Below are 72,089 nucleotides of genomic sequence, written 5' to 3'. Positions count from 1 at the left end.
GTATCAGCATCCTTATTACTTCCACATCCAGATTTTGGTACTGATATTTACAGAATTGAAGTAATATATCGTCCTAATGTTCCTGATAATTCAGATTTCTAGCAAGTGTTTGAAGATGATAAACATATTGATAAGTTCTTACAAAATGCTGCAATGTTTTCTCCATCTTATTTTGAAGGTTCTGAGAATCAATGCAATGAGTTTTGTCCAGATGAGAAGGGAAGCTTCAGAGAAGGAGTGGTTCAGCTTAAAGGGAATCGAATTCTAAAAGGGTTAGTAACCTTAGAAAGCTTTTTTGACCGCAATGACAAGTATGTAAAAAGAACTGATTCCCAAAGTGCTTATACATCAGGTGAATATGAGAAAGTCAATATCGGTGATGAAAATGATCCAAAAATGGTCAATTTGGGTAAATGTTGCACTCCTAAAGAAAGGTATTTGTTCGTTGAACTGTTGTGAAGTTTTTTTGATGTTTTTGCCTGGTCCTATGAAGATTTGAAAGATTTTAGAAATGGCCAATTTCAACATCATATTCCCCTTAAACCAGAAGTGGCACCTTTCAGACAAAAACTAAGGAATTACAACCCCAAAGTTGCAGATGCTATTTTCAGAGAAATAGATAAAATGCTTTAGGCAAGGATTATCTATCCAATCCATCATTCCACATGGGTGGCTAATATTGTCCCGGTTCGTAAGAAAAATGGGGAAATAAGAATTTGTGTTGATTTGTAGAATCTGAATCAAGCTAGCTTGAAAGACAATTATCCTTTACCAGCGATGGATCACATTCTCCAAGCTGTTGTCGGATCCGAAATGATGTCGATGCTTGATGGTTTCTCTGGATATAGTCAGGTAAGTGTGGCAAAAGAAGATCAACACAAAACGGCCTTTACAACACCATGCAGAACTTTTGCCTATAATCGCATGCCTTTCGGTTTGATAAACGCTGGAGCCACTTTCCAAAGAACAATGAACCTTTCATTTGGTCACCTGATTGGTAAGACCATTGTTGTGTATCTAGATGATTTGATGGTCTTTTCTAAGAAAAGAAAAGATCATTTCAAGGATTTAGAAACTGTGTTACAAAGATGTCGAGGTCATGGTATTTCTCTTAACCCAACGAAATCAGTTTTCTGTGTTACTGAAGGAAAGCTTTTAGGACATATAGTTTCACAAGATGGTATCAAGATTGATCCTGATCATGTTAGAGCTATCCAACAGCTAAGTTTGCTGTCAGACAGGAGTGGTGTCAAATCGTTCTTTGGTCAGGTAAGCTTTCTCAGGAGATTTGTGCCAGATTTTGTTGAAATCACTAAACATATTGTAGGAATGATGAGTGAAAAACAGATCTTTAAATGCAAGGAGGAAGCAAAGAAAGCTTTTGAAGAGGTTAAAAAGGCCATTGCTCATGCTCCAACATTAATTAATCCTGATTTCAAGAAAAACTTTATCATTTACTGTTACGCCTCAGAGCATACAGTGTTTGGTATTCTCCTACAGAAGAATGAATTCAGTGAAGAGTTTCCTATTTCATTTATGAGCATCTCGCTTAAAAAGCATGAATTAAACTATTCGCTGAATGAGAAGCAGGCTTTCGTAGTTGTTAAAGTTGTTAAGCATTTTAGGTATTATATATTGCATTCTCACTCAATTGTTTTTGTGCCAAATTTTGTTGTTAAAAGTATCTTGACTCAGCAAGAAGTGGGAATGAATAATAGAGCAACTTGGGTTTCAAAGGTTCAAGAATTTGACTTGGATATCAGGCCAACAAAGTTAGTTCATGGACAAGGGTTATGTCACCTGATGGCAGAAAATAAAGAAGAAAAAAGTTTGCAATTAGCTCTGTTTGTTAGCCTGCAGGATGAATGGTTTACCAGTGTATCCTTTATTTAACATATGGAGAATGTCCTACGCATTTGTCTCCCAAAGAGAAAAGAAACTTAAAGTTAAAAGTAGCTAAGTATGTTGTTTTTGATGATATATTATATAAGAAAGGGTCAGATGGAACTTTCTTGAGGTGTGTGGATAAAGCACAGCATGAGGCCTTGTTGAAATCATTTCATGACGATGCTTGCGATGGACACTTCTCTTCTACAATCACTGCTTACAAGATATTAAGGAACTGCTATTATTGGCCTAGCATGTTTAAAGATGCATATACCTGGGTTGCTAAGTGTGACAAATGTAAATTCTTTATAGGAAAACCGCAGCTAGCTGCTTTACCTCTCAGACCAGTAGTCGTGGAAGAACCTTTCAAACAATGGGGTTTAGATTTCATTGGTCCATTGACACCCCCCTCTAGCGCTGGACACACACATATCCTCATGGCCACAAACTATTTTACTAAGTGGGTAGAAGCAGTACCTGTTAGGAGAACAACCTCAGAAGTAGTATGTGAGTTCATAAAGGAAAATATTGTGGTTCGCTTTAGGGTACCATTGAAGATAGTGACTGATAACGCTGCAAGTTTTTCCTCCTATGAAATATCCATGTTTTGTTATGATCATGGCATTTCTTTGGTGCATTCCTCTGACTATTATTCGCAGGGTAATGGTCAGGCAGAATCCAGTAACAAAAATCTGATAAATATCATGAAGAAATTGGTCAGTGAGAATGCTAAAGATTGGCACAAAAGGCTATATGAAGCTTTGTGGGTAGACAGGACTTCACCCAAGCGAGCAATTGGTATGTCACCTTTTGAACTTGTGTATGGAGTTGGGGCTCAACTCTCACTTCCTCTTGAATTGGTAGCTTCTAAATTGCAAACAATCATTGAAGATACGTATTTTCAAAATGTGTTGGAAAAGAGAATTATGTATTTAATCGGGATAAAAGAGGAAAGGGAGAAGTTGGTCGATCACATTACAGAGCATCAACAGCGGGTTAAAAAGATTTTTTATCGCAAAGCCAAGCCGAGGAAATTTATGCAGGGAGACCAAGTCCTACTCTGGGACAAACGGAGGGAGCCGAAGGGAGCACATGGAAAATTTGAGTCGTTGTGGAAGGGTCCGTTTTTTATTCATGAAGTAAAGGGACCAAATTCCTTCAAGCTGGCCTATGTGGATGGTACTGTTCTTCCCCTGTCTTATAATGGATAGGATCTCAAGCTCTACAAATTGTAAGCAGGTATTCCCTGCATCTTCTGTACATAACTCAATTTTGTTGTGTTAGTTTTGTTGTGTCAAGTTTTTGTTGTTTTTAGCTATGTATGTTTTGGAGCCTCGCCTTTGTTTTAATGCGTAACCAGAGATTCTAAGTCCCTTCCTAGTCCTTCACAGTCCTGGTCCCCAGTCAAAGCCATTGTTACCCCTTATTTATCCGCTTATAGCTTATCAATTAGGGGGGCGTTATTTTATTAAGTATTGCAAAGATTAAGTCTTCATCAATTTGAGTTTCGTACTCGTCCGTTGAAACCTTTATAAAGTTCAAAATTCTGGTTCAAAGGAAATGTGGTCTATTAAGTTCTAAGTCTTCATTAGCATAGTCATTGAACTTGAACTTTCAACCTTTCTGGTTCAAGGTTCAAGGTTCAAGCAGTCTTTTGTCTTATGTATTGCAGTTGTCCCTTTAACGTCAGTCCTTGTGGTCGTCTTGAACTTGAACTGTTGAACCACTCTTGGAATGGTTCAAGGTTCAAGGTTCATTTTCACGTCATTGAAATTTTCTTTTCTTTCCTTCTTCTTTGCCACGAGTGTTGATCTTTTGTCTTTGAACTTTGAACCAATGAACTTCTTTTGAAATAATTCAAGGCTCAAAGCGTTGTTTCAAATCAACCCGATGGTCTTTAGGAGATAAAGGCGACGCGATGGGAACAGAATATTCCTTGTTTTCCATGTTTTCAAACTGTAATTATGGAAAACAATCATGAGAAAGCATGTCGACCGTGTGGAATTTATTCTTAATTAATGAGCATGTCAGAACTATATCAAAATATGGAAAGTTTTACACAGATAAATGAGCTGGGGCGAAGCATGCTTTGGTACTTGTCAGTGTTTTCCGTCCTTAAATATGATGCTTCTCAGGTAAGAAAATCATTGTTGCTGCTGACGAAGAGTAAGGACGTGGAAGGTAATTTAGCTCAGTTTTTCCGAGGGTTACACAGTTTGATGGTGAAGACAGGTGAGTTTAATCACTAACCTCCCCTGCTCTATTTAGCTCTGAAATTATTAGTGTAATTCCTTGCCTTGGGGTTGAATGTTGTCTTTTTGATGCAATTTTAAGCAAACATGAGACCAATACTTCCGAACTTGGGTCAAACCTCATGCTTAATTAGTACCCTTCTAGAATTAGATGATACGACTTTAGTTGAGGATGAGTTAGAGAATTTTCTAGAAAGGGCTAAGAATCCAAAGGCCAATTCCATGATCGAAAAGATAGTTCATAGCGGTCTAGTTGAAGCCGTTGCTTTCCCAATCGCTGCTCCTTGCCCCAAATTAGTGTATGCGTGCATGAGCAAATATGATGCTAGTAAAAGATGTATTAGGGCTAGTGATAGAGACATTTTAGTGCGGACTGACAGAGAAACAGTAATGGCTGCGATTGGGATCCCTCACAAAGAGTCGTACGAAGATTGGTCCATAGGAATCTCATATGCATTTTTCTCTGAGAAGAAAATTGTTTATCGGAGTGTCATTGCTAGAAATTGGCTCCTTAAAATGCAGAAGGCAAGTTCTAGGTTACCTAAACCTTTGACAAGGGAACATTTTATTACAGAAGTGAGGGATATTGTAATTCTTTTGAACAGGCTCAAGGGGAATTCACATGCCTTTTATTGGGAAGACTGGATGTATTTTTACATTCAGGTGTTATTATCTGGTGAGAAATACCTTGATTGGATGCAAGTAATTGCAAAGAGATTGCATGACGATTTGAGTAATTCTGTTGGAATAGCCAGTTTTCATATGTCTTCCTACCTGTTTTATATTTTAGCCTACATCAGAGAATGGCCAGGATTATATCAAGAACCATGGGCTGATGGAATGAAAGTCTATGAGTTCTATCCACACTTGCAGAGACAGAGGTATACAGAAAACTTCTTGAGATGGAGTGATGTCTTTGCAGGAAGGTTAACTTTTGAACTGCAGGGAAACATGAATAAGAGAATGTCCTCCGAAGCATTAAAATTGATTAGTACTTATGGGAGTTGTTTTATTCAATTTCCTAGGTTCACTTATACTAGAATTGGAGGCTTTGAAGATGAACCTTTCAAACTACCCAGATATACTCTTGATAGTTATGTGCTCCTAGAAGTCTGTCGACAGTTAGCTCATGTTGATAAGAAATTAGGGATGAAAAGTGAGTCTGGAGCAATTTTCCCAATTGAACTTGGGTATTATAGCTGCCAAACTACTTTAGATGCATTGAATTTAGAATTGGAACTCAAGAAAATGAAGCTGCAACCTTATGTTGCTCGGTCGGGATTTGACAGTAAAGGATATGCAATAAAACACCTGAATGTTGATGTGAACTTTTCACATATACCCCAGTTAGAAGACTACTGGGAAGATTGTTGTGATGAATTTGAAGTCCGAAGAAGATTATGGTCAAGGTTCACTTTGCGGCAAATCATTACTATGAAATTATCAATGAACATAGTAGGAGTACATGAAGAGGAAGGTGAAAATGTATTGGACCTGGAGTTCAATAAAAGAATTCATAAGCAACCTATTCCTGAAATTGACTGGGATAGGAGAGAAGAAGAAAATATCCAATCCAAAACCTTTAACGTTATAAGGAGAACAGAAAAACGATTAAGAAACCATAAATGTGGAATGAAACTAACCACTACCTCAGTTGAGAAATTAGTTGAGCAACCCCATACTGCTGCACAAACACTCATTTCTTCCTCTCACATAATTGTTGATATTGCAGGTGCTACTGATACGCAGAGTGAGAAGGTTCAAACTAAGAGGTACAAGGAATCACTATTTGGCTCTTCATCAGTTCAAGTCACCCATTCCAGAAATAAGAAGAAAAGTAAAGAACCTAAAAGGGAAGAAGCCATCATAATTCTTGATAGTGAAGAAGCACAAGTAATTATGGGTGAACCAGTAGTAGATATCCCTGCAACTCAAGATGTAGATAAACAAAAAGAACAACCTGAGGATAATCTCAATCAGGTGGCCACTTTGGCTATCATGGATTGATCAAACTATCAGACGCCACCAGTGAAGGAATCCCCAAATGTTTCTAGATGGTTGGGAGCCTCAATCAGCAAGAAACAAAATGTGGTTCCTATCAACGTTCCAATAGAAGATATGGTGAGTAGATGCCTTGGAAAGACGTCTAAGTCTAAGAGACTAAAAGAAGAGGCAATGCTGGAGGTGGATGAGAATACAGGGCATTGGGTAGCTGAAATTGCTAAGCCAATTTCAGACAAAGATCCAGAAAATGCTACTGAGAAGGACTTTTCCATTGGAAAGATCGATTTAGGAACTGCTTCAAGGGCTGCGGACACGAAACCTTTAGAGTCTTCCACAAAAAGGATGTTATCAAGAACATGGAAGGATGAGAAGGACAAGCGGGAGCTGAAACAAGTTGTTAAACAGATGGTAGAATACATCAATGTCATACACCATCCCAACCCGCAACCCCTGTCGCAAATTTCTCTGTGTTTTGATCCTAAATCGCCAATGAACCAAAATTTGTTGGATAAGGTTCAGAGGAATCGTATGATGGTGGAAACCTTCGATGAATGGCTTGAATCCATAATTCAACAGGGAGCAGGATATATTGCTAATCTAATCAGGGTATACGAGGATGCTGTAACTGTAACCCAGGAGCTTGAAACAGAGGTGAGAGTGTGGGAAAAAGAAAGGAACAAATGGGTAGCAGTGTTGATCTAGATGAAAGATGTGCAGGAATATGGTGTCATGAAATTTCTCGTTGAAAAGGCAATTAAAGATTTGGATGACAAGATATTGTATGTGGCATAAGAAAATATTGAATGGAGAAATTCAATCATCAAGCAAGGCCACGAAGAATCCATTAAGTTGTTGAAGGAATTGAAAGAACTCATTACTGTAATGCAGAAAGACTTGAAGTGCATTGATGTACAGCTTCTCAAGGAAGACGGACAAACCATCGAGCAAATAGTGGATGTGGTGGAGAATTTCATAGAAAAGATGAACCTGGTTAAAGAATCAAAATCTTTAACCAAAGATGACTTCTCCAGAATTGTCAAAATCGAATCTATGTTGGTTGTTTGTTCTGATCACTTGGAAACACACAGAACTAAAGTTATGGAAGTGAGTATGGATAAAGAAGTCTAGAAGGAACGCATCTTGCACATTGGGCTCCTACATTATCAAGTTGTTCACAACTTTTCAACGGCACATATGGAATGGCGAAATATACGTGGCACAACTCACCAATAGGACGAATCAAAAACCATTTCCTGTTCTGCAGTTATAGCTTTGTTTACGGCTCTTGGCTGTTTTTAGTTAATTTCAGTTACGAACGGTTGTTTCTTGAAGCTTTGTGTTTAGCTATTAGGTTAGTCGTGTGGCTATAAGTATTAGGAATAGATGTTGTGGCGGGATCCATAAAATTTTGTAAAAATTAAGATGACAGACTGTTTTACTTGTTAATTTCAGTGAAATACCCCATCTTTGAATTGAGTGGAATGTCAAATACAACTTTTGAAACCTATGCGTTTGAATAAATAAAAAATTTTGTTGGGATATTTATATGTTCATGTATTGGATTCCCTTATCTGATTTTTATCAAATATTAAGTCTGTGAATCAATCTGATGAATGAAATTAGTTGAAAGCATTTGAAGATTCTGATTCCCCTTGTCCGTTGAGGCATGAGTGAGTATCAATCAGAGTTCAAATATTTTGATCACTTCATATAGGATAATCATTATTTGAAATTTAATGTTTTGTTATATATTTCAATAATCTTTGTGAGGCGTTCGTTTTGTGTTGACAAGTGAATGTTAAAGCCTTTCTTTGCTTTCTGGTTAAAAATGAATTATATGATAAAATTTGGTCAAAATTCATTGAATATCATATGGGGAGTTGTACCCTTATGCAAAGGGTAAATTAACATTATTTACCCAACTGTTGGTTTCATTGGTTTCCTACTGGGCGAGCATGAATATTTGTTAATAAATTTTGTTAAATCCAATCTGTTAACTTACAGACACCACTAGTCGATTCCATTTCTACCTGGAATGAAGTGTTATCTGCAGTTTAATGTGGACTTCTTCTCTCATTCACCGTGACTATAGCAGTTTACCCGCTCAAATGGAGAGGTTGGCAAGTTAGACTTGTCTTCAAATACTTTGAGTTGTCATGAGCGAGTTCCTTGTTTATGCTACTAGGTCTAAGCCATTGTCTCCACGTAGAAACCTCTGAGTGTTGCATTAAACCGATGGTCTTGCCTAGTTTATCGTTATGATCTCCACCAATGTCGATACCTAACTAAATTCTGCATTTAACTCATGGTCTAAGCCTACGTGTTAGTCTATCGCCACCTATCGACTCCTAGCTAGATTGGGACGTAGTCGCTATCCTTAGGAGTTAGCCGATAGTTTTTTTTGTTTATTCGGCCACCCTAACTGCCATGCGACATAGTCGCTATCTCATAGCAACTAAACCCGCCACCTTTCTAACAAAATATATATAACATGCGACTATATTATAGTTTGCAAAATAAATATTAATCTTTAAACATTTAATAAATAATATATAATCCTACTTTACATATATGTGAATATTCATAAATACATTTATGAATAATTATGTTTGTATCGTAAAACAATGATCGTATAAATTTAATTTACAAATTCGCCTCAAAATACATATACGTATATATGTATGTTCGATAAAATCAAAGTTATTAACTACCAAATATATTTAACTTGCATCAATATAAAATCGATCATTAATAAAGATGCATTTCTTTTTGTACAAAAGATAATAATAATTTGATATATGGTACATTATGTCGTAAACTCTAATTTATTCAACTTCCAATTAATCATATTAAAAAAATCAATATAATTAAACAGGAACCATATTTACCTACGTATATATATATATATATATATATATATATATATATATATATATATATATATATATATATATATATATATATATATATATATATGCATATGATCGAGTCCTAATATACATTTAAAATACGTACAACTATAGTATAATTTCAAAAACCAAACATTAATTATAGTTTCAATAATTCACGTATTTCCACACAAAGGACGTTAAATCATAGAGTCGCTATTTAATTCAAATCATTAACAATTTTTCCACCTTTCATAGACAAAGAAAACATAACATTTTTATGACTCAAAATCATTCACCAATGCAAACATAAATGTATAGGCATAACTTCACTATTGTGGTGTGTGAGATTCCCTTAGTCTACCGAAGTCAACAGTTACTCTACTTGAGTCATGTTCTCACCTTCGACTTCGTTCACCTGTTCATGCATTCACTTGCACTCAATCGCTCATTAGCAATGACGATCCCAATTTACAATAAAAATTATTACTGATCATTTAATTGTATATAAATCATTTCAGTACATCCGATATCCTATCTTATTTCATTTACAATTCCAATTTTATTTTATTTCCAATTCATTTGTGAAAAATAAACATTATTTTCCTAATTAAATAATTATGAAAAAATAAGATTTGTGACACATCTCGACATCTCCAATTATGTTTGATAATTCAAACATTAATTTAGAAATGTGGAAAATTGTTATCATTATATCTATAAGATGTTTTCTTCCTACATTCTTGCTTGAGAGTTATAAAGTGGCATTCTAAATCTTAATGTTTTTTTAAACCTACTTTTTATAGCAAGATAATAAACACTTATCTTCTATGTTACTCTAATTTGTTAGTTTGTCCCTCTTCTTCTTGATAAAAGATAATAAGTCCTTATCTTTTCATTATTATATGATTTATTAGGCTTTCCATCTTCTTGGTAGATAGAAAATAAATCCTCTTCTACATTCTCTCATTCCAGATATATTGCTACTAAATAAATAATATATGGGGAAATCTTTTGCATTTCTTCTCTTTTCCTTTAAAATACAACAATTATTCCTTTCTCTTTGTTTTAGCATTATTTTGTGGAAACTCTTATTGTAATTTTCTTATTTTTGGCAATAGTTGGTGATTTCCTTTCTTCATTTCCCATGCAATAATTGAATAATAATAATTTTTAGATGTCATTTATTTATTGGGTAAAAATACAAACATGTGCCACACTTTTATAAAAGAAATGGATAACATAAATAAAACTTGAAAATTTTGACCATTTAAAAGCAATTTTACATTTTGAATTATAAAATAATGTAAACTAATGAAATGTAGACTCTTATGCTTGTAATGTAAAATTAAAATTATTTTGATATGTTTTTTTAATAAATTTAAGAGAAATTTGAATTGCTAAAAATTCCAAAATAACTATGTCTAATTAACATCAAAAAAATATCAAACAATTTTTTATTTTTCTTTCAATTAGATAACTTCAATATCTAGTGCATGAAAAAATAATAATTTATTGATGAAATTTTTTCTCCTAGTAACATTTTAAAATCAAACTTACAAGAATATCATAATTTTCATATGACATCAAATTTTGTCTAATTTTTTTATCATTTCATAAAACCAATTATAATTTTTGGAGAGGATTCTCTATTCTAGTGAACCATATATTTTTCAAAATTTGTGAATATGATTTAATATATTTTTTAATTTATAATCAATCCCATGTTTAATTATAAAACCTACTTCCAATCTAAAAAATAAAAATCATATTAAAACTAATAGAAAAAACTAGTTTCTAAGCTCTAAAAAAAGACTATTTTTAAATTTTCATGAAGGTTCCTTTAGTTGGAAAAATTTAGAGTGTAATTAGAGTTTCTAAATTTTTCCTAAAAGGAGGTTAAATTGTCACATAGGCAGTTATAATTTCTATTAGAAGGGTTTTGATTGAAACCATTTTGACAAAAATACTTTCAACCAAAATTTTAGAAAAAAATTTCATATCAATTCAAATTCTAAAAAAGAAAAGAAAAATATGTTACACTTTTATTTCAATAAAAACCATTTAATTGACCAAAAATGTAATATATATTTGTGCTATTATTTTCACCACACTTACCTTCATAACACAACACATGAAGATAAACGCATACACCAAATTTTATTGGACTCCTCGCTATCACTAAAAGATTTAAATAAGGTTGCAGCCAATTTGTGAAGCTCATATACAATCATCCCCTTTCCGTCTCCTAGATGCATGCTTTGTGTTGAGCTCTTTGGATTCAACATTGTACTTGGCAATTTTGAATTTATAACTACGTCATTTTAGCCATTTCTTTGCTTATTTGAATCTTATGTATTGAGCATTTAGTCTCTTACCTTGTGGCATTTGTTTTGTACAACTTTTTATTACTACATGGAAGAATCTTGTTTTTCTTACAAGGATGGATCCACAAATTTGTTTTATTATTAAATTTAGGTATGAAATTCACATCCTAACCATCAAAGTAGATTCTATCTTCTTACCCATCTTTAACTTCTTTTAGTTGATGTAAATTTATTTCTTTATTTGAAAAATCTAAGTCTAGTTTCTAATCAAATTAATCTAAGTTTATTGTTTTGATAGTTTAATTAATATCGAGTTATCCCCTTTAACATCAAAGTTATTATTTTTTATCTTTCAAATAACAACATACAATTCAATATAAAATTTGTAGTGTGCAACAAAACAAATTTATCAAAATGGCTCTCCCACTTCTCCCCAACGACTCTCCCACCTCTCCCAATTTGGACAATGTTGTCGATGCCTCTGGTTTGATGGTGATTTCTACTCCTACGGTGTTACTTGTTGCGGATGTCTGTGAGGTTCCCTCGTCTTCTGACTCCCCCCCTCCCCCCCTTCCTCCTTGCGTGGGGGTTTTTGCTCCTGTGATTCACGGTCTGCTTGATGTTGTTGCTGTTGTTTGGTCGGATGCTCCTCAGGTGGTTATTGTTGCGTCTTCCCATGTTCACCATGGGGATTTGCCTAGTGTAACATCCATGCCCCCCAATTCTCTAGTTGTGGGTCATGTTGCTGTCGATCCTCTGGCTTCTGGGGATGCGGCTTTGCCGACTGCTATTGTTACTATTGGTTCTTTGCCCAAACTTGCTGGCAAGCATAGCTTTGCTCGTGTGGCCAGATCTTCCGCCCAACGCTCGAAGGGGGTCCATCCTCTTCCCTGTGCTAAATCCTCCCCTATGGTGGTTTGTGGACAGGATGTCGTGGACAACATTGGGTTCTACCAACGTTGTGCTCGTGTGCAAATTCTCTGGGCTCAAGCCTTCTCTACCATCGCTCAATAAGTGACTCTTGGCAACTTTTGGTTGCTTTCAATATTGAGCTTTTCCCTTGTGCTAAAGGTTTTTTTGTTGCTTCCTTCACATCTTCCGTTGATTGGGATTTGGTCTTGGGCATGTTGTGAGCTTGGGAAGTGCACTCCCTCTCTGTTAAGCCTTGGAGGACTTCTTTTAACCCTCTCACTGAACTACTTAATGTGCAATCAGTTTGGGTCCGACTCATCAATCTCTCTCTTCATTGTTGAGAGCATCCAATTTGGGTCCGACTCATCAATCTCTCTCTTCATTTTTGAGAGCACTCTTGTTATGAGGCTATCGGTAACCCTATTGGTCATTTCCTGAAGGTTGATGAAGCTACGTCCTCAATGGACCACACTACCTTTGCCTACATTCTTGTGGACATTGGCATCTCCTCTCCTCTCCCAGGAGATGTGGTTCTTATGGTGGGGGATAGGCCTTGGTCACAACTACTGGATTTTGAAAGCCTCCCCTTCCGCTGTAGGAGATGCTTCTCTACGAATCATCTTGCTTCAGACTGCTCTATTTCATGCCACAAAGGTGTTTCTACCTGGTGGAAGAATGCTAATGTTGATCACTTAATAGTCAATGCCCTTGACTTTGTGTCAGTTGGCTCCTCTCATGAGGATGATGTCGATGTCGTGCCCCTCACAGCTATTGATACTCTTGTTGCTCCTTTTGTGGCCTCATCTATTGAAGGCCCCACTTCTACTTCTCATGTTCTCTTGTTGCTCCTTTTGTGGCCTCATCTATTGAGGGCCCCACTTCTACTTCTCATGTTCTGTAACCATGATCCCCTATTACTGGATCTACTTCCGCTATTGCTATTTTGTCAGCCTATTGTTACTCTACAACAACCTCTTGTTGTTCTGTTGCAACCCTCTGTTGAAACCACTATTTGTAATCCTGTAGGGTCCCTTCCGATTGATCTCTCCTTTGATGGACCTAATGACAATATCATCTGGACTGTGGTTGCTCGTAGGCAGAAGGGTAAGTCTTCTCCCCTGTCCCAAACCCCCCCCTCGTTGGGGTTTGGGTGGCTTCTCGACTCCCCCCCCCCCCCTTGAGTGGGGTTTTTTATGTTCTCTAGTTGGATAGGATTCCTTGCCTATCTGAGTGTGTTTATTTCTAATTGCTTTTGGGTTGTTCTTTTTGCCAACATCATCTCTCTTGATGTTGTTTGTTGTCCGTTGATAGTTTTTTACTATGTTAAGGGTCAACACCCTAGTTAACGTTGCTTTACTAATCAAAAACAACATACAATTCAAGAAGGATAACTCAATATGTGTGAGTTTAAAGATAAATTCACAAAGCTATGTGAATGTTTTATTAAATCAATAAAACAACAAACAAGGTCATTTATTTGTCTTTATAATCTTTGTGAACAATTTTGAAGATGGTAATATGATTAGTAGTAGTGTGATGAGAGTTTGTAAAAGTGAGAATTTGATCAAAAAAAAAATTCAATGATATTTTTATACTTTCTTTAAGCAACTTTCAATCAAAATCATTTTATAATTGTATTTTTTAAATTAATTTTATTTAATACCAAGCAAAAAAAATTAATTTTATTTAATATTTTGTATATTTTGATATTTAATTCATTTTTAAAGTAATAGATAGCAAATTATTAGATAAAATCATAACACAATATCTATAAAAATTTATCAAGATAATAACGAAAGATTTTATAATAAAATATAATAAGATTGTCAATAAAGATAAAAAACTACTCTCAAAATAAACAGAAAAGATCACCATTCAACTCAAAAATCACATCCACATAAAAATAATATTAAAAAAATCATACAAAAAATTACAATCACAAAAAGATATTTTTGGATAAGTAGCTAAACTATATGAGTTTCTTGTTATATTATAGAGGAAATATTAAATTAGTCCTTAACCTTTTATTATCTCCCGCCCTTAAAATTACAATGCTCCTGCCAAGAATATTTATTTAGCATATATAGCAAGCTAAAGGTTTTGCAGTTTCCACTCGTCAAAAGGCTAGTTCTGTAATAAGGTAAACAAAACCCTGATTGTATGTTCATTTTTTACATATTCAAACATTTTTTTTAAATGAACCCTTTCATCCAAATTTGTAGTCTATACACACTATTTTAATTTCCTTCTTGTATGTGATCTTTTCTTGCACAGAATTCACTCGTCTCAAACATTACCCTGCATTAAAAGAGGCAAATATTATAAAACTGAAATAAGAACCTAAACCTGTTAATTGTTAACGCACTCATAAAGAAATAAGTTTTTCTGAAACAGTATGACAGGTTAAACTACAATTTCGCCTTCCTTTAAAGAAGAAAACATACATTCCAATATTACCCAAATGCCACACTTATTTTTGAGGTAATTGTGCACCATCGAAAAAAGATAGTTGATAAAGTTTTCCAATCTATCAGACAAATTCCAAGTATGATCCAATTTATGAATGCACACATGGCTAGTACATAATGAAAGAAGATAATAACCAGGCAGAGGAAGAGCTATAAGAATAAAATTATATATTTTTGTCAAACTCTTATAAATTTTGGAAAAGCTTGAAGCCAGGGGGCGATAGAAGAGGAACTGCAGTACAAGGATAAGAGCTATGACGTGACAGGGATAGAAGCATGACAGGAATAGGAGACAGTTCCATACCAGTGCAAATGGCTGAAGTTTTCTACACATCAAGAAGTAGCAAAAACAACTGATAAACCTACTGTGAATTCATATATGATATTTACTCAAGAACATTTTGGACTTATTTCTTTATATACACATTATTTCCTCAAGCAGTTGCATTTTGGACTTCATTCTTTACAGAAACTAATTTTGATTACCGGGAGAACTCATCAATGACTTACCAGCACAGACTTTTTACAAAAGGGTTTAATGCATCTCCATACCTTACCTTAATGCTTAGATTCCATGACCCTTTCCAATAGCACCCTTTGCCCAAGAGAAATAGCATTTTCTAACTTGACAATTGCACTACTAAAATCCCACAAATGTACGGAATATGTTAGTTCAATAATATAATCTTCTATAATAGATCATTATGCAACAGAAGGTGATTGAGGGTAAGGTTTCAGCTGAGAGAAAAATTTACATGTACTGGCAACATGTTTACTAGAAAATGTAACATTGGTATCAGAGCTAACAGGCTGGCAGGACTGTTTGCTCTGATACAATATGATGTTCCCAATTAGGGTTTTTACAAAATTCTGAATTTTGTAAATTTCTGGTTTTTTAAGGAAATTAAATGACTAATCTGCAAACCAAAAACTGACCAGACAGCTGGAATTCGTACGATAAACCATCATTCACACCACAACAGTACATCAAACATGTAGAGATCCAATTAATTAATTGTACTGAAAGATACAGTAATATAAACCCTAAAGCAATAATTATTTTCACATCTGAAAACAAATGGGAGTGTAAAATGAAACCCCAAAACTGATTTTATTCCAAATTTCTGTTGTTGGCACATTACAATTACTCACCTACCTAAATGGTGGCTTAGGTAACAAAGGTCAAACCACAAAGTGTCATGACATCCATTCACATAGACCCCTGCTGGTAGTATGACTGGCTGGAACAGCAGTTATTATGTCCTAAGTAGATGCTGCTCAGCTGCAAAGGTGTGTGATGCTGTGGCTGGGACTGGTATGGCTGGAGAAACACCTGAATCAGCAACAAAATATGCTGGTGCCAAGATCCATGACAGGGAGATGCTGATCGCCCCCCAATGATGCCCTAAATCTGTACAGTCGCTCCCTCAAATTGTACTGAAATTGTCTTCACTGCTGACCAACCTATAATAGATTGTAAATCAGCGCCCAAAGTGTGGAAAATCTGGAAAATGCAATGATGAACCCTCACTCAATGAACTCAAGTCATTGGCTTGCAATCTTGTCACTACAATCTCTATAATTGAGCAAAGACCTCTAATCAGCGCTCTGAATTTTCCTATATAAAATTCAAAATTGCTAAAATGAGGTAGGGTTTTCATCCTAACCTCTGTAATTGCCTTCAACGGCTTCGTCTTTGCTGGCTTGGAACACCATACTCATAACATCAACTGGGATATATGAAATCAGGTTATCAAAATGAGCACTCAAGTCTGCAGTTACACCTTCCTTGTTTAGGACTCATGGGTCCTATTCCTAGGCACCAAAAATTTGAATTTGTTTTATTTTTCATTATTTTTATTACATAGTAAATACTTTATTTAATTTTTATTTATTTTATTAAATTAGTGTTGGGAAACATTGTTTAACTAATAATAATAATAGTATAGTCAGTGAAAGAGAGGGGACATGACACTGCCATAGCACTTGAGAACTTTTTACTTCCCCTGCTTACTGGAATCTTGCATTTCCAGCCTCCATTGTGTTGATGTGTATTTTGTACACGACCAAACACAGAATAAAATACCCAGAGGTCCTCTCTTGAATAAAGCTCCTGAATGTTGAAGATATCCCAAAAAGGATCAATCGGAGAAGCTTCAAGGTTCCTGTTATTTAGGATCTCTACTCGTGAATAAGCTCTTTGTGGTATGATGTGATTTTGCTGGAATCACAAGGGGACTTACACTCGATGACCTAAACATCTGATTTGCTGGAATCACAAGATTTCACTAGCCTAGATTTTGAAAAAAAAGAAAAAAGGATGAGGGCGAGGAAAGGATCTAATTCTGACACTAAGAATGTAGGAGCAATGAATAACCTTTGGTGAAATTCTAACTAAGTCTTGTTTTGACATCCCAGGACCATCTCCACAAGGTTAGTGCGATCTTCGGAGGAAAGCTTTATGATGTTCAAATCATCGCTATAAGCATAGACACCATCAGGTTGATGCATATCAGTGAAGAAGCGACAATTGAAGTTAAGCTTAAGCTAAATGATTCCAGTTGACTACACAAGGCAAGTCTGCAATCAACAAACTGCTAGTAGTATGGATATACAAATTTCACCATCAATCAAACACATTTCTTCCACTCATCTAATAACATGAAATCAAATCTGAGAAGTATAAAGACCATGCAAATTGTTGAATCGACCCATAGATTTCACCATTTCTTCAATGAATTTTTACAAGTCTTTTGCAACAACATCTTGGCAACAATCTTTGCATTCTCTTTCTATTCTACTTTAATTGCTATTCTATCAACTGACTATTCACTATTTCTAACTATTCACCTACTATCAACTATTGACTAACTATTAGCCTTTACAAATGAGGAGCCAGGGCTTATATAGTGCCCTCAATACAATTCAATAGCGCAGATCAAATTGAGATCGATGGCCGAGATTTTACAATGAAAACCCTAATTAGGGTTTGTTACAACCAACTCAATTCTGACCAATGAAATAATTGCATTATTTGGACACATGTCTTCTCTGGAATATTCGACCAATGGATAACCGGGGTAGGTACATCGAAGTTTGTACCATCTCCCATGAGTCAGGTACATTGAATCTGGACACGCTGAGGTGGACCAATCCGATTGGAGGAGTGATGACTGGGATGCCACCTTGTTTGACACTTGTAACTTGGTAGATATTCAATTTGATGTTGCTGAGAAGCTAGCTTTAATTAACTCTTCTAAAACTGTTTGCTTCTTCAACGAACCCTTGCTTTAACTTCCTTTGTCTTCGATGTGCAGGATGGATGGTGTACCTTTCCTTCGAATGTTGGACTAGAAGAGGTCGTTCCTGATGATGCTGGACCGAAGAAGGTCGTCCTTGTTGATGCCGGACTGGAGAAGGTCGTCCTTGTCGATGCTGGATTGGAGAAGGTCGTCTTTGTCTTGCCCTAGTCCCCTTTTAACTGCAAGACAAACAAAAAGATGATTAAAGACACATAATAAATTCATTTTAACATAACATTTTCTTCTTTAAATCATCAACAAGAAGACATCAAAATGAAGTTTGTTCAAGATTCTTTCCAAGGACAAGCCCTATAAGAATTTCGCCCTAGACCCTCTGGAAGGGTCAGGGGCGAATTTTGCATTCTTGGCTCAAATTGTTCTCACTTTGCAACCATACTTGCTCGATACATGCCCAAGGACGTCCTCATTAAGAACCAACACCAAGCTTGATGTAAATTTGAGGCAAAAATGGAGGTTTTAAGAATTTCGCTGTAGACCCTTTGGAAGGGTCAAGAGCGAATTTCTTGTTTGTAGCTCATTTTTTCATCATTTCAACTTCAATCCACCTCACAAGGCAAGGAAACACTTTTCTTCTCTCATCCAACCCAAGTTTATCTTGATTTTGTAAGGCAAAATAGGTGATTGAAGGATTTTGGCCCTGGACCCTTTGGAAGGGTCAGGAGCGAATTTCCTCCTTTGGCCTAAAATCAGCACTTCTGGAGAGAACCATCAACTCAAGGGCAATCACAAGGGCATCTTTTACCTTGGTCTAGGCATGGCTTAGCACAAATTTTGGAGAAAATGATGGGTTTTAGGATTTTCGCTCTGGACCCTTTGGAAGGGTCAGGAGCGAATTTCTTGTTTTAGGCTCATTCCTCCATCATTTCAACTTGAATTCACCTCCAAGACTAAGGACACATTGCCTCACTCCTAACTAGGCCATAAAAATCAAAATTTTGAATTGTCTTGCAAAGAAAGTAGGTGATCCTAAGATTTTCGCTCTAAACCCTTTGGAAGGGTCAGGAGCGAAATCCTTGGTTTGGGCTAATTTCCATCATTTTTCAACACCAATTAACTTCAAAAGGCAAGAACATGTCTCCTCGCACCCATCCAAGCCATGAAAACCTAACGTTTGACTAGACTTGCAAGGAAAAAAGGTGGTTTTAAGATTTTCGCTCTGGACCCTTTGGAAGGGTCAGGAGCGAAATTCTCATTTTAGCTCAATTCCTTCAAACTTGATAATTATTGACCATTCAAGGACATGCCTAAGGACTTCTTTAATCATGATCCACCCTAGATTTGGCATGAAACTAAGGGAAAAGATAGGTTTTACACAATTTCGCCCTGGACCCTTTGGAAGGGTCAGGAGCGATTTTCCTTTTCTAGCCCAAAATCATCATTTTTTCAATCCCAATCTTCTTTGCAAGGTGAAATTTCATCTCTTTTTGCCTTAGGAACAAAGTTTTAAGCTCAAGCAAGGTTAAAAATATATGCTTGTAAGGAATTTCGCTCTAGACCCTTTGGAAGGGTCAGGAGCGAAATTTCCTTCCATGGCCAAAACACTCATTCCTTAACTCCTTCAAACGTCCTTAAGGGTTTCAATATGCCCATTCTCTCTTTCAACATGCCTTGGACATCAAAACTTGGCCAAACAAGGAAAGAAATGAGGTCTAGGAGGATTTTCGCTCTGGACCCTTTGGAAGGGTCAGGTGCGAAAATCTCATTCTTGACTTGATCCTTCATCTTTTCAACTCCAATCTTCTCTGGAAGGTAACAAAACATCATTCTTCACCCAGGAGACAAGGTTTGTGGTCTAAGCAAGGTCAAAAAAATAGGCTTGCAAGGAATTTCGCTCTAGACCCTTTGGAAGGGTCAGGAGCGAAATTCACCTTCTTGGCTAGAATCCTTCATTTTTTCAAAGCTTTCAAACATTTCCAACGTCCAAACATGTCTACTCTTCCCTTCAAAATGCCCTGCAAATCAAAATTTGGTCAAATAAGGCAAGAAATGAGTCTTAGGTTGATTTTCGCTCTGGACCCTTTGGAAGGGTCAGAAGCAAAAATCTTGATTTAGGCTTTAATTGCTCATTTTTCAAACTTCAATCTTCTCCTGGAGGCAAATATAGATTGTTTTCCACTTGAGGAACCAAGTTTTAAGCCCATTCAAGGTAGCAAATGAGGATTCTAGTGAATTTCGCTCTGGACCCTTTGGAAGGGTCAGGAGCGAAATTCCTATTCTTGGCTAAAATCTTCATCTCATCCACCTTTACTCACCTCCTAAGGTCAGAACATGTCAAAAATCCCCCAAACATGCCTAAGGAACTATGAAATTGGTCTTAACAAGTGATAAATTGAGGTGCATAAAAGATTTTCGCTCTGGACCCTTTGGAAGGGTCAGGAGAGAAATTCCTAATCTTGGCCAAAATCCTTCACATTTCTACGTTCCATCACCTCAAAAGGCAGAGACATGTTATTTCCTTCCCAAATTCGCCCATGGAACAAGGTTGGTATCCAAAACAAGGGAGCAAATAAGGCTTATGAAGAATTTTGCTCTGGACCCTTTGGAAGGGTCAGGAGCAAAATTCCTATTTTTGGACAAGATCCTCACTTTTCAAAACACTTCTCAAGGCAAGAACACATCAAGACTCACACACAATGCCTAATAAACCAACGCCCATCCAAAACAAGGAAGGAAAATGAGGGTTATAAGGATTTTCGCTCTGGACCCTTTGGAAGGGTCAGGAGCGAAATTCCTCTCCCATGCTAGAATCCATCATCCCAAGGTCTAAAATCTCCTCTCCAAGGCAAAGTTGCATCAAACCTTCTCAATTATGCCTCAAAAGTCTACAAACTTGGTCAAGCTAAGGAGAAAAATAGAGGAAATATGAATTTTGCTCTGGACCCTTTGGAAGGGTCAGGAGCGAAATTCACATTGGGCCATGATCCTGACTTCATTTTTTCGCATTTCTTCATTCAAACAAGTGCTTTTGCCTTCATTCAAGCCTAGGAATGCGTTAGTTCTAGGTTTTGGTCAAAGTAGAATGTCTTATGGAGAATTTCACTCTGGACCCTTTGGAAGGGTCAGGAGCGAAATTTGACATTTTGGACTCTCTGCCAGGATCATTTTATGGAATATAACATTTAAGTATAAGACTTATACTTTAAGTTATATTCCATATATACTTTCAGGATGTTTGAGAGTGGTTTCGGACCTCCAGGAGTTATATTGCAAAATCTAGTTTTTGGAGGATTCTTCAGTTTTCCAGACTTAGTCAAATTTCAGGATCAGGACATTCCAGACTTAGCCAAATTTCAGGATCAGGGCATTCCAGACTTAGCCAAATTTCAGGGCATTTGAAGATCAAGATGACATTCCAGACTTCATCACTCACCAACTTGACCTAGCTCGGACCTTCAAGAATGATACCCACTCACAAAGCAAGACACAATTAGCAACAAGAGCAAAACCAAGCCCTAAGGAAGACTCTCAAAGAAACCCTAATTCTGGGGCCCTGTGGACTCACCCTGGCTCAAGCAAAGCCTGCAATCCAACGATTCCCTCGACAGCACTCATCCTGCAAAGGCTAACAGACAAAACCTTAAAAGACCTAGAAAACAAACCCTAGAAAGCAAAAAGCAGGGGTCCCCATTTGCGGCGATGTGTGAATACGTCACAACACATTGTCAAACTGACCTTCTAAGGTCTCAAAACTTTTGTGTACTCACTGTCCTGCTCTCAGACAACTTAAAACACATTGGAAATTACTTTGCAACTTCCATGGGAGCTTTCTAAAGCTCCTCTTTTGCATTCCTTGTTCTTGGGCAGCCTGTTAGCACATTAGATATTCAAATTTACATATCTATACTTAAAGTGCAAACAATTTCCAGCCTTTAGGCCTTACTTCTCACTGTCCCATATTTGCAACAGCATATACACACAAAGATATCATTAACAAATATTGTATATGCTCGCTGAACATTGGGCATAGATTTAATTATCTTCCTAGCAGCCTTCTAGAGCATATTGGTCACTGTTTTCATATGTGTTTATACTCTTCTACGGTCACTAAGCATTCTTAAACATTGCTTGAATATTGCTTTATATTGAATAAACAAATACACACTTATTTGGGCATAAAAACAAACTCTTTGCCTGCTGGTTTTTGCATTAATTCATTTGGACGGCAACATATAAATTTCATTGGTAATCTCCTCTGAGGTATTTAAACATTGCTTTTATAACTCGACCATTGGAAATCTGGTTTTGTTTGTATGTTGACATAAAGTCTGAATTGAACATATAGATTGCATTACTATCATATAATTGTAATAATCAAAACTTTGCTTTCTTTCTTTCTTGCATTAGAGAAAGTGCATGTTGGTGTAAATAAATATTCATTATGGATATTATTACACTTTACTTAAGTTAACTTAGGATAATGCATCTCTTCGTAGTTTGGATTTGAGACACTTAGGGAAGTGTGCACATAGGGATATAGCTTGTAGGAGAAATTCCACCCTTTGTGGTCTTATTTTGTTGTTACACTCCACATTCGGTGGGTCATCCACCTCGTGGAATATTATATTATTTCTCCTACCTATGCCTAGTATTTCTTACCTATCCTTGTTTCTCATTGAGCCACATGTCATGATTGTGTGCTCATACATCCATATGGCCTTGCCTATATAAGCAAGCCTATATTCATTGTATTGGTTAATCCAGTTGATCATTTTCATATTTTGATCATTTTCATATTGATGAGAATACAATTTGTTCTTGTCATTCTTTTGTCTCTCTTTCATACTTTTCATTGTGCTCTTGATCTTGGCAAAATCTCACATGGTATCAGAGCCATTGGGACTTCATTGATTGGTTTTTGGAGACATTTTGGAAGGCTTCTATTTTCAGATTTGAGGGACAAGCATTTTTTGGAGGCATCTTAGAGCGTTTTCGACCTCACCATTGTGTCTGGGAGGTCGTTTCCATAAAAAATTGAGTATAAACTCGACCATTTTTGGTGAAAATCGACTTTTGGAGATGGAGGAATTTTTTGCCCAATTTGGGCGGTATGGTACGGAATTTTCGGATTTATAAAAAAATTAAAAAAAATTCTTCTGAAAATTTTTCCAGTGTTTTGAAAAGTTTATTTTGAAAAAAAAATTAAAAAATAAAAAAATTCGAAAAAGGCGGGGGGGATTTTTTTCAAAAAATAAAATAAAATTTATATATATATATATATATATTTTTGGGGGTCTGCAGACCCCCCCTCTATCACCACCATACCTTATTTGCAAGCTTGGACAGACCCACAGTCGCCTCAGCAGCCGTGTCGTGAAGCAGCAGCCCCGTCCATTGGTAGCCCCACGGCCTTCCCTGAGCCTCCCTCTCGGTGCCGCCACCCGTACAAGCTCCGTCCTCCAGCGTCGCCCACGACCGCCCAGCGCGCCGCCGACAACGGCCCCGCCGCTCTGGCCGCCACCACCAAGTCCCACCAGCCTAGTAGCCGCCCAACCTCGGCGCCTCCCGTCGGCGGCCGCTCAACCTCGTGCCGGCGGCCGCCCAGCTCACCGTCGGCAACAACCCCGCCGCTCCGGCCGCCACCGCCAAGTCCCGCCGGCCCAACCGCCACCGGCAAACTTCCGACTACCAAATTACGGCGACCACCGCCCAACTTCCGCCGCTGGCCACCAACCACCGACAACCAGGCCCTTCCACCGGTCACATCACCCGACAGCTGGACCCGCCTATCCAGTCAGCACCGGGACCACCTCTGAGCGCCATGCAGGAGCCCAATCCCCTACCACGTCAGCAGCTCTACCCAATCAGAGCCACCTAGCATTTTTTGCACAGTCAGCATTTTTTGCACAGTCGACATTTTTTGGAAATTTTCAAACCCCTCTCCATTGAGCAGTTTGGATTTTTGGGTCAACTTTGGAGGCCCATAACTTATTCAGTTTTGCTCCTTTTTGGGTGCAATGTTTTTTGATTTGGGCTAAATTTTTTCGTGCTCTTCGCAGTGGTGTTGTTATTTTCTGATTTTGATGCACAGGTTTTTCAGAATTTTCAGATTCTCTCAGCTGTACCTGTCCAATCCTCAATTCTGCAACTTCAAAGGCCTCATTTGAGCTCATACGGACTCCTCTTTAGGTGTCGTTTTTTTTTTAAGTGCATGTTTTTTCATCTACTTTCATAATCTATAATGAGATTTCAGATATTTTATGTGGAAATTGTACTTTCAGATATTGGTCTTATTTGGCCTATTTGGTACTTGTAAATTGCTTGGATCTTAGTTTAGATCTCTTGCACTATTAGTTTGAGTCTCTTTTGGCCTTATTGAGGCAATTGTAAAATTGAAGTCAAAAGTCCACTTTGCCATTTTTTGCAAGTGGCCCATTGTACACGCACTAAGTATAAAGTGCCAAATCATCACTTTTGGGGGGGTTCTTTGATTGATTGAATTTGGGGGGGTGTCTTGTGTGATTGTGCCTCTCTTTCCTTGTGCTCTTTCATTTTTGTTGCAATGAGTCCTCATAAATTTCCACCTTTAACTCCACATAACTATGCATCATGGAAAATTAAAGTATGGAGCAAATTAATGGAAAAAGGTCTCACGCATTCATAGATGAAACAATAGCAGCACCACTTGATCCTAATGCTTAGTTAGAATGGCTCACTAAGAATTGCATGGCTCTTGGAACTTTGCGCAAGTATGTATCAGATGACCTCATCTTTCATATTGAGAAGTGTACTACAATCAAAGATGCCTGGGATATGTTTCAGAAATTGTATGGTCAAGTTGATGAAATCAGAGGTTATAAGATTGACAATGACCTCACCAACTTGGATCCCCAGAGTTTTGATACAATCCAAAATTATGTCACCAAAGCAAATGAGCTAAGAGCAAAGCTTAAGAATTGTGGAATTGACAAAAAGGATGCTCAGTTGATATTCAACTTGTTGGACAAGCTTGCCCCAGAATATGCAGCATTTGTGTCTAGCTTCCTAACTCATCATTTGACAGTGGGTAGTTCCTATGTTATGCCTTCATTTGATGCTTTCACAGAAATGTTGATATTGGAACAATCTAAGTTGTTGAACATGGGGCTTCTCAAGTCTTCAAAGTCCAAGGCTTTGGTGGCTAATCAAGGGAATCAAGGAAGTCAAGGCGAAGATTCCAACAAGAAGAAGAAGCAATCTAAGTCAAAGCCACAGCAGGAAAAAGGACAATCATCCTCTCCATCACAAGGCGATTTTTCATCCTCTTCCAAGAAGGGGATACCACCTAAGAAGGATAAACCAACTTGTGCATACTGCAAGAAGTATGGTCATGATGAGCATCGATGCCACACCAAGCAAGTTGATGAGTTAACAAATCTTCTTAAGAAAAACAACATCAACTTGCCATCCACCTACACAAAGAAGGATTCATCTCCTTCCTCTTCCTCACAATCTAAGGAAAAAGGGCAAGCATTTGTGGCTACAACAGGTTCTTCACAGCAGTGGATACTTGATTCGGGTGCCTCATATCACATGGGTTCTACAAAGGAGTAGTTTTCTTCATTGGAGCCATCTAAGGTACCTCACATTTACATAGGTGATGATACACAAGTAGAGGTTGAAGGGAAAGGTTCAGTTGACATGGATGATGGAACATTTGAAAATGTGCTTTATGTTCCTAACTTGTCTACCAACCTTCTCTCTATCTACCAAATCACTCACTATGGGAATGGGAAAAAGGTTGAGTTTACACCTGATTTAGTTGTGGTAAAGGAACTTGATGATGATGCCTTGGTAGCAATGGGACAAGTCAATGACAACTCAAGGCTTTATTCATTCTCCCACTTTGTGCCAAGTTCTCCTTCTAGGGCCTTGCTTACTCATTCAAATTCAGAAAGTAAGCTATGGCATAAGCGGTTTGGTCACCTCAACTACCGCTATCTTCAGCAGCTCAGCACTAAAGACATGGTCATAGGTCTACCTCGAATCGGTTTTTCAAAGGGTGTATGTTCAAGTTGTTCCATGGGCAAGCATCCCGAGGAGAAGTTTGATAAAGGGAAAGCTTGGAGAGCTTTGGAAGTTCTTCAACTTGTTCACAGCGATGTAGCAGGTCCATTTCCAGCACCTTCATTTAGCAAGGCCCGCTATGTCCTCACCTTCATTGATGACAACTCCCGCTTCACTTGGGTCTACTTTCTCATTCATAAGAGTGAAGTATTTGACAGATTTCAGGACTTCAAGACTCGTGTGGAGAAGCAATCCGGGAAAGTGGTCAAGATTTTTCATATAGATAATGGAAGGGAATATGTGAACAAGAAACTTGAGGATTTTTGTACATTTGAGGGGATTGATCTTCAGCATTTTGTTGCATACACTCCACAGCAGAACGGAGTTGCAGAATGCAAGAATAGAACTCTCAAAGAAATGGCTAGCTGTATGATACATGCACGTTCTCTTGATCTCGCCTTTTGGGCAAAGGCTATCAGTTGTGCCACACACATCCAGAATCGGGTTCCTCACAAAGCTTTCCAAGGTATTACTCCTTTTGAGGCTTGGGCTGGTAGGAAACCGATTGTCTGCCATTTCAGAGTCTTTGGATGTCCAGCATGGGCTCGCATACCTCCACAAAAACGCAAGGCATTGGAACCTCAGAGTCAGCCTTGCATATTTGTTGGATATCTTGAGGGTGTTAAGGCATATAAATTGATGGATCCTAAGACACATGAGGTGTTTATTGAGAGGAGTGTTCACTTTGAGGAAAGCTCTCCTAGCTTAGCCTCTCTACCTCTTCCACCTTCCTCCATTGTGGATAGTGATGCTAGTGATTCAGATGATGAGACTCCTTCAACTCCGGCTCGCAGGGTTACACCTCCACAGGGTCCACTTGCAGTTGAGGAGCCTCGTTCTCCACCTTCACCTAGACCTTGTTGGGCTCGACAGACACTTGAGTCAGCAGGTTCTCTTGTTGGGGATCCTTCAGATACACGGAGAACACGATCACAACATCAAGATCTTCCACATGCATTCATTGCTACAGCTTTCGATCCACAGACATTTCGAGAAGCATCAGGGGTTCCTGAGTGGGACCAAGCTATGGAGGAAGAGTATAGTTCCTTGCTGAGGAACAACACATGGGATTTAGTCCATCTCCCTAAGGGGAGAAAGATGGTTCGATGTAAGTGGATCTATCGGACCAAGTTTGCAGCGAATGGTAGTGTAAATAAGTATAAGGCTTGGCTTGTTGCGAAAGGTTTCTCACAAGTAGCAGGTGTTGACTATATTGAGACCTTTGCGCTTGTAGCCAAGATGATCTCCATTCGCTTGACACTTGCTATTGCTGCAGCTCATGGTTGGGTTGTACATCAGATGGATGTGAAGAGTGCTTTTCTTCATGGTGATCTTGATGAGGAGATTTATATGGAGCAGCAACAGGGTTTCATCTAGCGTACTTCCTTGGTTTGCAGACTAAGGAAATCTCTCTATGGCCTTAAGCAGGCCCCCAAGGCTTGGTACGCCAAGATGGATTCCTTTCTTCTCTCAACAAGGTTCACTAGGTGTCATTCTGATCCGAATGTCTACATTTTGTAAAAGGATGAATCTCACTTGATAATTGTGCTCTATGTTGATGATTTGATCATTACAGGGAGTATCGCATCCATCATTAGCAGGGTCAAATCTGCTTTGCATGACAGATTTGCTATGACTGACTTGGGTCTTTTGCACTACTTTCTCGGGATAGAGATGTCTCAATCACCTTCCGGGATTACACTATCGCAGCCCAAATATGCTCTTGATCTACTTGCACGCTTTCATATGGCTAATTGTAAGCCTACACCAACTCCCTTTCTTTCAGGAGTCAAGCTTGAGGCTCAGTGTTTTTCTCTACTAGTTGATGCCACATTGTATCGTCAGCTTGTGGGTAGTCTCATCTACTTGACTCATACACGCCCTGATATTTCATTTGCAGTTGGCATGGTTTCTCGCTTCATGCAGGAACCACATGAGCTTCATTGGAAAGCCGCCAAACGCATCCTACATTACATCCAGGGTACACATCACTATGGGATTCACTATGTAGCAGGCACAGGACTTCGCTTGGTTGGTTACACAGACTCCGATTGGGCTGGCGATCTTGATGATCGTAAGTCTACTTCAAGATACAGTTTTCACCTTGGTTTAGGCCCCATTTGTTGGCAGAGCAAGAAGCAGCATGCTATTGCTCTCTCTTCGACTAAGGCTGAGTATCGAGGAGTTGTTAACGCAGTGACTGAGACCATTTGGCTTCAATAGATTCTCACCGAGTTTGGGTTCACAACTCCACAGCCAAAAGTTCTACATTGCAACAAACAGAGTGCTATTGCAATCTCGAAGAACCCGATCCAGCACCAATGGACCAAACACATCGAGATCCATATGCACTACATCCGAGAGCTGATTCAGGAGCAAGTCATTGATTTGCAGTATTGTCCTATAGAGGAGCAGGTTGCAGACATATTCACCAAACCTTTCACCGAGAGTAAGTTCCAACAGTTGTGAGCTCTCTTGGGGGTGCGGGATGTCTCATTAGGGGGGGTCAATTGACTTCTCCTTCCTCTGTTATGGGGGGGACTTTTTCCTCTTTGAGGTTTTGTCCTTCTTTGAGAGTCTTTTGTACATTCATCTCTCTTTTGGGGGGGAATTTTTTCCCACTGGGTTTTCTCCCTTTCTCCGTTTGTGAGAGATTGCATTGCATAGGTTTGCTTGCATTTGCATATTGTACATGGGTACCTATCATGGCTTGGTAGCCGAGACCCATCTTGCATTGTTGACTTGAGTCTTCATTCCCCTAAGTTGCACTTAAGGGGGGGTGTTGGTGTAAATAAATGTTCATTATGGATATTATTACACTTTACTTAAGTTAACTTAGGATAATGCATCTCTTCGTAGTTTGGATTTGAGACAGTTAGGGAAGTGTGCAAATTCCACCTTTTGTGGTCTTATTTTGCTGTTACACTCCACATTCGGTGGGTCATCCACCTCTTGATATTATATTATTTCTCCTACCTACCCCTAGTATTTCTTACTTACCCTTGTTTCTCATTGAGCCACATGTCATGATTGTGTGCTCATACATCCATATGGCCTTGCCTATATAAGCAGGCCTATATTCATTGTATTGGTTAATCCAGTTGATCATTTTCATATTGATGAGAATACAGTTTGTTCTTGTCATTCTTTTGTCTCTCTTTTATACTTTTCATTGTGCCCTTGATCTTGGCAAAATCTCACAATGCATATAGAAACTTGCATTAGAAATTGCTTACATCTTAGTTGCAATTGATTTAGGCAAGTTTTGCTTATTTTCTTTATTAGTTAGTAAACATCCGTAAAAATAAAAATGCAAAAACAGTAAAACAATAGAAAACCTAATAACATTAGCTGGTTTCTCATTGGATCTACCTGGATATTACCGAGGAGTTATGAGAATAAGGTACTCTCCCTCCTTTCATTGATATCCTTTTTATTTTCTTAACAAAATTGAAGGTGAGCTTAGAGCTCCTATCACACTACCGACACCGAGGTCTGATCCTCAACCTTGGCATGCAGGCAAATGCTTTCGAACAGCACCTCCTATTATTTCATTCATGCCTCGTGAACAAGTGCAGCCTAAATACTCCAAGCCTTATTGCTCTATCCATATATCTCTTATCTGGGTTTTACTTGTCTAGTGTGACTTGTTGATCTAGATTCTTGCACTGACTTCATTTGACTGCATGGCATGGTTTAGCAATTAAACACCCCTAGTGAACCTTGACTTTTCTAGCAAACCAAATCTGATTTCTCCCATTGGCCAAGCTGACTCAGCTTGGCCTAACAGGATTCACAACTAAGATGTCTTTTAGAAGTCTCTTAGCATATGGTCCTAGAGCTCCAAGTTAGGTTCCTCCTTTTGGATCTTTTTCTAGGACTCTGCAGCTTGCTCTAGCACAATGCCAAGTCATGTGGTGTGGGGATTCCCTCAAAAGATTCATGTATATGCACAAGTACCAATATTCCGTTTTCAAAAAAGTTGTAGTCAAGTACTAGGAGACTAGAAAAATATCTATTTATATATATAATTTAATTTTAGGAAAAAATGATTATACAACAGATATGCAACTTTTAAGTAAGCTACAAAAATGCTTAAAAAGCAAAAATTAACATTTTAATGCATCAAAAAACATGCCAGCAAAAGAAAAGATGAATTATATTGATATTTGATAATTATCATTGCGATATAAAAGATAAACTTTAAATCATAATCACATATAGATATGACAAACAAAGAATGGGAGCGGAAAGCCATTAGTTTAGAAACATGGTACAGGGTTCCTTAGAGATCTATATTTTCAATCAATTGATAAAGCTTCAATGCATGTACACATCTTACGCTTGTTAATCTTTTTCTTCATTCTATTACCTCTTTGGATATGACAACAAAATTTTCTTGTACAATAAAACTTTGAAAATTTTAAGCAAAAAATAGAAAATCACAAGTCCATTTGTGCATTTCTTTACTTGTTTTAGATTTCATCAATCACATCTCAGTATTTTTTTTATATTAAGATAGTTCATAATCATATACATCACATCCAGTCCAAGGATGTATTCAGTCTGGTGTCATGCAGTCACTACCTAGACTATCATTACATGTAATTCCAAAATAGCCATAGCCTTGTGTCAAATTGCTTAGCTTTACATCATATACAATATAGAAGAAGTTTTATACAAAAAAATAATTCTAAACCACTTCCGAATCTTAGAGCACATTGCCTCCTGTGTCAATATACATATAGCCCAATTTACTAATCAACGAGCACCAACAACATTCTCCCCAGTCCTAGGAGAAGGAACATCTGCATCTTCAATCTCGAGTCTCTGCATATATTGTACCAATGCATCAATTTCCTTTGGGTGTAACATGTCCATGTGCTTCTTGAAATATTGAACAGACTGGATATCCGCCTTGCAAATCTGAAGAACACCCTCCCGAACCAAGATCATGAACCAATCTTTTGAGATCTCCAGAACAGCAGAAACCTGAGACATAATGTAAAAGTGTATGAGTTTAATATTAAACCCAGTAAGCCTCCTCCTCTTGTTTTGAAATACTTCTCCATTTCTTTCTTTCTAGTGAAACCAAAGGATTTCACAGGACAAGACAGACCAGAATCGGTTCAAACTAAGATCAAAGGATTCCACAAAGCCAGCAACGATTTCACTCCAAGAAAGACCAGGCCGACAGTTCCAGACAATGGGAGAACCAAGGAAAATGGACCAAACACCTCGAGCAAACTCACATTCAAAAAACAAGTGTTTAAAAGACTCCTGAACATTGCACACTCCACACCTGATAGGTTCAGGACCCACGACAGATAGAAAAGAATCTACTGCTAACTTTTTAAGAAGTAAAAGCCACCTAAAACAAGATTTCTTAGGTTCAATGGGGGAATGCCAAAAAAAGTCAAAAACAAATTGCCACCTGGACTAAGGCCAGGTGAGACCCCAACACTGATTGACTCGAGTGAAGATAAAGTAATCATCTTTCAACATCATGTAGATCTGCTTAGTAGATATATCCAAAAAAGGAGAGCCATCCAACCATTTTAGTTGCTTCAAAAAGGAATCAATATCCAAAACCTTGCTAGGAAAAAAAACAACCAATAGCTTTAACAGTAAGAGAATATGTTTTCTTCTGTGAAAGAGGAATCCCATATTTAGAACTAAGCTCAACCCAAGAACCTAGCCAGTTATCAAACAATACATTTCTAATTAGAGAAATAACTTTATCATTCCAAACTTTAGCAGAGCAGCTTTGAGTCAGAGCAAGAGGTTTATTATTTAAACTCACCCCCCACCAGATAGATCTGTCCATAACAGCATATGAAGGAGAATCACCTATAGCACCCTTAGAAAGAAGTAAACTCCTTACCTGTGACCATGCCTTCCATAGTGAAGCAAATACATTAGAACCAAACACCTTCATATTAAAGTCCCCCAAAACAGTATCACATAAAGGGATAGTCTTCCATTTTTTGCCTTTTTTAATAACAGACCTTTCAATATTATTTATGATCAGCACTTTCCATGGTCTATTACCATCCAGAGCTTTGACAATCCATTTAGAAGCTAGAGCAATGCCATGGGCCCTGAGGTCCTTGATACCCAACCCACCCATACTCCTTGGCCTGCAACACCAATCCCAATTCACACAGTGTCTCTTGTTATGTCCCAGCCCATCAGACCATAAAAAGTCCCTCATGATCTTCTCAAGCTTGTTGGTTTGGTAATTAGCAAACAACCATGCAGAGGCACAGTAAATGTGATGAGAAGAAAGAACTTTTTGCACAATTTGCACTCTCCCAGCCAAGGAGAGAAGATGAGTCTGCCATTTTAAGTGCTTCCTCTCAATTTCAGAATATAACCAAAGCCACATATCTTTAATAGAAGGGTTAATAGAAAAAGGAATACCAAGATATCTAACAATAGAATTCGGCCCACTGCCAACCTTTGCAAGTAACCCAACTTGGAGGAAAATCAGACCAACCAAGAACTGTAGATTTGTGAGGAGCAACCTTTGCACTAGAAGCCAAACAGAAAAACTGCAACCTATTCATAGCATTATCAAAGTTCTCCTCATTCAAAACCAAAAATAAAGCAGTATCATCAGCGAATTGGGGCATTGATCAGATCCTTACAATTAGGTAGGGTTAGATCTTTGATAGGAGGACCGAGGACAGAAGCTCTCAGAATGTAAAAAAGTGCATCAGCAGCAATGACAAACAAGGTCGAGGCAATGGGACAACCTTGCCTGATAGACCTCTTAAGGGGAATAGGTTCTGAGAATTCCCCATTAACTTCAATGACTGTGGAAGAGTCCTTAAAGAGAATATCAATCCATCTGCAAAAATATGAAGGAAATCCAAAAGCTTGCAACATCCCTCTAATGAAGGGCCACTCGATTCTGTCATATTCTTTCTCAAAGTCCAGAAGAATCATTGCAACATTCTGCTTATCAGTTTTAGCCCAATGCATGGCCTCCCAACCAGTAATCAAATTTTTCAAGATATATCTACCTTTAATGAACCCAGTCTGAGTGACAGAAATGAAGTTGTTTAATAACCCAGCAATCCTCCTTGCTAATACTTTTGCAACAATCTTGTAAGAGATATTCAATAAGGTAATAGGCCTCCAGTTTTTAACCAGAGTCTTATCCCCACCCTTAGGTAGCAGTTTAATGAAACGTCTATTGATGTTTTCTCCAAGTGATCCCTGTTCAAACACATCTTCATAGAGGACAAGCAGTTCCAAGCATATCTAGTCCGAGTGCAGCTTATAGAATTCGACAAGTAGCCCATCCATCCCTGGGAACTTACCATTGGCCAGTGAACTGATAGCAGCTTTAATCTCCTCAAGTGAGATCTTTTGGCCCAGAGCATTGGCCTCCTCACAAGAAACTTTCTTAGGGATTAACAATAAGCATTTCTCAAGAGCCTCTTGGTTCATAACACCGTGTTCCGATGAAAATATGCCACTTTAAAATTGAAGGACTCCTCCTTAATGGACACCGGACCATTGGTGAGAGTGTTATTGACTTGAATATCTTCAATAAGTTCCCTTTTATTCTTGGCTCTAATTAGATTGAAGAAGTATTTGGTTCCCTTGTCACCACCTGTAAGCCAATTCATCTTAGCTCTTACCTTCTGACCTTGGATCTTGAATTGTTGTAGCTTCCTTAAGTGATTTTTGACCCAAGAAAGCTCCCCCTCTAAACCATGTCATGCCCCTTAATCTGAAGCTCCTTCTCAATACCATTGAGCCTATTTTGTAGGTAGGACTCCTCCCTAGACCTGTCCATAGCATACTTCTTACCAATGATTTGATACTTTTTTCTCCAAGTAACAATGAGAGCATCCCATTGCTCCCTAGGTCTGAGATCAAGATTACAAAGCTTGGACAAATGGGAAGCCATCTTAATGGCATCCCCAGAATACTCATCCTTAAGTAAAGAAACATTAAGCTTGAAGCCATTCTCCTTCTTAGGCCGGATAACAGAGGGATCAAGATCACAGTGACAGAGATAGGAGAATGATCCGAAATACTAGCAAGAGAAACACAAATAGGTGCATGACCCCCCTATGAGGAAAAGGGGAAAAGAGAAGCATCTGCATAGCATCTATCCAATCTATAGTAAAGTCTCTGCCTACCACTTTGATTGTTACACCATGTGAACCAAATATCAGAAAAGGAGCCCTTCTTCCTCTCCAAAGGGTCTGCAAGATTAAATCTCCTCTTGAACTTGGCCCAGAAGAAATGTCCATTACCCTTCCAACAATGCTTATTGCCACCACTTTTATCTTCGCCATGCCCAATCATGTTAAAGTCTCCCACAAAGATCCAATGAGCATTCGGGAGGCTGGTTGTCAACCAATCCCAAAAACTGGCTCTATCTCTATAGTTATTAGCAGCATATATATTACATATAACAAAAACACGGTCCTTCTCTTTGAAAGTGACCCACAAAGCCCTTTGGCAAGGGGAGACACCATTAGCAATAATCCTATTTGCCCACTTAGGACCAACCAAAATGGCAGTACCACCTTTACCCCTACCATGATTAGAGTGAAACCCAATGGCTTTACCCCACAAAAATTTCAACATAGTAAAGGCATGGAACCCTACCACTTTAATTTCTTGGAGGCAAATAATATCTTTCTCCTTGAAACTGTTACACCATTTCCTAACAACATATTTTCTCTCAGACATCTCCAAGCCCCTAACATTCCAACTATGAATGTGCATCATCATAAATATATTTAGTGGAGGGCTTTTGGTTCTTGTACAATCTATTAAAACATTTCGGCACTTCATTACCTTTTCTACTACTACCATTGGAGAGAGAGAGAGACTGTCTCTCTGACGTTTTCCTTTTCTTCCTAACCTTTTTACTAATAACCTCTATAAATTGTTTAGAATTACTGTTATCCATGCCATCCACTCCAAATGGCACAATTTGTTTATCAGAAGATGCATCCACCATAGAATCCATGATACCAGGTAAGGAGTTACTCATATTCAACTCAGAGGGGGTTTGGTAAGCATTCCTTATTAAATCAGCTTTCTCCTTAATACTTCCAAGAGCAAGCTATTGAGCATTCAATCTGGGGGGGGTAAATTATCAACTTTGTCTTGATCACAATTAGAAGGATTGGCATATACTGAGTGATACCCGACTAGGGTGTTGGGAGGGGCATCCAAGGCAGAGGCATGAACAACATCATACTCATCCTCAAACAGGGGATTAGAGAGGCTAACAAATTTATTACCATTACTTACATCAGTTGGGCAATCAAGACCCGATTTGACCTTCTCAATGCCAATGTCAGAGGTGTCATCCACTGGCAGGTTATTACCTTCTTTAGAATTATTAACAGAGTCTTGCACCTTACTAGGATCACTTCTCATATTGCCTTTCGAAGCAATGTTAAAGTTAGCACTGTGATAATTTTTAAGAGATAGGCAACCTTTTCTCATATGCCCATTAATTTTGCAATGAAAACAAGCCCCCAAATTGCCCAACATGGACAGTTCCCATGAAAAGCTCTCATCTTCAAAATCTAGAGAAATAATGTCAGGAAAAACAACCTCTGGAGCAAGCGCTACAAGAGCCTTGGCATTTAGGTGAGGGAGAGTGGTTCTCAATTCCTCAACCTGTAGAACCGAACCCAAAGGTTTCAAAATTTGAGGAATGAATGGCCAAAATTCGGGCTGTAAGTTTTTGATTTCTACCCAATTAGGGGAGGAACGGGCAATCACCTGCTCGACATTCCCTTTAGGAGACAATGGAAATGCGCTAAACAAAGAATGTCCCACGTTCCAAAAAAAATTCTTCAAAACCCTATCTTGCATATTATGGGATTTCAAAAGAACTACAAATAATCCCTTTTGAATCATTTTGCAAAAGTTAACATGAATACCTAACTTCTTACCCCAGACACTAGCAATCCATTCATCAAAAAATTTCCGCAAGGGCAAAGACTCTCTATCCATACAAACAAAGAAAATTGCAATATTTCTTAAACGCGACTACTCTGATCTAATGGCTTTTATCATGTCTCCATTAGGAGACAAGGAGAGGGTCTTCAACCCAAGAGGAAGAGAATTACCATTTCCTCCCCCTCTGGGGTCATCGGCTACGCTGCCTCCACCATTTCCGAATCTATCTCCATCGGCTGAGGACACTCCTAGATCGTTCTCTGTATCCATGTGTTCCATCCTGAAAAAACTTCCATCAAAGCTAGCAGAAGGTGGGCAAACCACGGCCGAGTGATCCGAAACCATTGTTTTGTAGGAGGGTTTTTCATGTTTATCCTTTTTCGAATTAATATTCTCATTCTCCAGACTCCCACCACTATCAATGATATGCACCTTATCATTTTTGCAACTGGGTTTGCCATCATTAACACTACCCATTCACCTTCACACAAGCGGGTTCAATGATGGGTAACGACCGACCAAGCCCAAGAGCAACCTGGCAAAAACTAGGGTAAAACAAATAAACACAGAGGCAAGAAGAAAGAAAGAAAAAAACGAGCAAAGCAACCACATAAAGCAAACATAAACCAAGAAAAGACGGGCATAATAGCAATCCACGCAGAAAGAGGATGCAGGACACCAAGGATGACACACGAGCGCCAACAAACGAGGTCCGTACTCCAAGGAAGGTGAATGGACAGCCTTCCTCATCACATCTCGCTATTTTGGAAAATCTAGTGTAATTTATATGATACACTTGAGAAGCCTCTATAGGAAGTTGCCTAATTTTCAAGGAATGCTTCCAAAAGACATATAGAGACACTAGGAACTTTATTGAAAGTCTCTTAATGTCTAGAAAAGTCCCCATATGGATCTCTGAGACAGGGACGTGCTTCAGACATGGGAGATGAGTACCAAGGGTCAAGGAACAGGTCTGTGAGTAACCATGATTTAAAGGTGATCAGAATTAAAGTGATCAGATTTCCTGGTCAAAGTTTATCCTGCCCTACTCCCCCAAACCCCAGATAATATTTTAATTCCTGATCAATAGATTAGTAAACACTGACCTTTGATGGGGAATGCATCACTCAAGCTTAGAATATGCAGTTGGAACTTGATTGTGCCTCATCATGGTGGACAATGTTATTGTAGCACTTTAACGTAGGGATAGCATTTCCAACAAGGTTAGAAATGTATATGCAAACAACATTAAATTTTGCACCAGAATGTGACATGAACTATGTCCAACAAAATATGAAAATTGTTTTCCAAATGCAAGCTCAAGCATCACTTGGTCCCTAGTTAAGGAGGAATCTTTGCAATAACAGAAAGGACATGCAATCCAGTCTTGACCCCTTCAATATATATATGATAAACGAGTCTATGGGGTTTCACAAATTTCTGCCTTCAAATTTCGAGGAGAGAATCTTGAAACTGAAACAATGACTAGGATTAGCATTGGACTTGACAGCTTCATAACCTGCATGCTTCTATGAAGCATACTTATTCTCCAGTAAACTGTGTTCCAATGAGGATATGCTTGCCCATAATATTATGGCACACAATACAACACTTGACCCCTTGACTCCATCTTCTCCAAGCTATCCTATGTTTTAAAGGTGGCTATGGTGCCTTAATTTTGACTCTAATAAAATGACACAAAACCTAGTTGAATGTTCTGTTTCTTCATCAAAGGCTGTGATGCCACAAAACATAGTGGGACAGGTGCTTTGTTTACCTAGCGTTGTTCCAAATTGGGGAAGGTCAATCTTGTGTCTTATGCATGCACAAATGGGAATCTAAGCCCAATTAGGCTTGAATCTAAATCTTTTTTGTGCAAAGTACCCCATCTCAACTACTAGACCACAGCCCACAAAACCCATAAAAGCCTCGTTTTAAAAGCTCAAATTCAGATTTCTAATGTTCAAGCCCCTATTGTTGAAATCAATTCTTTTATATGGTAGCTCTCTAAAATTTTATGCATCCTCATGTTGTCTACTTGATTAAGCAGGTTCTCTCTCTAGATTTGACTCTAGAACCAGTAAGTGAATTTGTTGCTTCCACCTCCTCCCTGCCTTCACCCCCCCTTTTTGTCATATCCCTGCCCTAGCTGGGCTGAATCAGCAATTTTTAAGAGTGTTTTTAAACACTAATGAATGTATAGTATTAATATATTTTTTTATTTTGGGCCAACCCAAACCTTCATTTAGGTACCAACCTAGAGTAATTTTTATATTGGTTTAAAAAATGTTGGCCAATCTGGGTGTTTTGGCACCAACTATAAATAAAACAGATATAAATTAGTGTTTTGCTGGCTGGAGAGGACAAGACCCTGTAACCCAACAACCGGTTTAAAGCCTAATCCACCACTTGCGCCTAGTGTAAAGGGGACATCTACATTCAAGGCGAAATCTGAGTGCAACAGAATTGACCTGCACCTCAAGTTGCCATACAGGTTTTCCATATTCCAAAGGTGATCAGCAAAAGGGGGTTGAATCTGCCATATCCACGGCACTTGCAGCTATTAATCAAATTTTCTTTTACCCTGATGGAGAGGATCTAATTATCAACAACAGAGTGACCATTCCAGATCTGAGGAGTTGCTCCTGTAGTGGACAGCCATACCTGATTGGAACTCCTTCGTACCCCTGCGTTGGGTTATCCTTTCTCTGCACAGAGAATTGACTGAACCTGAGGTCAGCTAGTAACATTGTCTGGGGATTACCACTTAGCTAATAGAGTGCTGCTAATTTTTATAGAAATTTATATTATTCTTTTTCAAATCTGCTCCTGTCACTGTTTCAAAAGTTAAAACTGGTCTGAGACTGTTGACTGAGTTTGTTAATATTGAAAACCCTAAGATAGCCCTAGAGATATTACAGCAGTATCAGAGCCTTGTTTCCTGCCAACCTGTGAGTGTGATCATTTCTGATATTTTTGGGCAGATTTAGAATTTTTTTCTATAACTTTCTATACGCAGAAATTTATTTAAATTAGCAAAAAAATCAAATCAATAATCTGAGTCTAAATCTGAGTTTGTTGAAGGATATCTTATTTGCAAAAAAGAATTCAGAATATTTTGTTCTATATTTTTAGAGATATTGTTGTTTTTTTCTATCCCTATTTGGGGATATTACAGTGGTATCAAAGCTACTCCCAATTATTACAGAGGAAGCTACAGCCAATGGGCGATATCATGTAATCTGAAAACATATACTAACACACAGCAACCTACAGCAAATCCAGCAACAAAATGAAAGCCCACACTTGCAAACTTGAATCAAACCAAAAAAAGCTGAAATCGCAACCTGTTGAAGCTCTGCACATCCTTTGGATAAGAAAACCCTTTGGAATCAAAGGGATTTCATCCTCTGACCCTCACAACCCATGGGATTTTGTCCACGAGCTGACATTCCTCTTTGGGTTTTTGTCTGAAGAAGAAAGACTGCTGAGCACAAGTGCTCAAACAACCCGCAAATCAAATCAAATTGCCAAAAGGTATCAAATGAAGTCTAGCCAAGAATAAATAGAAAATGAGCTCCAAAATGGATGCCCACAAAAACTCACACCTAAATTGGAGGGAAAATATCAATTTTGAATTGCATTATACTCCCTCTTATACCTATTGCCACGTGGCACCTAGAAACTTGCACCAAAACAACTTGCAGGATTGCCGTTACAAAAGAATGCATTCAAATTGTCCACAAGAAAAACCCACACCCAAACAGACCCAAGTGGAGAATATTTGATATGTAATGGCCCATAATCCAACAAATACTTAAATAAAAATGGGACCATAAAAATATTAATTAACATATTTCCTAATTTCAATACTTTAGCTCACCAGAAATAATAAGAAATGAGCTAAGTGCAATAAATTAACAATTTCACCTGATTTGTCCCTTCTCACCAAAATTGCTTGCCCTCAAGCAATGCAAAGTTGGATGTTCCAGAATCTCTAAACCTTGCCAAGTAGCATCTTCAACTGGTAGATCTTTTCGCTTCACCAACTATTTAATTATGCTCCTGTTTCTCAATTTCTTTTCCCTAGAATCAAGCACAACTTCAGGGACAAGAATTAGTCATCCCTCATCATCCAAAGGCGGCAATATATTGGAGGGAACAATATGCAAACCTATTGCTTTCTTGAGGCATGAGACATGGAAGACATTGTGGACCTACAACCCTCTGGCAATTCCAATTCACAAGCTACTTCACCTATTTTTCAAGTGATCCTGTAAAGTCCATAGAACCTTGGCTTGAGTTTTTCCTTCCCACTTTTCTTCATTGAAGACTATTTATATGGCTGCAACCTCAAATATACCATATCCCCTTCCTCCAATACTCTCTATGTTCACTTCTTATCAGCATAAACCTTCTGCTGATTCTGAGCTTGCTGCAAATTGGTTTTTAATGTCCTCAAGATATCTTGACTTTGCTCAATCAAATCTTTTGCTGCAGGAACTCTACTATCTAATAAAATCAAATCAGCAAAATAAAAAGCACCATATCCATACAATGCCTTGAAAGGAGATATACAAATTGACATATGGTAAGAAATAAAATTGCCAAAAGATCCCAAATGAAGCCTCCAGCCAAGAATAAATAGAAAATGAGTTCCAAAATGGGTGCCCAAGAAAACCCACACCTCAATTGGAGGGAAAAGATCAATTGTGAATTGCATTAACTCCCTCTTACACCTATTGCCACTTGGCACCTCCAAACTTGCATCAAAACAACTCAAAGGATTGCCATTACAGAAGAATGCATTCAAATTGTCCCAAAAGAAAAACCCACGTCCATATAGGCCCAACTCGAGAATATTTGATATTTAATGGCCCATAATCCAACAGATACTTAAATTAAAATGGGACCATAAAAATGTTAATTAATACATTTCCTAATTTCATTACTTTGGTTCACTAGAAATATAGTAAATGAGCTAAATGCAATTAACTTAACAATGCCACCTAGTTTGGGACATTACAATTTTTATGCAATTTTCAAGCCTTGCAAAAGTGGAGAGATTACTTGTTGCCAAGGGAGTTTGTTTTATAGACATATCAATTGGCATTGGTGTTCATTAACAGCCAAGTGAAGTTGAATCGGTGACACATGAAGTTGGTGGAGTACTTATTAGGGTTTTCTTTCATTCTCAAGCACAAATTTGGTGTGACCAATAAGGTGGCAGATGCCTTAAGCAGGAGGTAGGCATTATTGACTACTATGACAATAGAATTGGTAGGGATGTGTTGACGTGTATTTTGTACACTATCAAACACAGAATAAAATACCCAAGGGTACCTTATCCTCTCTTGAGTAAAGCCTCTGATTGCTGAAGATATCGCAAAAAAGGATCAATCAGGATGACTTCAAGGTTCTTGTATGTAGGGTCTCTACGTGTGGATAAGCTCTCAGTGGTATGATGTGATTTTGCTGGAATCACAAGGGGACTTACATTTGATGATTGAACTTCTAATTTGCTTTGAATATTGCTGGAACACAAGATTTTACCGCCTTGGATTTGAAAAAAGGGAAAAAAGATGAGGGTGAGGAAAGGATCTAATCCTAATACTAAGAATGTAGGAGCAATGAATGATCTTTGATGAAATTCTAACTAAGTCTTGTTTTGACATCGCACAACCATCTCCACAAGGCTAGTGCGATCTTCGAAGGAAAGTTTTATGATGTTCAAATCATCACTGCAGGCATAGACACCATCAAGCTGATGCATATCAATGAAGAAGCGACAATTGAAGTTAAGCTTAAGCTGAATGATTCCAGTTGACTACACAAGGCAAGCTTGCAATCAACAAACTGCTAGTAGTATGGATATGCGAATTTCACCATCAATCAAGCACATTTCTTCCACTCATCTAATAACATGAAATCAAATATGATAAGTATAGAGACCATGCAAATTGTCGAATCGACCCATAAATTTCACCATTTCTTCAATGAAGTTACAAGCCTTTTACAACAACATCTTGGCAACAACCTTTGCCTTCTCTCTCTACTCTACTCTAATTGCTATTCTATCAACTAGCTAACTACTCTCTATTCACTAACTCCTTTCTAACTGCTTCCAACTCCTATTCTATTCTATTTCTAATTGCCTTTACAAATGAAATGCCAGGGCTTATATAGTGCCCTCAATACAATTCGATGGCTTAGATCGATTTGAGATCAATGGCCAAGATTCAACAATAAAAACCCTAATTAGGGTTTGTTACAACCATTACATAACATTTAATGCTTGACCAATGATAAAATTGTATTGCTTGGACACATGTCCTCTCTGGAAAATTCAACCAATGAATAGCCAGGGTAGGTACATCGAAGTTTGTGCCACCTCCCATGAGTTAGGCATATTGAATCTGGACATGCTGAGGTGGACCAATTCGACTGGAGAAGTGATGACCGAGATGCCACCTCATTTGACACTTGGTTGATACTCAATTTGGTAACGTTGAGGAGTTAGCCTTAGTTAATTCTTCTGGAACTATCTGCTTCTTCAACGAACCCTTTGCTCTGACTTCTTGTGTCCTTGATTTGCAGGATGATGATGTACCTCGCCTTGGAACGCTGGATTGGAAGAGGTCGCCCTTATCCTGATGATGCTGGATCGAAGAAAGCCATCCTTGTCTATGCTAGACTGGAGGAGGTCGCCCTTGTCCTTGCTTGATCTTCTTGGAGGAGACCGTCCTTGATCTGGCCTGACTTTCCTTGAGGAGAGCCTTCTGACTTGTAGATCCTTCGAGCTTGGGAGTCGCCATCTTGATACCTACACAACATTTCAAAATTAGTAATATATCTTGAAATCTAAAAATTAAACTTTAAAAGGAAGATTCAAGATTTTAATTAGGAAACTTCATAATAAATCTTAAGTTATCATTTCCTAATTAATCATCCAATACTTAGACTTTTCTAAAAAATGTCTAAAAAAAATCAAACCTTGAATAAGGGTGTCAAGATGATTTTGCCATACCTCCTCTTGAGAATTAACTCTAAGAAATGATGTAAAAATAGATGAATTTTGCTAGGCAAAGTGTAGATCAAAGCTCTCCCTTGGATAAAATGCACCTCCTTTAGCTTGGAAAAGAACTCCACCTTCCTCTTCAAAAATCTGGAAATTTGCCTTCAAATGTCTTCAAAAATCTGGAAATTATCCTCCAAACTAGCAAGAAATACGCCTCTCCAATAGCCTTCAAGATGAATTTCGCCCTCCACTAGCTTCTCCACACTTAGTAGAAATTCGCTCCATTTCTCTGGATTTCGCTCCTCAAATTGCTCTCCAATTTCGTACTTGAAAGGATGATTGAATGATTTGAATTGTGAAACAACAACCCCAATATATAGAGCGCTCACCTTCCACTTACCCCTGAGGCCGACCTAGCAAATAAAAGGTGAAATAATAAATAAAACCTCAAAAGGAGTAGGCCGACTTGCCAAATAAAGGCAAAATAATGCCTTGTGCACTCAACTTCTAATTTTTTATTTCACAAAAATTAATTTTAAATGCCTTTATAATAGAAATTCAATTTTTTGAGGCCCAAAATTAATTTATTAAATGCCAATTTAATTTAATTTTCCAAATATTCCAAAGTTAGCAATTTGGCATCTAATGCGATTTGGAGGATATTAACGCCCAAGTAGAAAATAGTGAATGCCAATAACTTCACTCTGGTCCCTTGGAGAGGGACAGGAGCGCTTTTTCACTTTTGTCCTCAATCCTTCATTTTTTGATTGCCAATTCACGTTGTGGGGCTAGCAATGATCCCTTTCGTCCCTTCAGTGCATGTTCAACTCGTTTTTTGCAAGGCAAAATTGATGTTCTAGAGATTTTCGCCCTAGTCCTTCAGTGAGGGACAGAAGCACCTTTTCACTTTTGTCCTCAATCCTTCATTTTTTGATTGCTAATTCACGTTGTGGGGCTAGCAATGATCCCTTTCGTCCCTTCAGTGCATGTTCAACTCGTTTTTTGCAAGGCAAAATTGATGTTCTAGAGATTTTCGCCCTGGTCCTTCAGTGAGGGACAGGAGCGCCTTTTGCATTTGGCCCAAGATCATCAAGTTTTTGGAGTCAAACCTTTGTTCATCATGATTTAGAAGACCTTTCCAATCTTGCTCAACTTTGCCTTAGCATAATCTCGGAGGGAAATTGTTGATTTTATAGAAATCGCCCTAGTCCTTCAGTGAGGGACAGGAGCACTTTTGAGTCCATTGCGCAAATTCTTGATCATATCAACCTCAAATTACCCTCAAGGCGTAGAACATCATTTCAAATTCGCGCCTTGGCTTAGATTTGTCCAAACTTGGCGAGGACTGGATATTAGGTTTTTCGCCCTGGTCCCTTGGAGAGGGACAAGAGCAATCTTGCAAATCCAAGCTTATCCGTCCTTTGTTAGCCTTCCAAATTATATTCAATGGAGAAATCATGTTTTTCTTGGTCTCTTCAAATCATAAAATTGTCTTGATCCTGCAAGAACAATGCAAATTTGAAATTCAAGCTCCGGTCCTTCAGTGAGGGACAAGAGCGAATTTGGTCTTCTAGGCCAAAATGCTTCACTTTTCACCATGAAATGTCTTGGCTAAGGAAGATATCATCTTGTTACACGCCATGAATAAGAGTTCAAGTCCAAGAAAGGTCTAAAAATGTGTATATAAAGAAAATCGCTCTGGTCCCTTGGTGAGGGACAGGAGCGCTTTTACCTTTCTAGACAAATACTCCATCATTTCATTGTCTTTGATCAAGTCTAGATGCTCTATCATGCTCATTTTGTCCTTCACCATGCCTTTGATGTTTCAATTTGACTAGACGAGGCCAGGAATGACTCAAATAAGCCCTTTCGCCCTGGTCCCTTGGTGAGGGACAGGAGCGCTTCGCCTTGGACCCCTGGAGAGGGACAGGAGCGCTTTTCACTCTGGACCCTCAGTGAAGGACAGGAGCGCTTTTTGACTTTTTGAACTCTCTATCAGGATAATTTTTATGGAATATAACATTTAAGTATAAGTGATTCTATCTTTCTTCTTTCTTATACTTTAAGTTATATTCCATATATACTTTCAGGATGTTTGAGAGTGGTTTCAGACCTCCAGGAGTTATATTGCAAAATCTAGTTTTTGGAGGTTTTTCAGTTTCCAGACTTAGTCAAATTTTAGGATTAGGACATTCAGACTTAGCCAAAATTTCAGGATCAGGACATCACTCAAGCCATAGGTTTGGACACTAACTACATCATGCCCCCAAAAACTAGATAGAATTAGTTAACTTAGGCTAACAAGCTAACAACTAGGAATCCACCTTTTTATTTTTTACATAGGATTAAAAATAAAATATTTAAATAATGAGAGGAAATTATAATTGAAGCTAACCTACATCTTTCTTATGTACCCTTAACCCTATGAATCCTCATCATTCTTCCCAACAATAGAAGCATTTTCTGATGGTGAGAAATATAGCAACTAGTCGAGCTAGAGCTTGCTCTTCATCTCAGAGGAGTGGATTGAAGATAATGTCGCAGATTTTGGTATTGTTTTCTGATTTTTGGAAGTGTTTTAGAGTGTCCAAGTTGTTGTTCGTGTGGTGTGTTGAAGAAGGTTTTCGTTCGTAAGTCTCAGTGTGTTATTCTTCTCATTCTGGGTATTTTCTCTATCTCTCTGTTTGGTTTAGGCAATTCATTTTGTGAGTTTATAGAGCTTAATTTGGTGTCTTCGATTTTATCTTTGCTAATCACCCCCTTAGTTGGTCGTACCATGTGGCTGAGTGCTTTGGGATGCGTGCATAATGTATTTGGGTGGATCTAGAGGTAGAGATGTTAGCCATGGCAGAAGAGGATAGAGCACAAGCAGACACTTTGGATGTTGATTTCATTAATACAAAAGAAAATATCATGGCTGCATCATCATCAATGGCCTACCTTAGATGCCCATACAAAAATACTTGTACAAGAATGGATGTTAGGACGAGCGATATAGACTCCTCTAAGTCATATTTATAATTTTAGTTTTAACATTTGTTTTAATGCTATGGATATTATAATCCATGATTTTTTAATAAACTTGGACTATATTTTTATATTTAAAAATGTTGTTCCCTTCAACTAAATCGATTTTTATACTCTTGATTGATTTATACTTGTGTATGTGATCAAAGTAGCTTTTATTTGATTAGTTTATTTTCTTTAAAGTATATTTATTGAAAGATACATGATAAAATTAGGGCAAAACAATGAATAATTGAAGTAAATAATTGCAAAAAAATTGGTACAGATATCCCACAAAGCCACAAACTAAGATCTAGGAAAAGGAAGATGTTTATAACCCACCACTTCATCCACAATGGCTGCAACTTCTGCAACTTCTCCATCAGGTTATAACCCACCACTTCAGCCACACAGAGCGACGAACAATCAAAGGACAAGCAATTGCAAATCAACTGGCTGAAGCACCACTACCTGGAAAACAACCTATGGAGATCAAATTTCCAGACATAGACGTTCTTGCTATCTCCACCAAACAATGGAGAGTATTGGGCTATTTTTAGAGCTAGGGTTTTGCTCGGATTGTTTATCTCATACATCCTTTCAAGGGTTTTGAACATTTCATAAGTGTTGTCATATTTTAATATAAGTGGTATTATGTGATCCCTTACTGCATCTATCACGATTTTTACAGCTTTATCATTTCCTTCATTCCACACAATTTTCTCAGGTTCATCTACAGGTTCGGGCTTGTCTTCTTTTATGAATTGTTACAGCTTTATCATTTCCTTTAATACCACTTCAGCCACACAGAGCGACGAACAATCAAAGGACAAGCAATTGCAAATCAACTGGCTGAAGCACCACTACCTGGAAAACAACCTATGGAGATCAAATTTCCAGACATAGACGTTCTTGCTATCTCCACCAAACAATGGACGGTATTGGGCTATTTTTAGAGCTAGGGTTTTGCTCGGATTGTTTATCTCATACATCCTTTCAAGGGTTTTGAACATTTCATAAGTGTTGTCATATTTTAATATAAGTGGTATTATGAAAACCCTCCTCTGTTTGTTATTCCTGCTAACTGGGTGTTAGCTGTCAGTTTTAAAGGGCACACCTTGGTTGCTTATGGTAGTTGTTTTTGGTTAAGGGGTGTTGGGCTTGGGAGCCTTTTTTCAAGTTGTGGGATCCTAGTTGAAAACCTCTTGTATGGTTGTGGGTGCCAGTCAAAACCCTCAGCGTCTTTCAGGTTGATGGAGCCTATTTAAAACCCTCTGATGTGGTTGTGGTACTAGTCAAAACCCTCAAAGTCTTGTTTCTTTATTGTGGACCAACCTAATATGTAATGTTCTCTGATGTCATGTGGTTGGTGTTTCACTGAAGGTTGGTTGTATGGATTCTTTATATATCTTTTGATCAATTATCTCTTACTGGGATTCATAGTGGCTAACTTTCCATGCCCAAACTTCTTTCATGATTCTAATGATCTTTTAGTCATTAGTGGAATCATATAATAGCTATATACTCCATAGCATGCTCATTTAGTTGCCGGCGGGTTTACTGCCCGTTCTATTACAGTATACTCCCTAATTTTTCTCTGTCGTTCACTCTTCCTCAAGCTACACTCCTCTAATCTGATCCACAAATCACAAGATCCAATTAAATGCACACCTGTAAAGACACCTATCCCTACACGACACTTCACTGACCTCTGCAAGCTTTCCACTTCATCTCTTCATGGCATCCACATTGATCTCTTTCTTTTCTAGATCATTTGTGTTGGTATGAACAAAATCAATGACCAACTACTCAACCGGTTCATCTTTCCCGTAGGTTCACTAACCCTACCGGTATCTCACATTCTACCAGTTAACTCCTCATGGCTGCTCTTTGTTGAACTGTCAGTGGAACTTCTTAACTGGTCACCAGACATGTCTATCCATAGCATGCTCATTTAGTTGCCATTCCTGATTTTTTTGGTATTATGAGGGACATGACTAATTCAACAAACTATAAGATTGACTAGGCTTTTCTCATTAGTGGAATCATATAATAGCTAGTGTGTATTGTTGGCTAGATGCATGAATTTGTAGTTTCCATACAGCTAAGAAATGATAATGTTTCTAAGTACAAACCAAGTGGGAACTATAGACCCACTAATCTAATTTGCAACCACTCGCCACGACTATATTATGATAACTCTCTTATTGATAATAGAGAGTATCCAATGCATTTATTAAGACCCTGATTATGGTCATGGTAGACCACACAAAATATGACTATGCTGCCACTCAAAATTGATAATAGAGAGTATCCAATGCGAATATGTGATCCCCTGGGTGACACTCAAAATGCAAAGGCTAACTAACAAAAACCTAAAAGACCAAAAAACAAACCCTAAAAAGCAAAAAAGCAAGGGTCCCCATTTGCAATGGGGCGATGTGTGAAATGGTCACAACAGGATGACAATGATGAAGGATTTAAATGCTAGAGATCTAGATTTAGCAAATGTATGGAAGAGTTGTATGGAGTCCTAGATTGGAAGTAAGTATTCTTTTGAGGATTACTTTGTGTAGGAAGGATATTTGTTAGCAAAAAGCAGTTGAGTATACCATACGATTCCATGAGGGAGAAGCTCATTAAGAAACTACATAGCGGAGGATTGATATGGAATTTTGGTATGAATAAGACATTGGCCATGCAGGAGGAGCAATAATTTGGTCATGTTTGTACTAAGATGTCAGAACATTTGTTGATAGATGTAGAACTTGTCAAAGTGTGAAAAGTGTTGCCTGATATAAGTTATACAAACCTTGCCAGTTTCACAAAAGTCTTGGGAGGAAATTTGCATGGACTTTGTCCTTGGGCTATTGCAAACTTAGAGGAGTAATGATTTTATCTCTATAGTTGTTGATAGATTTTCAAAAATGGTGCATTGAAATCTTTGTCCAAAGTCAAATAATACTCCTAAGATTTTTTATTTGTTCTCAAAGGAAATAGTGAGGTTAAATGGGTTGCCACTGAGTTTCACCTTAGACAAGAATACTAAGCTCTTTAGCCACTTTTGGCACACATTGTAGAAGAGGTTGGGCACACAACTTAACAACAATTCCACATATCACCCACAAACATATGGCCAAACAAAGGTTGTTAATAGCAGTGTAGGAAATCTATTGAGAAGTTTGGTGGAAGACAAACCAATGATTAAGATATTTTGTTGGCACAACTTGAAACTGAATTCAACAACTCAATGAATCAATCTATAGGCAAGATCTTTTCAGATTGTGTATGGGATATCTCCCAAATGTATCATAGGCTTGTTGATGGTATCTAGAGAGGAATGCAGTCATGTAGAGACAAAAGAGTTTACATAGCACGTGCAAGAGGTGCATGCACAAGAGAAGTAGTAGTTTGAGAGAAACAAAAGTAAGTATAAGGCAAATGTGGATGAGCACAAAAGAGGAGAGACTTTCTCAAAAGGTGAGTTAGTCAAGGCACATTCAAGGAAAGAAAGATTCTTGAGAGGAACATATAATGAGTTGAAGCCACCAAAGATTAACCCTTACAATGTTGCATAGGATTTCTAAAAATGTTTACAAAATTGAATTACTAGAGGGTTTAGATTTCTCAAAAGTGTTCAATGTGATTGCTTTGTATGTATATCATGAAGCCGAAGATGTGGAGAAGAATATACCATCATTGTAGGAACCACATTACAAATAGTAGGTTCCTAAGAAGCCTATAGATGAGATAGAGCAGGATCTAAATGAATGCCTAAGCAAGAGAAATTAGGAGTACAAGGAATATTTGATCTAATGGAAGGGAAGGGGGACAACAATGATACATGGCCTTTTTGAAGATGAAGTGGGCTAGTTGAGGTGGTTACCACAACATCCTTCCTTAACTATGAGTACCTACTCAAAAATTTGTTAACTAGGATGTTGAATGTAGGAGCATCTTAGGGACCAAGCAATCTTGCATCATCCAAAATAAAATATTTCTCATTTTCGGTTATTTTGTAGGTTTCTAATTGTAATGTCCCTTTTTTGAAATAGAATTTAATTAAGTTTAATGAATGGTCAAGAGGCATGAAATGAAGAGTTGTGACTCCCTCAAACATGAGATATAAAAGGGAGATCACTTCATTTGAGAAAGACATCCATAGATCATCAAGCAAGGAATAAATAATTCATAAATTAGAAAGGAAGAAAAAATTGGGCATATGAATCAGGGAAGTATTAATATAGAGGAATGGGAAGAAATTAGAAATAAAGAAGTGACTATTTCAAAGGGCAGAAATTATGAAAAGTTGTACTCTTTAAAGGGTGGTAATTGTGAAATGTTAGGACTCTTGCAAAGGATAGACAAAATGAAGAGGTGTGACTTCTCCCTCACATTGGAAGATATAAAGGGAAGAAGGTGTCATTTGAGGAGGACATCCAAGGGAGATCAATTTGGAAAATAATTTTTTATTCTCAAAAGGTACCAATGAAGGGTGATGACTCAATTCTTATGAGAGATGGTGACTCAATTCTTATGAAAGGTGGTCACTCTTTCACCAATGAAGTATAAAGGAAAAATCATTTCAAGCATTCAAGGGCCACTTATCAATCATCACTGACCAATAAATCAAGTCGGTACTCATTCAGTCACCACTCATGAATCCATCAAAGCAATCATCAATTATCAAATCAAGCATCAGCAAATCATCATCAAAAATTATCAATTCACTCAATCATCAAGCCAGCAGGCAGCAAAGATAAATCAATTCTTCCATTAACTCAAACAATCTAATATCTATCATTCAAACATCAACCATTCAAACCTCAACCTTTCGAGCATCAAGTCACTCAAATATCAATCACTAAGACATCAACCATTTAAGCATAAACTATTGAACCCCATTCAAACATTAATTTGTCAATACATCAAGAAATATCAATTAGCATTAATGAAACAATCAGTTTGAATTTGAGGAAGTGTCTTGTAGAGGTTGGAAGGACGTGATCCTTTCATGCTTCGGGGCTAGAAGTTGGAAGGATGAAAACCCTTTCATGCTCTAGGGATAGGAGTTGGAAGGTATGGGGACCCTTTCATGCTCTCGGCAAGTTAATTCCCAAAGAATTCAAGATTTTATTGATTTTGAGGATTAAGCTTTGATTTGTTGATCTAATTATTATCTTGAATTTCCGATGTTTGATAAAGTTATTATCATTTTGAAGAAAGAGTTGTTGTTTTAGGGCAAAAAAGGTCCTAGAAAGGGATGATACACTAATAAAGTTTTAGTCATCATCTTTGTCATGTCCCCTCTTGCACCTAGCTCAATATGAGTTCTCCATTAGCCTATTCTCAGATTTCCATAGGTTAAGCAGATATGGTTAGGGGATTCAGTGTCCTGAGGTGAGCTCTTGCAATGATTTTCAGAGTTTCTAGCAAACCTTCTATTTTTGGCATATTGCTATTTTTAGTAAGTGCTGTTTTCAGCACTAGGTCTTGGCCCTCTTTCAATTCAGTGCAGTGGTTTCTAGTTTTGGACTTGGTCAGTTCTTATGTTTTCAGAAAGATGTTTGATTCATTCACAAAGTCTTTATAAAATTACTTAATAAAATGTACCCCCTTGTGTCTTGCCTAGTAACATGGTGACTTGAAGTTGTTGTAAAAGAGGGCCCAAATTGGACATCCTAAAATAAACCAAGGGGAAGTCAATATTTTATTATGCTTCCAAAAAGATGACGCAAAGGAGGAATAAGGAAATAAAACGAAATTAAAAATGTTTTATGAGAGCTCCCAAAAGTGGTTTTGACCCTTTAGGGGTTTATTTCATTTCATGTGATTTTGAAAAAAGGGGGAAATGAATTCAAATTACAAGATGGTTGCCCTAATTTCTCTTTGTCTCTATATATTCTCATTTTGAGCTGTCATTTGTATATCCTTGCTTTGACATATTCTCATTTTGAGCTCTCATTTGTATATGCTTGCTTTGACAACTTAAGGTTAAGTTGTTTAAACGTTTCCAGATCTTTGCTGGTTGGAGGACAAAAACCCTCACCTAAATAGCTGGTTTCGGTGGTGAAAGACCCACCCTAATTGGTTGGTGTTCAAGTTATCAGATCTTACAATGATTTTGGGCTTGTAGGTTTTGCATAAAATGAAGATATATTCAGTATTTTGATGTGGGTTTGTTGGTTTTGGTGTGGTGTGTGCTTTTTTGGAGTTTGGATTGAGTTTTGGTGAATTTAGTTTCAATTTCTGATAGCTGGAGTGTTGTTTCTGAGTTCTGAAAGTGTTTTTCTTGAGTAGCTGAAACCAAAGATGTACTCATATCTATTGAAGACTGAAGGCTATCATTTTAGCATCTTTCCATTGTGCTTATCTTGGCTAGGCGCTATCTATTAGCTGTAGTTTGCATGATTTGAAGAACTGATTTATGTATGCCAAATTGCCCCTAGAGCTTGGTGCCCATCTCCTTGCTAGCTCGTGGGCTTGTGAAGAATGGTTAAGGGGGTTTTCTGAGCATTGGAAAGAGGTTAATATTGGAATTTAATACTGCTGTTAACAAACAGGGATTGCAGGAGAAGACTTGGAGGAGCTAGAGACATATCTTATGAAACCTAGAAATTGCCTAAGTCCATTTAAATATTGCTTTGGTGCTGGAAATATCCCTAAACGGTCTTTCCTAGTGAATGGTGATTATATCAGGTCTGCAATTTAAATGTTTAATCTGATTTTCAGACATACTATTTACTGAAATCTGATATGTAATGTTTGGCAATGTTCTATGAAGTCAGACTGAAGTCTAGTTGCAGTCTACTCTTTCTATTCTATGCTATTTTGCAAATTATCTTGTAATATGTTGATTATTAGCATGAATACAATCTGAAGCAAACAAACAGCAATCTCTCTTCATTGGTTCCACATTTAGCATAACATATTTTCAAATAAAATCAGTGCTGGTCGTTACAATCTCTTCATTGCAAAAATTAACCCTGACTACAAAGGCATAATTAGCTTCCAAACTCACTTTCAAGCACATTAGAGTTCCAACTGAAATTCACCATGTGACGATGTAGAGTACCACAAATCACCATAGTTCATATGTCGAGGTCCAAATTCATATTAGTGCTTCAATGTAGATTGTTTTATATTAATGTGAAGTGGTTCCTCAAAACTAGTCATTGGTCGAAAGTTATGACCTTTTTTAGTCTTTAAGGAAGACCTATTTGAGTATGTGGCAAACATTGAAGCTTTAGCCAACATTTGAATACATTTCCAAGCTTATTGGTCCTAAGTAGATTTATAATATAAAACACATTAAAATTCATTCCATATCCTTTACCGCATTCATTTCAAAAGGTTCCCTTCTACACATTTTTGGTCACACATTTCATTGTATACTAAGCTTTGCACCACCATGTGACCGATCATTCACCAGTAAGTGGGGGAGGAGCATTGGAGAAATCTGAAAAATAGATTGGAACAATGAGATTGAGGCTCTCAATTTTTAGAATGAGCATATGGCCTACAGATATGTAATATTGCACAAACATTCTTATTCATGAACTATGCAAAGACCTATAGGGTCAAAACATATATTGTGGTGAATATACTTGTTGTGAAGATTGTAGTGACTTGTCATGTTAGAGCATTTGATAACAATATATGTGCATCTCACATGTCTTTTAAATTTAATTCCGTTGTTTACCTCCATTAGTATTTTTGTTTTCTATGTTTGATAGACTGTCGTTCATTAGACCCTCTATCCATGACTGCAACAAAATATAACATTATTGGCATCAGAATGGATAATTGAGATTAAGCTGGAATCACATTATTGAGGCTTGAAACAAGAGTTTTCACATTTCTATTAAGCTTGCCCTGCTGGATGCTAAGTATGGCATCATGCTATGAAAACAAAATAGCATACAAATGCTTTTGACCTGTAGATATTTAAATTTTAAACAAATAAGAAATAGAAATTACCATGATAATGACCTGAAATCTAGCCCTGCCACACATGTTACCCATGTTAAAGCGACCATGATCATTTGAATCACTTGAATGAAGCAGGATGCCAGTATGAAGTGCATATTCTAAATGGTGTTTTATCTAGAGAAGGTGATTGTTTACAAATTAATTGATCTGGGGGAAAAAGATATTTTCAGAGCATGTAGGAGAAGAATACACTAAACCTTGACTAGAAGCCCTTATATCTTTCAATCAGATTATCTTTAAATTAATAGCCAACCATCACTTGTAGGGTTCACCCTCAATGATTAATTTCATGAATTCTGTAAAACCACACCTTCTAACATCAAATTCATAGCCTGAACGTTAAAAATGTATCTTGATATTGCAATGAGCAAAATTCCTCAATTTTTTAAACATTGGGCATACACTTAACATTGGCATTTGCATAATGCTTGATTAGTGGTATTTTTGAAAGGTGTCTCATTTGGGAGTTTTATATATTTTTTGTTGTAACATTCATTTTTCCTTTACACTATCATTGGTTCCAGCGCTGTAGTTTAAAACATCTAATCTATATAAGTTTGTCAATTTTATACTAGCATCAATGTAGTTTTGAGGAAGCAATTTTGTCCTAATATAAGCAGAAACCCCAAGCAGTAGCAAAGTTCACTACTCCCTAGCCACCATGAAACCAGAAATGGTTTCACAAAGTCCCTCTATTACTATCTTCCAAGAAAGTATTTCCATTCCAAATGCAGATGATAAAAGAATCAAAGATGTCATCACCTGCCACATATTTTCCAGGACAAAGTTCTCCTTTATCAGTGGTGATGATAGAAAAGTATTTAGTATATACTATATTGTGAAAGAGGCCTTAGGCCACTGCTAAGTTTGACAGAATTTCCTACTGCCAAACATGATTGCATTCTAGCCAAGGCCTACCCTATTCAAATTACATGTAAACCAATGGAATGAGGCCAGATGCGTGAATTGCTCCCTGGCACCAAATCATAAGGGAGGGAACACTACCTTACCAGGTAAGCAGAAGTAAGAGTATTGGCCTTTTGCAAGGGTTGTATGACTCCCCCTGTGATTAGATGTACTCCCCAGACTAGTGGGATATTGTGACCTGCAATGACCAGTGCATACGCTATGAATAAAAGTTTCTCTGCATAAGCACTTATAGCTTAGGCATTCTAATAAGTATAGAATAGTATTTGAGCACCCGGCAAACCAGATCAAAATCAAATATGAAGATAGCTATGGTACAGTTCTTCAGGATGTATCTCCCTAATCTTAGTATGCCTTTAGTATCTGAAATTTGTGGGCTAGAACGTCTATCATAAAATTGCCCAAAAATTTGAGATTGCTCAAAGTTTTTTTGGTATAAGTGGGGCACATTAACAGAGTGTGTACTTTTTTGAGTTGGATAAACATCCTGAATCACTGTGGCAACATGTTAGTATAAGAAGCACAAATTATAGGTGCACAAATCATTGACATCTTGGCTAAGCATCAAGGACTGAAAGGCATCCATAATCGATGAATCTAAGTATGTCCTTTGACTTCAAAGTGTTTGCAAGAAACTGGAAACTTTAGAGAGAGAGAAAGAAGCTTAGATTCAAGGAATAGAAACATCACAGTACAAGTGCACACTAAAAAATACATAAGCAACTACATATAAGTTTGGGTTCAAGAATACATGAGCACCCATATATAATCCTGGAATCAAGAATTCATAGAGAGCTTCATATAAGCTCAGATTCAAGAATAGAGGGAAAACCGCATAAAAAATAAGGCTTGAACTATTAGATATATCCAACAAAAATATCAGCTAGATCCATTTTATTTAGTACTTGTATTTGTCAGCTGGTGTACTGTGATTGTGTTTCATTTTCAGGGAAGGTGTTTGATTTGTCTTGGCTAAGCATCAAGGACTGAAAGGCATCCATAATCGATGAATCTAAGTATGTCCTTTGACTTCAAAGTGTTTGCAAGAAACTGGAAACTTTAGAGAGAGAAAGGAGCTTAGATTCAAGGAATAGAAACATCACGGTACAAGCGCACACTAAAAAATACATAAGCAACTACATATAAGTTTTGGGTTCAAGAATACATGAGCGCCCATATATAATCCTGGCATCAAGAATTCATAGAGAGCTTCATATAAGCTCAGATTCAAGAATAGAGGGAAAACCGCATATAAAATAAGGTTTGAACTATTAGATATATCAAACAAAAATATCAGCTAGATCCATTTTATTTAGTACCTGTGTTTGTCAGCTGGTGTACTGTGATTGTGTTTCATTTTCAGGGAAGGTGTTTGATTTGTCTAACAAATTGCATATATAACTACTTGTATTCCATACATAGAATCAAAGCTTGTTAGCCTTCCACCTGGCCATTGCTCCCTGTTGATGCACTCAATGCACAGGAAATAATGTTTACTGATTTCTCAGCATGAAGAAATAATTTTTTTTATGAACCTAATACTGCAAGTTTACTGTTGCGAAATGGAATTTCTGTTTTTGTTATAGACACCTATTCATGAATTCAGATTAGAAATTACAGAGACACCCATATAGGAAGCTCAAACTCGAAATTTCAGTGACAGATACGTGTAAGCTTAATCCCCAATACCAATATTATTTGGAGACTGGCAATTTTAATGGAACACCGACCAATTATCTTAATTTCCCACCAATTATTTTTTAAATTGTGACAATTAGGTTAAAACACTTTCATATAAGCTTAATCACCAATACCATTTTTTTCTGAATTTTGCAAATCAGAAAAAATATCAGCATAAATTTCGATTAAAGAAGAGAGAGACGCTTAATATAATTCTTCCGAATTTGCGCAATAAGATTAAAACGGGCCGAAAAGTAAATAAGAAAAAAATTCACAGTTTTGATGCCAAACAGCACCGGAATTGCTCACAGCTGCTTCAAACAAAGAATAAATAACATACCCATTTCCAGGTTCAAGTATCACTTGGCCCCAACTTCTGCAGGGGTTTTCGCAACAATGGAGAGGGCGTGTAATCCAGTTTTGAGCTCTTCATTGAGAAGATCATAAACAATTCTATGGCGTTTAACAAGGTTTTGCCCTTCAAATCTGGAAGAAACAATCTTGAGATTGAAATGTGTTTCAGTGGCACTGGCATTAGCCTTGACAGCCTCATGACCTGCATGCTGATATGAGACGTCCTCAACCTCAAGCAAAGTGGGTTCTAACGTGGACTCCAATTTCTGCTGAATTCTGCTTGCCCTTGACGCTATGGCACCCAATACAGCACCCGAACCCCTTGAACCCATCTTCGACAATCTCTGTATTTTTGCGGGTCTTGGACCTATGGTAAGTTCGGTTCTCTTCAATTCTCTTGGACTATTCCCGTGTCGATAGGTGATTTGAGATGATGTTAATTCGAAATTGTCGAGGATAGAAAGATGTAGGGTTATTAAATTAATTTAAATGTATATGAGAGATAAATTATTTAGTTTGTTAAATTGGGTAAAATTGAAATCATGAATGAACATGTGTTGAAGACGGAAATTAGAAGAATTTAAAGTTTACCTATTTTTGGTAGTGGAGAGAGTAGTTCATTACTTAAACATAACTTTTTAAATGATTATGTAGTGAGGGATTTATTAGGATCTTTCTTTATAATATAAGAAATATGAGTATACATTAGAAATCAATAAAACATAAGACTATTTTGATAAGAATATTATATCTATTATTCACAAAAAATTAATCTACTTATAAATAATGGTATATCTATAGAAAGTAACACAAACATCTAGAATATAATCAGGCACGTAAAAGGAACAAAGAGAAGAAAGAGAAGACTATAATAGAAAACCCTAAGAGCTAGTTGGCTCCTACTCAAATGGGAAATAAGGCTCTTTTCTAATCACTTCTTGAGCTTCCAACTAGAGATTTTCAACTTTCAACTTTCACCCCCTACACTTATTAGTTGTATTCATAGCTTACAACCTTGTATAAGCAATACTACCTAGGGAATTTAGAAAATATTGCTCTAAAGTGAAACCCTAAAGAAAATAACTCTCCTCGCTATCCAAACCCACGTCTTCATTTGCAACTAAAACCTTTTATTGTTTTTGTATTGTTAAGGACCTTTGATCCCTAACTACTACTTATGAAGGGACATCCTTAGTTTGAAACCATGTGAAATTGATAAGGAATAATTTTCTAACTAGACATGAAGCATACATGATGTTGGGGGAGATGTTTTTTTCACCTTGCATAATGCTTATAATATAAATTAATAATTATTTGTGGTGCACCTTAGAAATCTAAGGATGTGTACATCACATATCTTAGGCATTCTTAGATACTTTTTATGATATAAAACATTGGGATAAATAATTAACGTGGATTTCACATTAGGAAAATATTTATTATTGGAAAAGCTTAGTACCAAAAAGTCAATAAAGGGCATGGCTTTGTAAGCTCAATGCTTAAAGGCACATGGTTCATGTAATACTTTTGACATGGTTCATGTTAGTGGTTTTCGTGCAAGCTTGTTTCTATAAAAGCAAGCACATAAATAATTGTTGAGGTTGGTTTGTGTAACCTTTGACTTTTTAGTTAAAGTTGATTGAGCATCTCTTGTAGGTTGTATATGTGAGGAGAGGAAGCATGGATTAGGATGTTTGGTTATAGGATTTTCAATTGTTTGTTCACATGGAGTGCAATTACGGAGTTTGATGTTTCAAAAGCCTTGTAAGGAGACTCTACAGTTGTATTGTAATCTCCTTTTGAATCTTAGTTAATACATTGAGAATGTGAGTCTTTTAAAGGTTAGGTTTTCTCTCAAGGGTTTTTCTACAGTTCATCTAGTCTCTTCAAGAGGGAATATTTGTCTATTCATTTGCATTATATATTCTAAATACCTATTACATATTATTCATCTTGGGGTTATGTATAGATAGTTTGTTATAACTATAGTTTTTTTCATTTTTTATTAGAGCCTAGTTATTTGATTATAAGAGGAAACATTTTCTTACTTGTTAACCCTTGGTATAAGCGAAATCTTATGTATAGTTGAATTTGTCATGTAAGAAAGTGGGAAACTTGCAAAGAACCATTAGAGAAACCACCAACTCCAAATTCTATGCAAAATAATCCTACACAACTAACAGAAGATGAGTTCACAATGTATTAAAAATTAAAATTAAAAGAAGCTATACCAAACATCAAATTCATGACCTCCATTGTTCTTCTAGTCTTCATGCACAAACCTACAAAATTAAATCTCAAGATGATACAATAATGAGAAGATATTGAAGGTGTGGTTCCCAAAAACAAGAAAAGATGTTGGTTTAAATAGAAATTGAGAGTTGATTGAATGGTTGAGATTAAATTCATACCAAAATGATGAATGACCGAGATTGGATGAGAGGAGATGAAGATAAGAGAGACTGAAGAAGAAAATGGAAATTTTTTTAATTTTTAGATGTGCATATCTTACTTTCTAATTTAAAATTAAGAAAATGAAATAAGTTACCTATGTGATTAATTTGTAAATCAATAAAAAAAATAGAGATATTTATTTCCATTTTCAAATTTGAGGAAAGATTTTTAATTAAATAATTTCAAGAATTATTTAATTAATGTTTATGAAAATAATTAAATTTATTTAATTATCTCTAGAGGAAAATGCTAATTAGTAATTATATTAAATAATTTTGAATTATTTAATAAATATGGAAAAGTGGAGAGAAATAAATGAATTTGAAAGAAAATGAAATTAATTTAAAATGAGAGATAAATGAAATTAAATAAATTTTGAAATTTATTAAGCAAGAGGACATCATTAGTCAATTAAATAATTTAAAGAAATTAATTAATTGTGGGACTTAGTAGAAATTGTATTTAATTAAACAATTATGATCATTTAATTAAAATTAGTAATCATGATTAATTAAATAATATGTAATGCCCCGCTAGGAAACCCCGAAGGGATTAAGCTTAAACACAAGAATAGAGTGCAATTAATTTAAAAAAAAAAAATTAAACACAACACAATGATACAATGAGTTATCAAAGTTCATATTACACGGCAGAAGACTTCAAATAACACCTAAAGAGTTTCCCAACCTGATTACTTAATTCAACATTAGAATCAACTCACGCTAATTAATCCAATTAGGCTGATTAACTTAATGAAAAGATAATACTTAAACAAATGATAATTTCTTTCGGTAATTTAAAAATATAGATAACATGATGAGATTCATCCATTGAGGTTAAAAGTATAGATAACATGATTAAGGTCATCCATTATAAATTTAACCATACATTACGCTCAAAGTTTTCCTTAAACATATGTCATGCATCTAATTTCATAACGTACTTTAATTTCATCATAAACTAATGAATACTTTCCATGCATACTTAATTGCATTATCCATAACTAAATACATTCCATCATTCTAATCTACATTCTTTCATGATCTGAATTACTTCATTTAACAAGATGACTGCATACATGCATTTAAGATTAATTTCATCTAATCCACTTATACATTCTAACATAATGTCATCCATACATGCTAAATTAAAAGGAAACATAAGAATGTAATACACCACATAACACCAAAATGATCTCGGAGTTGACCCCTAGTGGGCTACATCTCCGGGTCTGCTCAACTGCAAGACCCCTCTGATAATTAAATAATAGAGAAGAATACATAAGGTTCACATCGTTTACAATCCTGCCATCAAGGCGAACATAACCAATAATACATATGACCCCATTGGTCAAATAAATACATGAATGATCCCTCAATAGGAAAGGATCCAATTGAACATAATAAGAAGCAATTACAAAAGATCAACTGGAGCATCAGCGAAACTAAATCTTCGCAACCCAAGGTCTAACATGGTATCAGGTTCTCACGAGGGCATAAACATCAAGATGACTCCTCAATAATGCTCCTATCAAGATAACAAAACAACACACTAGCGAACATGAGGGACAAGTGTCACCACATAACCTGGTATGGTTACCATGGCAGGTCTTCATAGGTTTCGGCCCCATCCACTAGGTTACCCTAGCAACCTAATCCAAACCTCTGGCCCATCCAAGCCTCATGTGGACCCACACATCCTTGCGAGAAGACAAGGATGATGGTTTGCCATTTCAGGCTTTCTCACTGCATGTTGAGTTTGTACTAGCAATCATCCGATACGTGAGGCACAATTAACTTACTTAGTGATTCATTAACTAACTCTCTAATATGCTATTATGTCATCACTTATTAGACACACTTTTGATGGGTTACCCAACAACCACTTTGGGTGTGGCCCCCAATCGAAAGCCACTTTCCCAAATGACACTAGACTATACTCAAACGAACTCCTAAACCAAGGAATACACAAGGTCAAGCAAACGGAGTTCAACACGATAGGAATACCCACTTGGTCAAACAAGACTTCATATGAGGTGCACTGACTAATGGTACTCTAACAAGAGACCTGACCAGTTATGGCCAACCACGAATCAACATTCGACACCCGCATAAAGGACATGACCAGTTACAACACCATCACAAGACAACAGTCAAACTTGAGATTGAGGACATAAACAGGTACCCCAAATCAACCATACGATAGGGTCCAATCAAGCCAAACAAAGTCTTGCCATTACTTAAGCAAATAAGAATACAAAAAAATAAACTTGCATAGGCAATTACCGGAAAAGACAATCTTTTTCCATATTGATTTAAACATTAAAAAATCGACCCAGTTTTCTAAATGATCTAAGTTTGATTGCAGTTTGTATATCTTATCTAGGTACAATTGTTCATAGTTTTCTAACTCGCTAAGTTCATATGTGTCATAACCTAACATAAATACTTCATCATGAGTTTTTAAACCAAATTCACATTAACATAAATATTCTATACGCAGAACACCCAATGATATAAAATTAAATATTCAGATTAATCAACTAACATATGATATTTATTGTTCAAAATAAAACATCATTCTTATTCTTTTTTGAAATAATTAATCCACTCTCATATCTCCAAAACCAACATATATACTTTCCAAAAACAATAGAAAAATACATTAAGGAAACTTAAACTGGATAATCATTTCCCAATGAAATAAAGTTCCCAAGCATATATTAAAATAATATACCAGCTAAGGATATTAATTAGTATATATATATATAACTTTATATATACCTAAATTCATAATTTACAGCAATTGGTATATATTTAGGAAAATATACCTTAATTAACAAAAATAGAATTTGAATATTAATTAATGTATATTTACCATTATACAATTAATTAATAACAAATTAATCATAAATTATTATTCAAAGACTAAAATAATAATAAAAACTTTATTTAAAATTAATTACTTTAATATTATTATTTTTTTTAACAATAAAAAATATATATATATATAAAGTACAAAATCCATAAGGGAGGGGGGGTACCCACATGGACACCCATGTGGGCCCCTTGGTAGCCCATGCTACCAAATGGTAGCAGTTCGCTACCATTGGTAGCCTGCTACCTCCCCGCATGGTGGGGGTTTTTCCCTGCCACGTGGGGTTAATTTTATTATTTATTTATTTATTTATTTACTGTTAAAAAAATAAGTTCACAGTAAAAAATAAAGTCTCAACAGAGACTTTAAATAATTTTCCAAAAAACCAGAGGGTTTTCTAATATTTGCATTTTTTTATTTCAAACAAAACCCCCAAATTTCATTAATACACAATCTCATACAGAGACTAAAATATATTTTCCAGAATGTCCATGAACAACAAATATTGATAATTTTTCGAGAATAACCAGACCAATATCAATAATTTTTTTCTTTTTTTCCAGAATACCATGGTTTTCTAAATAGTAAAAATTTGTTGAATAACCATTCAAATAAACAAATATTTTTTAAACAAAGCCATATTTGGGCATGGAATTATTTCTCACAAAACTATTCCCCAATCTGCCAAACTTCAACTAATTCCCAATATGAAACTTAATAAGAGAATATTCAATGGGGATTTAACAAGTTTATTGCGAACAATCAACTTTTAATCTAGAATTTATCACGAACATAACCAAAAAACTTCAAGATCCATAAATCTCTATTTAGCAAATAAACCCAGAGGTAAACCAAAAACCTACCTTATTCTGCAATCCTAGAGAGATTGAAGGAGAGCCCAACCTGCAAGCTCCAGATCGATTCTTCTCTTCTAGAAATATTTTCCCCAAAATTTCTCCAGGTTCATCTCCAAAAATGTCTCCCCACCATATTTTTCCAAAAATCATTCTTTTTAAAATATTTTTCCAACCCTAGGTTAAATGCAAAGTTTTTTGACCAAAAATCTCATTTTTAAAATAAAAATACTTTTACACAATTTATTTCTAATTTAGAAAAATCAAAATGCCTCTTCCTCATTTAATTTCTAATTTTCTCCATTTTAACAAAATTAACCTTTATATTCCAAAATATAATGAGGGTAAAAAATTTTCAATTAAAATAAAATCCCCAAATTAATCTTTCACACTTTATCAAATATATATTAACTTGCTTTTCTAATTAAAATTGATTTTCTTTAAATAATTAAAATCAACCTTTATATTTTTAAAAAGGGCAAAGAGATTAAATTAATTCTATTTCAAATAAATTTAAATCTTTCCCTTCCAAAAGCATAAACAAAATAAATTAATCAATTTAAAATTAACCATTTAATCAAACTTGCTACCAATTTAGATTGAGCAATTCTAATTAATGATTAATCACATAAAGGGAACCAATTTAATTTAGTCCCTTAATTTCTAATGCGTAAACACGCATTAAATCAAATCAAACATTAAGGATTAATTGCCCAATTTAACCACACACAAAAACATGCCACCCAAGAAAGCCAAGCAGACAGATGGCCTGCATACCCACCCAAAGGGACTACCGACGACAACTGATGATGCTCACTTGAGCACGACTATGGTCAAACAAGGGTCTTACGACCACCTAATCCAAAATCTAAGGGCCAAAGAGGTACACTCAAACCTGTGAATCCAGGCGGAGACAAACCTTGCATCCATGCGATACTGTACCTGAAATCTCCTGCAACCAAGAGTCATACATGCATACATATATATACTTAATGAAAGTGTTAACCTAAAATAATAAAATGAAATAGGAGAACTAATAAACTTGCGTACCAATTGATGTGAAAACCACATTAACATGTACGCACAATAATTAAAACATCTGACTATAACATGATTATATGATAAACTAACCAAGGTCAAGTCGAGATTAGAATCTGATTAGGGCAGGGTACTACATAATAAATTATTAGTTCGAGATGCATTAGTTTTTTCTTTTCCACCAATCACATTTATTTATTTATTTTAGTTGCTCATATTTACTATGTTTGAACTTAAACATAGATTTTAATAAATCAAATTAAATTATTTATCTATTTGGGTCAATGCAAACAACAATGGTTTTGGAGAGTTTTTTTTTCCACCAATCACATGTATTTTTTTTTGGTGGCCATATTTACTATGTTTGAAAGTTTAAATTTATTTATTTATTTATTTATTTCCGCAAGTGCTATCAAGATGGGGATAGTGCCCTATATTAAACAAAAGTAAAAGCATACATATAGCCAAAGGAGCCTTCCTCCTTTTCAAATCTATCTCTAATATTGGTTACATTAGCCTAAGGATGGTAGCCACCTGTAGGCCTATGGTTAGCTCCTTATCCACATTTCCTTCGGATAGTCAACTGTATTCATGGAGCATCATCCTTCTGAAGGGCTCCATATCAGCATTCTTGACACCAACTTTGAACACCTCCCATGCCTCCACCATGAACTCCTCCTTTCTCATTCTAATGGCTTCGGCTGCAACACGAACTTCATCTTCGGGGTTCGAACACTCCTTGTCTGAGAGAAATGCAAGGGGGTTGAAGTATGGCCCAAGGATGCTGGCCCATTCCTCTTCCACTTTCAGCACCGCTCCTCCTACAATTTCAACATCTTCTTCCCGAATGAAGCCCTCTAGCATCTCCACGCATGCTTCCTTTGATGGTAAGATGTCCACCAACAGACATAGGATTATCTCATATATATAACCGTCACACCAATGCCTGTCTTCGCTGAATGCATCCTTTAAGATCCCCTGAATTGCATTCTAACCTTCGATATCTATATCAAACAACCGTTCACATTGCTCTCCCAATGTCTCCTCTCGACACATGCAGCTTAATCCAAACCTGTGAACCATTTTGTTTGAGAAAAGTGATTTGCTTCGAGCCTACAATTCTATTTATTGATGACCAACTAGCTTTAGAGGCTTCCTAGTCATTCTAAATCATGATGTTGTTTAATCACTGGCTATCAAAACTGAGGGAGAACCTGCCCTTTCTCATGAATCTCCTAATAAGAGCGTACCTTCTCTTATCCTTTACCGTCAATCCAACATTCAATCAACCAATTCCTGACTTAGGGATATGAGCGACGTCCTCTTGCAATCTCTGCAAGATTTCTCTGTTGACTGTATTTGCATTCGAAAAGATTGTTGGCAGAACATTATTTAACCCATGATTCGCTAAGAGATCCGCAACTTGGTTGCCTTCTCAATATATATGTTGGATCTGGAAATCCTCTAATTTTTGCAAATGGTCATAAATTCTTGGGATCCAGGAATTCAACCGCCAATTCAAAAAGTGTTTGTTAATGATTCCATTAATGACCACTTTTGAATCTCCTTCTATTACCACTTTAGATAATCCGTTATCCGTTGCCCATTTGAGTCCTTCCTCAAGAGCAGTTATTTCTGCTATATTATTGGATACAAATCCGGCTTGCCCATTTATAGCCCCTAAAAATTCTCCTATCTCGCCTCTGATGACCACACCATACCCTGACAGACCTGGGTTTCCTTTGCTAGCCCCATCAAAGTTCATTTTTTTCCAACCACACGAGGGGGGTTCCACTTCACCCTCTTACGTTCTATAGATTTGATTCCTTGGATATGGGTGCTACTTTGTTTCAATTTCCACACCTGCTCCATTTCCCTATCCCATTTTGAGTAGTATTTGTATTTGCTACCACATATCTTGCCATTTATTGTTTCTTCAATGGCCCCTTGAATTTTGATGATAAGGGTGTTGACCTCCATCTCTTTTTCCCTAAAGATCCTTCTGTTTCTCTCCTTCCACATGTGCCATACTAATAAAGAAGGAGACACTATCCATAGACTACCCCATTTAGAGGATCTACCTCTTGTCAGCCAGGCTTGAATAAATTATTTAAATGAATCGTTATGTACCATATAATTTTGAAGTTGTTCCTGCAACCAATTCCAACATTTCCTAGCAAATTTACATTTGAATAATAAATGATTTACTGATTCTTCCACCATTTTGCAGAGACAACATCTGCTGGGCCCCTGAATACCAATTATCTTCATTCTATCACTAGTAAGAATTTTCCCATGCAGAGCAATCTAAAGAAATGTCCTCGCTTTGGGTAACACCCACTTATCCCAACAAAGAGCCGTCGGTCATTCCCCTTCTATTTGCCACCTTCTTTGTAATTCATATCCCAAGTTGACCTTATAACTTCCTGATTTTGATGCATTCCACATAAGTTTGTCTTTTTCTGATGATAGGTGGACGATTCTGTTTCGAAGAATTTCCTTTACCTTCACATTGTTATCACTCTAATCATTATCAAACGTCTTCCATTTAATTGGGAAATTTGGGCGACACCCTTCTTGAATATAGTCTGCGACCCAATCACCCATAGCAGCTTCCATCTCATTTATCCATTCTACATCCCCAATTTCCTCTACTAATGCATTATCACCATTCCACGAATCCCTCCAGAATTTAGCCTTACAACCATCTCCTATTTTCCAAGTTAGATGATCTGTAATGATTCTCCTACTTTCCCAAATGAATTTCCAAATCGGAGATCCCCCAATTGAATTCGCCATTGTAAAAATTCTTTCTGGCTCATTCGAGTCCAGATATATAAGCGACATCAACTTGCACCATCCTTTATTGGGGCTACTATACATCTTCCAGGCCAACTTTTCTCCCAGTGCCAAATTCTGCAAATCCATCTTCCTGAGACCCGCTCCTCCTTCTGATTTGAGCATACATACAGTTTCCCAATTAATTAGCGGAATCTTTTTACCATCCTTTGCCCCTACCCATATGAACCTTTTTAATAGACCATCTAATGTTGACAATGCCTGATGCGGAGCTCTGTAACATGACAAATAATAAATCGGGATGGCTGAAAGCACTGATCTAATCATCTGTATTATCCTCACCTACGAGAGCCATTTGTTCTTCCATTGGACTGTTTTGGCTCTACATTTATTTACTACTTCTTCCCATAGCTTATTGTCTACTTTGCCTGCAAATAAGGGAACTCTGAGGTAATGAATCGAGAAACTACCTTGACTGAATTGCAGAATTCTGAGAATTTTCTCTTGAGATTTCTTGCTGGAATTTATAAAATATATGTGTGACTTCTGTTTGTTCATACTTTGCCCTGAATCTTTTTCATAGTCTTCCAATACACTACCAATAATCATAGCTTCTCTTTCTGATGCACAACCAAAAAGAATGGTGTCATCTGGGAATTGGGCGTGGGACACCAGCCTCAATCTTTTGCTGACTGTGAACCCTTTCCACAGACCTAGCTCCACTTTGTTATTGATCTGCTTTCCTAATACTTCTGCCATTAGAACAAATAGGAATGGCGACAAAGGATCTCCTTGTCGAAGCCCATTAGAAGCATTGAAAAAACCACATGCAGAGCCATTAACCAGAATAGAGAAAGAGACAGTTGAAATACATTGAACTATACATCTAATCCATTTGTTATCAAAGCCGAACTTCTTCAATACCTCTATTAAGAAACTCCGTTTGACCCGATCATAGGCCTTGGAAACATCAAGTTTTATGACCATACCTTGAAATTTGGAAGTCTGCATCGAATGGATGGTTTCAGCTGCCATGATGATACTATCCGTAATCTCACGCCTCGGAATGAAACCATGTTGCTCAGGTGATATAATATTTTTGAGAATAGGTTTAAGTCTATTAGCCATTGCCTTTGATATGATTTTATATATGGAGTTGCAAAGGGAAATTGGTCTGAAATCCATGATTGATATGAAATCTTGTTTCTTTGGGATTAGTGCTATGTTCGTGTGATTAATCTCTTTGACGAATTTCCCTTGTTTTCTGAAACCCTCCACAATTCTGAGAATATCATTCCCCATGGATTCCCAACATCTCTGATAAAAATCCATTGTGAACCCATCTGGTCCAGGCGCTTTGTTAGGATGTTGATCAAAAACCGCTTTTCTAACTTCATCAATCATAAAGGGACAGCATAAAGATCGGTTATCAGCCTCTGAAATCACTTTTGGAATGATATCCATGAGCAAGTGGGACTCTGGATATTGTACTATTGCATTTCCCAACAGATTTTTGAAAAAGCTAATCGTCGTCTCCTCTATGGCTTCAGGTGAAGAATGCAACTTACCTTCTAGATCAGATATACTGGAAAAAAAAATTTAGAACTGAAGGATTTGATAGAGGCATGGAAGAATTTAGTGTTTGCATCTCCTTCTTTAATCCAAAGCTCCCTAGATTTATCACGCCAAAAGACCTCTTCTCTGCGAAGGATTTCAGCCAGTTCCTATTTAAGGGATACTTCTCTGAGATACAAATCATTTGTCATCCCTGTTGTAATGGTTATCATATTTAACTTATTAAGTTCCTCCTCTATTATGTTTCTTTCGGCAAAGATATTCTTAAAAGATTCTCTATTCCAAGTTTTGATCTTTTCCTTTAAATATTTTAACCTTTTAACGAAACAAAAACTCGGTGAGCCCCCAAATATTTTACTATCTGCCCACCATTTCTTTAGGAGTGTTAAGAACTCTGGGTCTCTCCACCACATGCTAAGGAATCTGAAACTACTTCTTCCTTTGTGAGCCACTTCACTCAATTTGAGTTCTACTGGAAAATGATCTAAAAGAGATATTGGAAGAATTATCGCCTCAATCTGATAGGCCGACTCCATCTAGGCTTCACCAATAAAATGCCTATCCAACCTTTCCAAAATATGAGCAAAATTGGCTCTTCTGTTCATCCAAGTAAAGGAGCCATTCTTGGGTACTACATCCATCAAATGATTATCCGATACAAACTCTCTAAAATCTTCCATAATCTTGTTTGACATTCTCAGACCTCCTTTTTTTTCATCCAGGTCAAGTAAGGCATTGAAATCACCAACCACTACAACCTTCTTATTATTAATTTCCTTCATTTTATTTGTGAGGATTTGCCAAGTCTCCTATTTTTCCGCTATTTTAATCGGACCATAGACATTGATTAAAGGGAAATTCAAATCCTCTTCATAACTGAAGACAGAGCAAATCATCCAATGTTTTGCCTTTTCCATCAATGAGATTCTGACTTTATCAGGATTCCATACGATTCCCAATCCACCTACTGCCCCTGAAGCTTCTTGGAAAAAACCTTCCCAAACTTTGCAATATTTAATGAAACTTATCGCCTTTTCTTCATTTACCTTCGTTTCTTGTAAAGCAATTATATCATTGCTACTCCTAGCCAATGCTCTTTTTACCAAGCGTCTTTTGTCAGGGGTCGATATGCCCCTGACATTCCATGTGGTGATTTTCATGTTTTGCCAGAGGAGATTCCTTCTCCCCTAGCTTTTCTCATGAAATCAAATACACTCACTATGCCTTTCTCCTTGGCACCATCTTCTCTCTTTTGACGATTACTTCTCCTCCCCCTGGAACCTTTGCCCTTTCCCAAAAGAATATTTGTCGATTGGCTAATGCATCTTGGATCAACATTTTCCAATACATCCTCTTGATCTAAATCTTCCCCAGATTCTCTGTCCAATTCATATTCTGTGTCTGAAAAGCCTTTACTTATATGAAATGCTTTCTTCAGTGAACAAACGTCCCCCCTACCTTGAATCCTATCGCCACTTCTTTATAGGATCACTCACCTTCTTTTTGAGATATATTCTCTTCAATGAACCCTTTTTCCGCATTCGCATGTTTCTCTGCAATCTCGTTCAGAGAGTTTCCACTCTTCTCTTTATTCTTGTCAAAAATTTCTTCATTAACCTTCACCTCCATGTCCATAGACTTTTTATCTGGCTTTTTCTTCCACATTTGCTCTGGGTTCCTAGAAGGTCTTCTGGCCTTCCAAAGAAACATCCTGCAATTCTCTGTATCATGAAATTTGCTATCACATCTATAACATCCCTTCCTTTCTTTATCAATTTCTAGACGTTGTCTCCATACACCATTCGCGGTCTGTAAGCAGATGTACTCGAGAATTTTTTTAATTGCCGCGACTTTGATTTTGACCATTTTGCAAAGCTCTCCCTCGTCATCGAAATTGATTTCTAAAACCGATCCCAACGCCCTGCCTATCTTTCCCAAATAGGATTCTCCCCAATACTCTATTGGTAGATTGTATAAATTAATCCAAACTGGGTTAGAATATACTAACAGTGGAATTGGATTGAAGTTGGGTTTCCATGGCTGGACATAGACTTCATGCTTATCTGCGAACCATTTCTCTTGGTTGAGAATGTGCTCCCTCTCCACTGGGTCTTCAAATAGAACCATAAAGAACCCCTTCGGGATTAATTTAATAACAACCCGGTTACCCCAAGATTCAGACACCCATAATTTTATGTTTTTTCGAGACCAATTAAGGCCGATAATTCTTGCTATTACAGCATGATTATTCCACAATTAACTGTCTTCTTCAATTTCCTCTCCGAGATCCACTGATGTTTGCTCATCCTTCAATTCTCGCCCTTCCTTTGATTTGCCTGTGTTGTTTCCTATTCCGCCATTAATCCCTAACCGTTTTTGCAGAGCCTTCATCGGTTGTTTTTTTAATTTGTTTGAAAGTTTAAATATTGATTTGAATAAATCAAATTAAACTAGCATACCTATATTTTTAAAAAAATCTAAGTAACATATGTCGAGAGATATCAAACTATAAAAATATTCAATATTCATACATATTAATAAATATTTTTAAATAATAATAATTTTTTTATTAGTAGTAAGTTTTGAGTGAAATGGTTGAATAGATCATTTAGACGTTACAAAAATAGAAGTTTTTCAAACAAAATTTGAATTATGTATTAATAAATAGATGCATAAAACTATAAATAGTAAATTCAATTGCATTTTGTTTGGATAATTTTGAATAAATAGTTAAAAAAAAAAGAATGAATTTGATCAAATTATTTGTTGCAATATAAGTCATTAATAAAAGTAAAAATTATAGAAAATAGAAGATATTGGAACAAAATTTCAATTATTTTTTATATTAATAAGCAGCAAAACAAGGTTATTGTTGCTATAAACAATAGCCCAAAGGATGTAGAGTTAACATAAAAAACAATAGCAACAAATAGATATATTACATCAATTATCTTCTATAAACTTTGATTTGTTTTCTTTGGCCTTTCGCTTTGCAAGTTGTCTACCGATTTTCATTTTTTTGTAATGCTCATATATGAATGTTGGCATTATTCTAAGGTTTTGTAGAGATTTTACTCAAGACACTGCCGCAAATGTCAATCATGTTCTTTCTATTGGTCCTATATCAATTGTGTCTTTTGATAGAGTCAACCCCTGAGATTTGTGTATAGTCAATGCCCATGCCAATCTCAATGGTAACTAAAATGTCCCGCCCCTTTGTATTAGTGTTATTGGAATTATATTTGGATGATGATATCCAAATGGTATTCTTATATAATTGTCAAATTCAACCATGACATACATGATGGTGGTTCAGGTGGAGAACTTCCTAGTTTATAGATAATCTTTCAAACATATCCCAAAGCTCCATTTACAAGCCTTGTTTGTAGCCAAAGATTTTAACTCAACATCGTCATTGAATTCTTGTTGATCAACATTTGTAGATCAAGTTCATCATTTGTAA

General features: G+C 36.9%; 1 protein-coding gene across 1 annotated transcript; it reads right to left on the bottom strand.

Moving 5' to 3' along the window:
* Positions 1-14,282: 14,282 nt before the first annotated feature.
* Positions 14,283-57,443, bottom strand: LOC131077418 (protein BOLA1, chloroplastic). The gene is made up of 2 exons (XM_058014913.2): positions 57,016-57,443; positions 14,283-14,568 (listed from the first exon to the last, which is right to left on the bottom strand). Exon 1 carries the CDS (start codon positions 57,359-57,361, stop codon positions 57,035-57,037), a length of 327 nt encoding a protein of 108 aa, XP_057870896.2. The 5' UTR covers positions 57,362-57,443; the 3' UTR covers positions 14,283-14,568; positions 57,016-57,034.
* Between the last annotated feature and the right edge of the window lie 14,646 nt (positions 57,444-72,089).

Source organism: Cryptomeria japonica, chromosome 7 (genome assembly GCF_030272615.1).
Source record: "Cryptomeria japonica chromosome 7, Sugi_1.0, whole genome shotgun sequence".
NCBI classification, from domain to species: Eukaryota; Viridiplantae; Streptophyta; class Pinopsida; order Cupressales; family Cupressaceae; genus Cryptomeria; species Cryptomeria japonica.
This window is presented reverse-complemented; position numbering and strand designations above follow the sequence as displayed.

Excerpts from the sequence above, each read along its gene's own strand:
- LOC131077418 (XM_058014913.2), bottom strand. The coding sequence starts at position 57,361 with ATGGGTTCAAGGGGTTCGGGTGCTGTATTGGGTGCCATAGCGTCAAGG.